The sequence below is a fragment of the Clytia hemisphaerica genome, unplaced genomic scaffold (assembly GCF_902728285.1).
Source record: "Clytia hemisphaerica strain Z4C2 unplaced genomic scaffold, Clytia hemisphaerica genome assembly, whole genome shotgun sequence".
In the NCBI taxonomy this organism is placed as follows: Eukaryota; Metazoa; Cnidaria; class Hydrozoa; order Leptothecata; family Clytiidae; genus Clytia; species Clytia hemisphaerica.
The window spans coordinates 572,177-644,265 of NW_027104192.1; the positions used below are offsets into that span (position 1 = coordinate 572,177).

The window sequence follows — 72,089 nt, forward strand, 5'->3', positions numbered from 1 at the left end:
TACATAAAACTGCTCTCCACCTTTCTCATTATACACGCACAATATAAGACCCCCTTGAGGCCTCTGATTCTAACGATTTAAATATCAATATCAATAACAATCGATTCTAAGATTAGGTAATATAAAATTCTTTTTTTCTAAATAAAATTTTTTTTATCATATTTTAATAAAATCTTGGTAAAAATTCAAGAAACGTTCAATTAATATGCTATTATAGTAGAAAAGCGTATCTTAGAACGCCATGTAAAGTATAGATATGCAAAACAATTCGAGTTTCAAGTTGCTGAAAAAATAAGAGCAGTAAAGCCTCCACAAATATTTACTCCTTATTACAAAAAACGAGTGTACTTTCGGTCAAAAACCTCTCCAGGGGAATAAGGCGGGTTTGTGGAGGTCAAAATTCTTGCAACGTTACAAATCATTTCCAGAAGCTCATTTTAGGCTCAAACGAGGCGTATAACTAAGCAGAATAAGATCCAGTCTATGCAGATGTTTCTTTATTTCGAAATTTTACGTAATTCGCAAAAATCCTCAATTTTGCGCTTTTTTGATGACGTCATAAAAATTGAAATTCTAATAATTTTTGATAGAATTATCAAAATAATTTCAAATTTTCACCAATGATGCATTTCAATCCAAATTTTCAAAATATTTCAAACAAATTTCAAAATCTTGATGACGTCAGCATTTTTTAAGGATTTCAGTTTTTTGGCCGAAAAATGATGACGTCATCAAATTTCAGTAAAATTTTTTTTTTAATTCTGAAAACATTAGTAAAATGCATCTTTGGTCAAAATTTGAAATTATTCTGATGAATCTATCAAAAGTTATTGGAATTTCAATTTTTATGACGTCATCAAAAAAGCGCAAGATTAAGGATTTTGCGAATCACGCAAAATTTCAATGTAAAAAAACATCTGCCTAGACTGAATCTTATTCTACTTAGTTATACGCTTCGTTTGAGCCCGAAATGAGTTTCTGAAAATGTTTTGTAACGTTGCAAGCATTTTGACCCCGCCTGGAGCTCTATTTTATCATAAAATGGGATATACTTGGCATCAGTGGCGTTGTGGGAAAATTTTTCTGAAGGGGCCAAAGTCAATTTTTTTTAAATGGCGCCCCCAATTTTTCACTAGTTTCAAAACTTTTACTAATTCATTTGCCTAGGCATACTGAGGAAGGGAATATTTAGTGGATAAGAGTAGATATAATGAATGGAAAAAAGATAAACAGGCCACCATGGTTGGGGCCGACTAGAAAATTTTTGAACATCGACTGCCAAGATACCCTAAATCACAAAATAAAAATAGACAAATTTGACACTTGCTAGAGTGAAAAAAAATTAAAGAAACAATGTGTAATACGAGCGAAGCGAGCGAAAAAATTGATGTTTTATAATTTCAATATTGTTGTCAGCAAATTGGTTTTGGGGCGCAGTTAGATTTTCATTAATACAATAATGACCGGTTAGTGAGGGCTGTACTGAGAAATATTGCCCGAGGTCAAGTAACGACCGAGCTTGCGAGGTTGTTGCGCTGACCGAGGGCAATATTTTCAGTACAGCCCGAAAAAAACCGGTCATTATTGTATTTGTTAACCGTTTCCTTCAGCTTTGATTGATTTTTAGCGCTTTATCCAGGAAAGATAGCGAAATAAAGCAGAAAAAACAAGCGAAAAGAGATAAAAAATTGCTATAATTTCTGACGTCAGAAATAAAAATTGAGAGAAATGATGTCAACGCATTGTTCATTTTCCTTTGAAAAAGAAACGTCACAATGAATTTTCCTAACGACGGGCAACTCTGGACAATGTAGGCCCGTCGTCATGCGAAAAGAACCAATTGCATTGCGCAAAAAGTCGTGTAGCCCGCTTCGAATAAGTAACCGGTTAACAATTAATAATGTTATATTGTACGCAAAAACTTGTAAATTAGCTAGATTTGAAAGAAGTTACCAAATTAACTTTATTGCGAGCAAAGCGAGCGAAAAATTGCAAGCATTTTAAAATTATCTCAGTAAAATTGGTCCTGGGGCGCAGTTTAAGACGCATAAAGTATGATTTTTAAGATTAAAAAAATCTCTTTTGGCGCCCCTTGCTCTTCGGCGCCCCTTTAAAAAGCTCCGCTTGGGGGGGGGGCATGGCCCCCCTGCCACAACGCCACTGCTTGGCATGTATAATACACGCTTTTTTTATATAAGAATATACACTTTATAAGAATGTCCATGATGAAAATGGCCAAAAAATTAAGAATAATGCTAAGAATATCACCATCATGGAATTTTGCTACTCAAGCTAAGAATGCCATTTTTAGAGCATTCTCAATAATAAGTCGCCAATTGGGGGTCCAAGTAAGGCTCACTCCTTTCACAAAAATGTAGGGGGCCTTGAGACGTATGTACTAAATGCTAAATCTAGTCTGAATTTGGATCCTAACCTAAGAATGCTGTAAGAATATTTTAGGATGATTTTCCCAAAAAAGTTAAGAATATCCATGATGAAATGGATTTACACCATTCTTATAAAAAAAGCGTGTATCAGTCAGACAAAATATTACGACAGAAGAATTTAAACAGATATCTCCCTAAAGGGCTGGTGGATACCTAGAACAGCAAAGGATCTTTCTAAAGTGATCTTCTACGCCGTAGATGTCTGCAGCTAAGACCATGTTCGCACGTGACTGAGGGTTCCGTTTCGCTCTGAAACGAAATGAAGCCATTTTATTGGTGAGAAGTGACGGTAACCTTGAATGTAACCAATAGAATGGCTTCATTTTGTTGTGCAAACGTAGCGTGTGAACGTGATCTAAAACATCTTTTCAAATCCAACCCACAAGCTTATCAAGAACTTTTGACGTAAATTTGTACAAATCATATCCCCAACAAAAAAAATATGCTAAAAAGTCAAGTATGTCAAACATATTTTCTATTATATATAAATATAAAATCGTAGTTCCCAAAAAGATCAAATTTAAAGACAAAGGGTATATCCAATCGAATTTATACAACCTGTCATCCAGTCTGTTTCCAGTTATCGTTTCTCAATATTGATATAGATTTCTTCTTTGGGTGAGGTTACTAGTCTATGAACAGCCTCTACTTTCATGTCGGGCACTAAAGAAACCTTGAAATTTCTGACAATGGCTACAAGAAATATGATCGCTTCGTAATATGCGAATCGATATCCAGGGCATTTTCGTTTACCGGCAAAACCGAATGGCTGAAACGCCAGAGGATGTCGTTTTGGAGCGTCTGGGCCAAATCGATCGGGATCAAACCTTGAGAAAATCAGTTACATTGGTAGATTCTTTTATAATATTGCTATTATAAGAAGGCTTTAGATGGATTAAGGGGATTCGAATAAGCAAATTTCTTTTTTTATAAAACCACCCCTTAAATTTCAACTCAACCCCCTCTTTCAAAAGAAAGAAGATTGCACCAAAAGTCAACAAAAGTCAGCCAATTTTTAAGGAAAATATCCATTAATTGTTATTCCATTTATTGAATTGCATAAAGAAAACTTAAAACTTTGTTCTGCAATACTGGGAATAAATTTTGCCAGTTCAAAAAAGCAACAATAAATTAATAAACGCACCTTTTTGGTTGTGGCCAAATTGTTTCGTCTTGTAGAACACAACCCAAAGCTTGCAAGAGAGGAGTCTAACATGATAAGAAAGAAATTATATCATCATTAGGGTAGACTTAGTTATTCAGTACAGTCCGCCAGTGGTAAAAAAAAGTTCTATACAAATTGGGGAAATTTTCCTCTAAATTTACACTCCCTTGGTAAAAATATCGTCCCCGGTGGAAATTTATTCTTCGATTATTGTCCCTACAGATAATAATCAAATAAACAACCCCTCACTGCAAAATATTGTACTTTTTTCCCGTCTTCTGAATATTGAAAATACTTTAAAAGAAAAAAATTTTGACGGAAATTTAATTTGGCGGATGGCCGAAAAAGTTTTTTCAGAGGGAATTTAATTTAGTGGATGGCTGGAAAAACTAAATTTGAAGGGAATTTAATTTGGCGGTTGCAGGATATTTTTGGCCAAAATCGTTATCAAATATAAGTAAAAAAACCTGTTTTGAGCCCTGAAATAGCACTAATTTGGGGAATGCGTTATATAAAATAAATTTGGCAGGAATTTAATTTGGCGGATGGAGGAAAAAATACATTTTGGCAGGAACTTAATTTGGCGGATTCTGGCTAAATCCGCCAAATCCGCCAGATTTTCTTTCCGCAAAAATTTCTTCCTTTAAGGGTATAGAATTCAAATCCCCAGCCATTAAAAACAAGGATATATCAATCCTCATTGAGTTTCTGTCCGTGATTTTTACACCCAATAGCGGAAAAAATCTTTCCTACGGACATCCGTGAGAAGGGGGTGTAAATTACCATTGGTTCTTTGAGCTAGAAACTCTACATCCCCATTTAGAAAAACTTTACCAACTCGGAAATTTGCAATGTAGCAGAAGAGACCCTAAAGTTTCCGTGTCACCCAAATTCATCGAGAAAGACAAAATCATCATATCTTACATGTTTTGGTATGACGTGCCCACCAATGACCATGTCATATTCCGAATATCTTGCAGCATACGGTGCCAACACGGAGCATCTCATTGTTTCGTCCACCACTTGTCGCGCGTATCTGTCCGAAATAAACATCTTTGGAAGATCAATTTTGCGAAAAAGCAATTTGTGAAAAAAAACAATTGAACATGAACCACGACATGTGTCATTTTCCTTTTGTTTAAGAATTTCATTCCATGCGCGTGCTGTATTTTTTAGTTGTGAAGAAAATAAATAGAAAACGCCTCATAAGTATGTTCTTGGGAATTTTGCTAATTCATCGTCATGCCTTAGGTTTCAACTCAACTTCAGATCGTCTATAAAACCATCAGCGTGATATTCTTACATTAACTTATCAAAGTTGTCCATAGTGATTTCACCATCACCCAGTACTTCGTTTATTTCAGTCAACATTTTGTCCACCACTTTCGAATCGTTGCAAAGATAATACACTGCCCATGTCAACACTGAAAAAATAAAGCAATGGTTCCTGTCGGATGGTTGTAACTTATTTCTTGTGGACAACTGGGATATGCAAATCAGACACAGGGTTAGAATGTGTTAACCTTGAATCTGCCCCGGTGGTCTAATCTAGTGTAAAGGATGTAAAGGGCGTATTGAAGGTTATAAAAGGGAAAGCCTTGAAGGCTAAGCATAAATAAAAGACTTACGATTTCCAGTAGTGTGAAAACCTCCAACGATATACGAGATGACCATGTCAAAAATCTAAAAAACAAAAGCAACAAGCTTTTAGTTTATATCGTCGCATCGATCCTTTCGGATAACAAAAAGACAGAGAATTGAAAAAAAAGAAGGTAGAAAGAATATGGATCAAAAATTAAAAAGCACGGGGGTCGTAATAAGATTATCAAGCAGATTTTCTGGCTCAGGAGACTTAAAAAGTAAGTACCTTTGATTTCATTAAATTTTCAATATTAAATATAATCAAGTGAAGACACTTTTTAGGTATCCTACAAACACCTCAAATAGGCTTGACAGGAGATGAACTACCAACAAAGGATTGAGAAGTATCGGGTACCTGTTGATCTGAAGTATAGAGGTCTTCAGCATCAATCATGATGTCCAGTGCATTGTTGTCTTTCTTCTCTTTATTCGCTTTGCGATGGTTCACAATCTGTGACACTTTCTTACTCAACCAATTCAACGCTACGGAGAATATACGCTGGTGTGTTATGAGTTTTGCGGCCACTATCGAGCGTGTTCAGAAAGGGTCACCTTTCAATTTTTCATTACATAAAGAGGTTGACATTTAAGGGTCTTAACTTTTATCTTTTTGGGAGTTCTGCGTTTTTTCACACCAAAATACTTGGACGATAATTGTATCACCAAATATATATGGAGCTCTAATGATTGCTTTCACATGTGAATCAAATCGCAATGAACGATTAAAATTATGTGTAGATTTATAACAATGAATTCAGACGAATTAAGTTTTTTTTAATTAACTTACAATCGTCGTAATTCTTCTGGCGATCACTGTCTGGTTCCGGCATATTTCCATCCAAACGTCGCTCCATTTCTTCCCAGCACTGAACGGAAATTCGATGAAAAATTTATTAATACATTGAACATTCAGTCTTAAACTACGAACTAGAATGTAAAAGGCTTCGGAAAATCAACCAAAATCGGAGCCTGGTAAACGAATGGGTAGACAGGCGAAAAGTCTGTCAGATATCCCTTTTTAAAATCAGGGCCCAAGAAGAGAGCTTGACCAGTTATAAGTCAACTAACCTAAAGTAACATTACAAATAAGACAAAAATATTCTAGAATATCATCTTTTAGTTCAATTTGTTCAGTGTGACAATTTACCCTTACTCATAAGAAAGTACAAAAAAAACTAAAAGACTTACTACATCGTAAGCAGCTTCTAGCTCTAATATTTCTTTGTTACTTTTGAAGTAATCTTCGCCAAAGGAGGTTCTGATGATGGACTTGATAGCCACAGCTAACATGTGTTGACGCAGGGGCACCATCTCGTCCTTTGGTACCTTGGACCACCTGGTAACGAGCTCATTTGCAATCTAAAACCATCAAGTTTATTTACTCACGTAAGACTTGCTTGAATAGTAAATGAAAAATAAATATTGGACATGGATCCGAATATATCAAATCCAGAGGCGTATTTAGGGTAGGTCAAGTAGGTCAAGTGACATAGTTCCGAGAAATTGAATAACATGAAAAATTGTGAAACAGGCTTTCTTATTCCTTTTAGTGATACACAGTCCCCTTCAGATGCCATGTCTTGTATCAACTTTATCAATTTTATGCGTGCGGCAGTTAAAACTTATCTCTAGTTAAATTTATCTCCGCAGTTTTACCTCTCTAATGTTTTGCGAGTGAACCTTTCGCTATTTAGAGGCTTTTATTTTGATAATCCGAAAACCTATCTAATACCGCCCGACCCATATCGCCCCGCTTGAGTGACTTAGCAACACCCTTTTTGACCTCTTTCACCCTAGCAAATCGGGATCATATTATTACCGAGCTCAACTTCTCTAAAAATTCACGTGTAATGACCTTGAGTAACTGCTATATATCTGGCCGCCTTTCATTTAGAGATAATATGAAGCTGAGAGACATAGCTAGAAATAGCTGAAACGACCTAGCAAAATTTCTGAAAAAATCGGGGTAATAGCTATGAGGCTACGTACAGCTTCTCTGTCGAATTTATTAAAAAACAATACTCAATTCACTTTTCCTAGCTTATCTCTTTCACAGTTTTTATTGAGAGAAGCTCAGTTTCCAGAGCTGAAATTTGCTGAAGCGACCCAGTTAACTTTTGAGTTTGATCTGAAATTTTGTGAAAGTCCAAGTAACTTTCACGTCAACTGTGATTTTATAGCTTTAATTCTTATGGATCGATTGCTAAGAATTGATCGTCAGGGTATTAAGTATAAGCACCAGTTGTCACTGCTTTAAGTTGAACTAATAATGTTTATTTTTTAGCAAAAATGAAGCATTTTTCAAAGTCTTTTAAAACTTTGTTTTTTACCTGCTTTTTGGTTGTTGTTGTGAGCGGAAATGAATATATTAGAATGACTTGACACCATTTAATTACCTCCTATTCAATTCAAAACATAAAAAATAATTTTAGGGATATAAAGGCCTATAAACTCAACTATAACTCATCTATATTTCTTGTTTTGGGGAAACGGACATTGCTCCACATCAGTATCTATTTTTTTACCACAAGCGATTAATTAACGTAAAAAGGTAGTTAAAACGTGAGACAGGTGTATATGTTGAGTAAAAAAATTCTCATAATTTGCAAAGTACGAGTGCGATACAAACTACGTCCGTCTAAACAAAAGTGGAGTCTTGCATAGAATAACTCGGATAGCGTTTAAACGAAAAATGATAAACGCCTTTCTAAGAACCAGACTTGAACCACTTGGCTTCAAAAGTTTGACCTACTTGGCAAAATTCCTAAATACGCCACTGAAATCCTTTGTTGGAAATCAAATTAACGTTAGCGTACAATTTGATTTAATTCTGAATTTGTTTTGATCAACAAGAAATTTGTGAGGGGTTATAAACCTAACTTTACATTGATACTTAGCCAGTAACCAATAATGCGGGGTTCTAAAAATGATGGCGTGATGATGAAAAATACAATGACAAGTTTCGGGTTGTCATAGTGGAAGCATAAGGCGAGACCAAATTAATTTATTGTTCTACAGGCCCGACTGACCCTGTTATTATAGAAAAAATCATAACATTAAATTTGCTTAACTGAATAAGTTGAAAGAGTGTTAATTCATCCTAGAACTTTGATGAACTTAAAATATCACAATAAGAATGCCACGAATGTCGTCCATCGACAAAGAGGAAAAGGAAATATTTCAGATCTTGATTTTCCTACCTTAGATTTTAAGAAATTTTTTTTATTATACCGACCGACCAACCCGTATTTTCCTAAAGAACAATAAATCAAATTTGTCCCGCCTAACCATTGCTCATCAGAAAACGAATCAAACTTTGTCTATAGCTTCGAGGATGAAACCTTAGATCCACTAAGTATAGTATTAAAGTCCTGAAACTGAAACAAATTTTTATCAAAGAAAGAAACAAACTAACAGTGGTGAATGTTTGGAAATATAATCCGATGGCAGTAAACGAGAAATGTCGATCAAGTATTTTACGATGTTTCTGTCCGACAGGTGTGTTCATGTATTGAATGCTGTACACTCCCACCAAAGGTTTGAACAATTCAAACTGGTTCGCTGAAAATGGAAGAGAAGGGTAAATAGTGCAAATCACTTTAAAGGGACACTAAAGTAGTAAAATGTAAACATTGCGCGAATCACGTGTCATTAAAGAGAACAATTAAAATCACGTGTCCAAAACAAACTTGTAAAACAATTGAACGATCAAAATTGACCATATTTGGTTAGATTTTTTATTTTGACATGTGGCGTTTGTTTTGATTTATATCCGCTCGTACAGTTTGTTTACAAATTTCGCAAGTACTGTTATGTCCCTTTAATCTCCAATGGTTCCCCGAAAAAGGATCAGTATGTATTTTGCAGACCAGCTTGTAAATTAATCACATGAGTCCTAAACGGAATCAAAATATTAGTTTATTTCAATAGCTCAAGAAAGAGTAGACAATGTCAAAAAATATGTAGACGAGGAAAGCGGCAACTAATAATATGAGCTTCACCTGGTCTATCGAAGAGTGTTTGTGTATCTTTCCATGCATAGGGCGATGCCAAACTCACAACCAATTCCTTTCCCCAATAAAATGAAAACATGGGTCCAAACTTTTTGTGATGATCCAATAAAAATTGATGCAAGCCGCCATCTTTGGTGATTTGTTTTAAATTCCCATATCTAGTATGAAGTAATGGAATGCGATGTCCAAACAACAATCAAGAAAATCCAAACTCAAGATACTTCAGTCTGAGGGTTTATAATTAAGAATTTTTCCGAGAGTGCAGTCCACTCTCACTAGATCGTACTAAAGAAAACAGTTTTTTCGAGCTACAGAGTGAATTGAATTAAAGGAAGAATTTTAGGAGTGTTTCTTTTGATAAGGAATGAGAATTAGTTCGAATTATAGAGAAGGTCGAATAATAGAAATTCGAAATAGCGAAAGCCCACTGTTAAATCTAATCCCTTTATAGGGGAAACAGTTTTTTTTGGGATCCTTAGATTCATTTTGCTTGATTTTTACAAAACCATATATACCTTATTGGCCTTTTTTTACGCCGGCCCTTATTGGCATTATTTTTGGGCTCGTGGCGTAATAAGGGCCGGTGTTAAAAGGGCCGGTATAAAAAGGGCCAAAATTTAGCAATTTTTACCTAAAAGCGGCGTTAATTTTTGACCATTTTTTCTCAATTTAAAGGATTTTAGGCATGAAAAAAGGATGAAAACTATCCATTTTTTTACTCTTTACTTTTTTTATATCCAAAACTTCACGAAAATCAATGATTTTCAATGGAATTTTCAACAGTTTAATACTGAAAGTAAATACTTACTGTTTTGAAGCCTGAATAGCGATTTTTACAAGTTTTGGCATCATTTACGGCCCTAATTGGCGTAAGCCCAAAATTAGGCTTTGGCGGAATAAATGCCGGCGTAAAAGGGGCCGGCGTTAAATAAGGGCCGGCGTAAAAGGGGTCGGCGTTAAATTAGGGCCGGCGTAGAAAGGGCCGATAAGGTAGTCAAAATCTCGAAAATCGAGGGAGAAGGGAAATCTTGATTTTCGTTAAAGTTTTAACTTCTCAGAGATAGGGTAAATTTTCAAAACCTTAATTTTCCGTAACTTTCTACAGGCGGTAACTTCGATCAAAGATGGCGGATATAGCTTGGTCCAGGGATATATAAAGGTCAGTGGTCTGAGCAGGTCGGAGAGGGTTGTCAAAAACATCCTGTGTTACTTTAGGTAGATAAATCTTTGGTTGTTTTGGATTCACATTTGCAAAGGACATAACACTAAGAAGTGATGGACGTGCGAAGAGATGTGTACAGTGGGGCTTTCGCTAGTCTACACAATAGACAGATCCAGGCTTTTAGGCCTTACTCTTGGTCTATAGGCACTGCTATAGGCGGCCACTAGTGACCCCCACTGGGAATTGCTTATTAATAGGTTTAAACATAATAGACAACATTCACAAAAGATGTTTATCAATAGAGATTTTAAATAAAAGAATGTTTAAAACACAGCTGATTGGCTTAGGTTTCGAAACTCTCTATTGTTTCATTAAAACCTCAGTGCGCATGCGATTTATCTGGAGAATTTCAATATTCAAAACAAGAGGAGTGCTCATAGCCCGAAGAGTAGGAGTTTTACGCTCGAAACGAAGGAAGATATGACGTAGCCTAGGCTTTCGCATGTCTTTACACGTACACGAACCTTGCGTGTCAGAGACTCGCAAGCGGCTCCTTTCACTATTGAAAACCTATTTATTGGCGACTCGTAGCCTCGAACTAATAGGGACACTCAAGCTATTTAAAACAGGTCAAAAGCCTATTATAATTTGCGAGCTATTATGTAGTGCAAACAGAAAACAATAGTCTGCGTGTTGAGTGTCGCAAGTCTTCTTATGTGCGAGTGCTCCTATTGTTGGACGCTTAACAGTTGCTTATATCGTTTTATAAAAATGTATTGTGCTTAGGATGGAACTAAAAGGCTTGAAATCAAATGAAAGAAAGTAAACTTTTTTCTTTTCTCCTTTTTAATTCATTTTACATTTCTTTCAGTCTAAAATTTCGAAATGTAGTAAGGAACCAACAGAATCAAATGTTGTTGCTATTAAAAGAATTGAATATAGAACAAATACTGGATATGTTAACTTGTCTCCCTTGTCCAGAAATTTATTCTGGAAGATTCATTTTGGAAAAAAAAGTTTTAACCCTTATTTTTTCACACTGACAACGTTAACAAAAAACACTGATGAAACGTCAATGAAAATGGATATAATTTTTTAGTGTCCTAAAGCTTTACCCCCTAGTTTAACTACTATTGGCAATACTTTGTTTATATGGTTGACGTCCATGGGTTAATGTATCGGCATTTCGCTTGGCCAACCATGTCCCAAAAGCTTTTAATACCATCAACTAGTTGATCTTATGCCATCGGTTATGTTATTTCTGAGATGATATCTCATTTCAGCCCATAGCATAGGTTTTTTTAGATTTAATTTTTTTCTTCTAATTTCATTTACTTATACACGTTTTTTTAGATTTAAGAAACTAGTTTTACCAAGCAGCCTCAATGGTTCTTAAGAAATCGGCCTTTTTGGAAGGCTCTTAAAAAAAACCGAATTAAAAAATGTTATTTTCTCATTCTCAGCCTCAGCATGTTTCCTAGATGTTTCTTAGTTTTTAGGCGTTCTGAGCCTTGTGTTTCTTAAAAGTGTGTTTCTTAAAAAGAAAACGTGTAATTTTATTATTACCCTCTATATACTATTACAGTGTTAGTCTGATATCAGGGTTCGAATTATAAATTTTAAGAGCTTCCCTATTTTTTTGAGCGAAGCGAGATAAAGGAGCAAAGTATAGTGAAGTTTTGAAGTAACGAGTAGATGAAGCAATATGTAAACGAGTGAATAAAGTTGCGAGTTTATAAAGCAATAGATAAACGAGTGAATAAAATAGCGAAATGACAAGTAGATAAAGCAATAGATAAACGAACGAAGAAAGTAGCGAAGTGGCAAGTTGATAAAGCAATGGATTTTTAAACAAGTGAATAAATTAGCGAAGTAGTGAGTTTATAAAGCAATAGATAAACGAGTGAATAAAGTAGCGAAGTGGCAAGTTGATAAAGCAATAGATAAACGAATGAAGAAAGTAGCGAACTCGCAAGTCGATAAAGCAATAGATAAACGAGTGAATAAAGTGGAGAAATGGCGAATTGATAAAGCAATAGATAAACGAGTGAATAAATTAGCAAACTCGCAAGTCGATAAAGCAATGGATAAACGAGTGAATAGAGTGGAGAAGTAGCGAGTTTATAAAGCAATAGATAAACGAGTGAATAAATTAGCGAAGTGGCGAGTTTATAAAGCAATAGATAAACGAATGAAGAAAGTAGCGAACTCGCAAGTCGATAAAGCAATAGATAAACGAGTGAATAAAGTAGCCGAGTAGATAAAGCATTAGATAAACGAGTGAATAAAGTAGCGAAGTAGCAAGTTGATAAAGCAATAGATAAGCGAGTGAATAAAATAGCGAAATGACAAGTAGATAAAGCAATAGATAAACGAACGAATAAAGTAGCGAAGTAGCAAGTTGATAAAGCAATAGATAAACGAGTGAATAAATTAGCGAACTCGCACGTCGATAAAGCAATAGATAAACGAGTGAATGAAGTGGAGAAATAGCGAGTTGATAAAGCAATAGATAAACGAGTGAATAAAGTAGCGAACTCGCAAGTCGATAAAGCAATAGATAAACGAGTGAATAAAGTGGAGAAATAGCGAGTTGATAAAGCAATAGATAAACGAGTGAATAAAGTAGCGAAGTGGCGAGTTTATAAAGCAATAGATAAACAAATGAAAGAAGTAGCAAAATAGGTGTTTTCTTATGGTTTTTTAATTTTGCATTTTTAAAGTCTATTCACGATAAGTGATTGACCCCAAAAAACAGCAAAAAACTGCAGAAAACAGCGTTTTTAGACGTCAATCAGCTTATAACTTTGTTTGATATCTTTTGAATGAATGATTATTTTTGAGAATTTTTTTCACAGTGATGACGTTCGATGATTAAGAATTCACTTCATTGAAAATGATAGTTATAGCACTTTTCTACAAGGTCTTCATTTTTTTCTTCATTTTTAGAATTTTTTTAAAGTTTTTTCTATTTCAAATTGTTCCACTCACTAATATCTTTCCAATGATACCAAATTTATAAAGATTGAAGAATTCCTTCAAAAGTTATAGGTAAATGAAAAAAGAGTGAATAGACTTTAGTTAGGAAATCTTTTTGGATCGCTAAAAAATTCACTTCGCATTTTGTGAAGTGCGAAGCTATAAATTGGAACCCTGGATATTGTTTATATTATCTCGTCTTTTAGACGCTCTTATTATTCAATAAATACATTGAAAGGCTTTTCACAAATCTTTCAGCTGTATCTTCTTTGCTTAAAATAGGAGGCCTTTAAATATAAAACGTCAGTAAAATACTCACTCGCTTCCCTATTAATTCAAAACAAATAGCTTTGCTTTCCTATTAATCAGCGGTTGAATAGCACGTACCTATTATACTAAACTAAATAGGCCTTTTATAAAAGGTACGAGTTGAGTGTTGGGAGGGAAATCAAAAGCACTCGCATTGAACGAGTCTAAATAAATTGGATTTCTAACACCTATACATTATGTACTTGCAACGCGCGAGCTTCGCGCACACGTAAAGACATGCGAAACCCCCACTAGGTGTTTTTCTTCGTATGGAACATGAAAGATTGAACGGGTGAGTTCTCATTATCCTAACAGTTCATTATGTAGTTTTGATAAAAGGGAAAAGAAAAAAAGAGCACTTACATTTCATGCTTGCTGGAGAGTCCAGGGATTGATAATTTCCCTTGATTTCGTTCATTCTAAAAATAAAATAAAATAAGAACATTTGTAACACAAAAGTTTGATATCTTATTTGAAACTTTTGATAAGATAGAACGTGTAAAACAGAAGATATGATTGAATATGATTGGTTTAGATAATCCTCACAATGGACACGATGCAAGCCCGAAAGAAGTAACCAAAAACAAGATCAACTTTTTATTTTTTTTATTTATTCTTTATTTATCGTTGATACGAAACAAAAATAGTACAAAAGAAAAAGACTAATTAAATAACCAACATGACAATCTAATATTTACTGAATAGTAAATAATATTATCAAAATTAAAATATTAAAATCATTAAAATATTGAACACAGTTTGCAAGAACAATATATTTTTGCTTTCAAAATGTTGGTTTTAAAGCACTCTACTGAGTCTGATGTTTTAAAATCTCATTTGGCAGTCTATTCCAAGCCTGTCCTGCCCGATAATTGAAGGAGTTCAAGCAAACTAGATTTTTTGGTAGAGGAAGTTTAATTTGAGCGCCTCTCCTGAGTTTTGAAGCATGTGGGGAATCCACATCCTCATCCTCGTTCTCAGTATCACGCTGGATGATTTCAAAATGGCTCCACGAGCCCAATTTATTTCCAATATTGTTGACGTTCTTATAAACTTCCACTAGCATGAGTTAGAGATTTTGAGTATATGGACACACAATTTGCTTCGAACAGTTTGCGATTTTGGACAGATTTGGGCGGAAAATGTTGGGCGCCCGAGAGTGGTGGGCGTTTTTGTCGAGAAAAAGTCAAAATGAAAGTTTGAAAAAGTCAAAAAAAAAGTCAAAAAGTCAAATAAAAGTAAAAAAAAAGTCAAAAAGTCAAATGAAAATTCAAAAAGTCAAAAAGTATCGTACACCTTTTTTCAAGAGATTTACCCCTCGGAGAGGGCAATATTTAAAAGTAGATCATATAAAACTATTAAATATTAAGTCTGCCTGCTCTTGGTTCAGATATGATCTGATTCTGAGGATAGTTTTAGTTTTATGAGAGGCTTTGTTTCATAGATCCTGAATATGAGGATAAAATGATAAAGCACTGTCGATGGTTACACCAAGAAGTTTAACATTTTCAGAAGATTTAAGTTTAAAATTGTCAAGAGATATATTTGCGTTTTTTGTACCTGGAAATAACATCTGAAACTTCTCCGGGTTCGCTACAAGAGAGTTTTGTTTATATACAGTAGCGTGGTGGCAGGGGGCAACTGCCCCCTCCCAGCCAGCAGAGGCTTTTTGAAGGGGCGCCAAAAGAAGGAAGTTTTCTTTCGTATTAGCTCTTTAGTATGTAACTTTAGCGCCCCTTTCCCTTTAAGGCGCCCTTTTACTAAAATTTTGGTCAAATTTACAAAATTTAAGCTCTATTTTGGAAAAGATTTTTTTCTTCGCTCGTAAATTTTTTACACTGACTATAGACCAGCATGACCAATAATAGTTCCTCAAGGATCGTAGGTGGAATTTCTATTATTTTACATAAGATTTGTCATATATTACATGCCTGATTTGGTTTTTATAATTTTATAAAGTTATTATAATAATTTAACGTGGTTGTATTTTGTTCCTTTTCTAGTCGAAAATTTTGTGCTTGCTTCGCTAACATTTCAATATCATTTTACTCTATTGGCTTTACGCAATCCATCTCGATAAACAATGTTGCAAATTTTTCCTAAAATGTTCCTAAAATGACCAAAAATTTGAGTTAAACAAAGTTTAGTAAACGATTGCGACCAAAAAGGGGGCGCCTGAATAAGCCTACAAGGGGTGCCTTAAGCCAAAATTCTACTTTTGCCTCCCCAGCCTTGACCTACCCACCACTCTACTGTGTATATATGACCAGCAGAAAATAAAATACTCCAGCCCAGTAATACTTTTTGGGCCTCAAAAGTTACTTTTTCCAGACACACAATTTTATTGATTATAATTCTTGAATTTAAAATCGTGGACAAGTAATTTGTACAAATAAGTCCATCAGTTTTTTTTTCCGCTCACTTCGCTCGCATGGAGGGTTGAGAAAATACAAAAGTTTTCTCCATCGAGGCCTACCACACAACAAAAATGCTTTCTTTAGAATTGCCCCTCCTTTAAGTACATAATAAATGCAGAAACCCGTATTGAATAGTATTGACTCACTAAGCCAGCTTATTTTCGGAAAAAAGTGTCTAAAATAGGTCGTTTTTAGCCTAAACGAAAGCTATAGAAAGCTGAAAATTTTTCCGTCGGTGCATACCATGGTTGCGCCTCCTGCTGCCCCCTCAACAACAATTTGAATTCCTGCTAGCATGCATTGGGGATTATGGGTTAGTTTTGTTATAACAAATTCGGGGATACATTCTGTCTACTTTTAAGAGTCACAGATCTTTTGAAGCAAGAGTAAAAAGTCGGTGTCGGTGAAGAGGATAAACTTTGTCGGTTTATCGGTGAAAGAGCTATTTTTGCACGGCTTATCGGTTTTTGGAAGTCCCGTACGCCCCCCCCCAAACAGTCAAAGGCTTTCGACAAATCCATCATAATTGCTCAAATTTTATTATTGACGACATAGTTTCTCTGGCGATTATAACGAGCAACATCATCAGGATTTTTTGTAATGTTTGCTATGTTTTTAAGTTTTGATCGGAGCATAATAGCTTTCCTGAGATCTTTGGTCACGTGTTGCTTATTTTAAAATTTATTAAATTTAAAATTTAAAATTTAAAAAAAATTCAAGCAATATATTTCGGTGGTATCACCATTCTCAAGCTTATAAAAATAAAAAGTGTTCTATCAGATTACGCAAATTTCTATCTAGGTCTAATTAAAATTGATTAAAAATTACTTAGAAACATTCTACAAACAAAGAAAATGCATAAAATATCTACGTGACTCCATTTCTAGGCAGTAATTTTGATGAATCTAGTTGGTCATTAAGTTCAGGTTTGTTGAGAGCAATAAAAGATGCTTCAAGATTTTTACGAGTTCTCCAATTCTTTGGGGCATTGAGGACAATTTCCCATTGGAATTTGTGATTTGGGTAGGAATTTAAATTTTTTCCAAGCTCTGATTTTGAAGTGACATTTTCGTGCTCTCCACATTTTGTAGCGACGTTTCGTTTAGTTTCACCAATGAAAATTTGACCACAAGAACAATCAACTTGGTAAATTTTGCAGGCTGGATACGGGTTCTTGTCTTTTAAAGGGAATAAAGATTTCACCTTTCTCGTTGACCATTTGATAATAAAATCAAAAATGTCATTCGTAAAAAGCTTTAATTTCTCTAATAAGCGTTTCACTAAAGTCTGTCTCGAAATAATTTGCAGCTGGAGAAAAAAATGGCTGTAACTTTTGATAAAACTCGAATCAAGTTGCGATTTTGTGCTCGTTAAAAAGATATTCGTGAGTGGAACATTATCAAGTAAAAAAATTGAGAAAAAAAAGGAAAATGAAAATGAAAAATGAAGAAGAAAAAAATCAACTTTTTGTAGAAATGTGGTATAATTACCATTTTCACAGGAGTGACTCTTCAAACTTAGATCATCATCAATGTGAAAAAATTTTTCAAAAATATTCATTCAATCAAAAGATATCAAACAAAGTTTATTGCTGGTTGATTGACAAAAGGCTGTTTTTTTGTCGTTTTTTACCAGTTTTTACTATTTTATAGAGTCAACCAGCAATAAACTTTCTTTGATATCTTTTGATTGAATGAATATTTTTGAAATTTTTTTTGACAGTGATGATGATCTAAGATTGAAGAATCACTCCTGTGAAAATGGTAATTATACTACATTTCTACAAAAAGTTGATTTTTTTCTTCTTCATTTTTCATTTTCATTTTCCTTTTTTTTCTCAATTTTTTTACTTGATAATATTCCAATCACGAATATCATTTTAACAAGCACTTAGTCTTAATCGCAACTTGATTCGAACTCTATCAAAAGTTACAGCCATTTTTGTCTCCAGCTGCAAATTATTTCGAGAGAGACTTTAGTATTTCGTTTTTCTCGCAAAACGGTATTTCAATCAAAACTCTTCTCTTTGAGATCTCAAAAAGAAATAAGGGTATAAGAGGACACTCGTCAGAAAAATCGACTTCTTCTTCAAATTGATTAATTACACTATCAATAAAAAACGTGTAGGGAAAGCTTCTTTTTGGAACTTGGAGCGAACAGCTTGTTTTTCTGCTTCAAAATCCATGGAGATTTTGTGGGAGCGATACAAGTCTACATTTATGGCATTGCGTTTGTAGCGTTTTTGCACTTTAGACGTCCAGTGGCTTGGTACTTAATTTGGTTTACGATAGACTGATGTGACTGCTTTGTTATTGTTGATTTCTTTCTATCTGAGTGTCTAGAAATCTGGATGGATTTTCCTCGACGGTAAATTTAATGCTTCTATGATAACTGTTCAGCTTTAAAAAGACTTCATCATTTTCATTGGTTTTCCTTCTACTAATAACATCGTCATCACTGACTTTCTTATTCCAAATAAGAAATTGTTTTGTTTCAAAACTAGGCATAAGTGAGATTTAATGAAATGTCCATTTATAGTCAGTATAGCGTAGACAGGAGGGGCGCAAAATTTGTGTAGGAGAGCAGATTTTTATGACACAGTAATTATCTTTATATAATACACGCTTTTTCTTTTATAAGAATAACTTCTATAAGAATATCAGGGTGAGATTTCGGGTTTAAAACAATAGGCCTATTGTTTAGAACAATAGAAAAATAAGAATAATGCTCACCCTCAACCAAAGTACACTATTCTTATAAAAAAAAGCGTGTATGAATATATAATTAATGCGTCATAGAAATCTGCTCTCCTACACAAATTTTGCGCCCCTCCTGTCTACGCTACTACTAGCGTATTACTATTAGTCTTATGGGATTGCCAGGACGAGACAAAACTATTTGAACATATTGAAAACGGTTCAAGTGTACTCTTTAAAAATATTGTTAAGTGTTGTGATTTAAAATTCTACATTTCATTTAGAAATAGAAAGAAATCAAAGAAGAAACAATGGTTTGCATCATGGACGAAGGCTATTTGTATATCGATCCAACGTTCCGCAATATTGCAAGTTTTTTCTTTGCCATGTCAGCAATGATCGCATTCTTCGGAAACATTTTTTGTCTGATTGTATTATGGCGAAATTCAGACGGTTCGAAAGCAAACAAAATTCTGTCATCGTTGGCTACCAGTGATTTGTTGTGTAGCATTAATAATATTCCTGCTGTCATCTACATGATGCACCATGGCCACACGCAAACTAATATCCCATGTGAATTGAAATCCTTTGTGAATGTGATCACGCTATTGTCAATAAATTGTTCAGTATGCTCGATCATACTTGTAACATACGACAGATTTGTCCTCATCAACAATCCCTTCACATACGATGACCTACTCTCCGAGCAAAAAGTCAACTTTATCATCATGTTCATTTGGATGATAGGCCTGGTTGTCAGCATAATAGCTGTCCTGTATCAACCGTTTTATATAGCCAGTACCTCTATTTTCTTGATTGTTACCACACTTGTTCTTATTTTGAGTTATTTCTTGCTTTGGCGAGCTGTTCGTAAAATTCAAAGAAACACTGCTGCAATACAGATACCAGAAGATGCACAATCCGATAATATCCGTCTAGCTAAGAAGGTTTCAATCTTCATCATATTTTATTTGGTAGCCATTATACCAACTTTTATCTACGTTCTCTTGTCATTAGGATTTCATGCTCTTCCTGATCACACCAAATCTCAACTATATCTTTTTTCATTGTTTACACTGTTTTCCAACTCGGCTGTCAATCCGTTTCTTTATATATGGAAAGATCCAGAGTTCAAAATTACTTGTAAAAGACTGCTCAAGAAAAATAAAGTCACTGCTTTCTTTATCCAAGAATCAATAAACTAAATATAAGAAGATGGCTCAAGTTTTGAGCACTGAGCTTCAATAAATGGCTGCTATTTCTACCATCTTTGATCGGATCTTTTGCGAGCGGTATCCACAAGAAGCTACAACGTCACTACTATACAAACGTTCAAGAGAAAGTATATCGAGGACTATGGAAGTATTTGTAGCCCTATCAATAGTAGTGGAAGCATTTAGTAGTCTTAAAGAATTTGTACCTCTACCATACCTTTCTCACAAACCCGGTGGTATTTTTTCGGACCAAAAATCGATGTGAATTGATTTTACTAGTTCTTTAATGGCTTAGGATTTTAATTCCATTGTTTTCGAGCCAGAAATTTCAGTAGGGATAGATAGAAGACAATATTTTGTACTGAGGATATGCTTATCTGATTATTTTTAGCGGGAACAAAAATTAGAGTACAATTTTCCACTGGGGACGATATTTTGGCCAATTTTTCCAGTGGGAAGGGGTCCCAGTGGGTCTGCGAGAAAGGGGTGTCCTATCAATAGTAGTTGTATCACAATATCAAGAAAACCAGGATAAAAGAGTTCCAGGGTCTATATAGGCTGCACGCATCCCCAGAATTTATTTTGTTATAGGGGATGCGTATCGTGTATGAAATTCTCGTCCGAGAGTTACCTCAAATTTGGGGTAACCGAAAGTTGCATAAATTTACATAATTTTGTTACATCCAATCACAGAAAGAGAAAAATGACGTCATTGTGTTATTGCTTTCATAATTATAAATTTTCATTCATTAAACAAAGAAAAAGAGAAGTCGTTGTACAGCTGTGACACATAATCAAAAAAGAGAAAAGAAAAGAACGGGGGTAAGCTGGGACAGGAATATCTTAGACGATACGCATCCCCTATATCAAATCATATCAGAAGGGATGCGTGCAGCTTAGGGTCTATATAAAGCTCAGTGGTTTTGAGATACAAACAAAATGGATAGTTGTTAAAACAACAACTTCCATTGTATTAAAATCTGTGGGTTTGAAGATTTTACAGGAATTGAACAATTGGGAATAAGATAATAAAAATAAATGAATAAAAAAAGCAATATATATACTTTCAAAGTAATCAATAGTTCGCGATTACTCCCCATCAATTTTAGCAAGGAAATGTACGTTGAATGAGAATAATCTTATAAGTACTTTAATCAAACAACCGGTATAAAACCTGGTACTGTGGTTGTGTTGCATTTGGCAAAAGTTTGTTTGATCTAGTAAACTTAGCACATAATTTTTTATGTTGCTTCAAATATAATCAAAAGTCTGTCTCAACATACTCTGCAGCAGAGACAATTTTTTACCGTTTTTACATTTTAAAAAAGAGTGTGCTTTTTATATTCTGATACAAAAGCAGCAAAGCACGATTTTGAACTTTTCTTTTTAATCTGTATGAAATTTCTAATCAAAATGGTGTATAATAAAAATATATAATAATAAGAATGGGTTTTTGTTCTCGTTTGCAGAGCCTGGCAGCCAATATGATGAAAGAAAATTTTGAATCTGCCATTATGTACTTCAAAACCTTTGTAAGACAAAAAGTTACTTTTTGTAATTTCTCATTTAGGTGGTAGAAATTCAAGTACATCGAATAAGCTGATCAAATATTACAACCCCAGCAAATTTTAGGAAAAAATTGAATTTCTCGAACAAAATCAGATTTCTATGTTTACTCCGATTGGCACCCTCTACACCTGCAACATACCCTTGCACAGGTGGAAAAAATTTAATTTGTTAACATCTTTTCTCAAGTGATGCGTATACAGAAAAAATTATTGCTTCCACAATAGAGTGCAAATCATGTGGTAAGTATTCAATTATTAGTTAGACCAGCAGCCGAGGTAGTGAATTGTTTCACTTCGTAGGGTACCCCTTAGATCAGGGCAAATTTTTGATATTATGCTCCTAATAGGGTGTAGAGTTGACAAAAAAAATTTGTCTTTCGATTCTCCTGCAGTTTTCGAGTGAATCGATTTTTAGTTAATCGATAGAACTTATCAAGGGTCCCCCCTTTACTAACGGTTTTTTCGAAGCTGAAAATCAAATATCTGAGGCTACCAACGGATTCAGCGTGAAGAGTAAATAATAGTTGGGCCCTCCTTTACCACAACTATAAAGAAAGTATCTGTTGAAGAATGTTATTGAGATTTGTTAATAAAATCAAGGGGATGGAAAAGACTGATTTTTATTTGAAGGTTTTTATGATTTTGTTAAAGAAAACGTCTTAGGGGTATTTCATGCATTTTAAGGAGTTGAGGATTCAACCTTGAGAGTTGAAAATTCAACCTTTCTCCTAATGTCGACAGATTTCCTTGAAGTCCTTGAAAACTAACAAAGATCGACTAAAGACCCTTGAAAACCCTGGAAAATTAGTCAAAAATGACTCTTGAATTTGTCGAAAAAGAAGTGCTGGCTACCATAGAAGTATTTTCCCAGGAATTACAAAAGAACAAAAAATCCTTTTTGCATTTTTAACAATAAACAAGTGATACTTTTATGGACCTACCTGGTTATCAAACTAATCAATGAAATTGAAACAATGAAACATATAAGACATAACTGGTCAAAATACAAAAAAATAAAGAAAAATGAAAGCATATCTATTGGGAGAAACTATCAACACTATTGAAAAAGACTTTTGATAAAGAAATAGAAAAGCTTTTCTTTATAAAAAAAATGCACTATCTGAAAAATGCACAGCTCAATAAATAAGGTTTCCAGAAAACTCAAACCATCGCGCTCTACCGTGACATTTTCTTCTTTTAGAAAAAATAATAATAAAAATAATAATTATGCAAAGAACATTGATCTATGCTTATAAATAGTGATTCTTATAGATAAAGATTCGTTATCAGACAAAAAATAATAAGTGTTTCTAGAAAACTCAAAATATTGCCCTCCACTACGGTGGCCGAGAAGGGCAAAAATCTTACTTTCTTTTTTCTGGGGGAATCTTTCTTTTTTTGGGGGAATCTTTGTTTTTTTGGGGGAATCTTTGTTTTTTTTCGGGAATCTTTAATTTTGTTCGAATCTTTAACTTTGGAGGAATCTTTTTTTTTGCAGTGGGGGAATGTTTTTTTGAGTCATGACTTTTCATTCGGTCCCGTAATAATTGAGTCAAAATGGTAACAATAAGTTATAAGAATCACGTGCGGAGGAGATCGAAATATGTTCAGTTGGCTAGTTGGGTTGGCTGGCTGACACTCACTTGAAAGAAAATTAGAGCCCCGTGAATTATTCGACCCTGTTTTTCACATTGGAAAATTTTGCGGAAACTCAATTTTGCGGTATGGCCCAAATCCACAAAAACCACAAAATTCCTATTCCTGTCTTACAATTGTGGATGAGAATTTTGCTTTTCCTCTCTGAAGATGTCATGTCAATCCCCACTTTCTTCATTTTCCGCAATTTAAACTCCCTTAAGTAGACTCTTTGCTGGTTGAAGTGGTGCATCTGCGTTGTATCAATGTACTTTCTTACACAGGTTCAACACAACAATTTAACAAAATTTAATCCAATGAGTCCAGCTAAACAGCTAAAGTAGAGTGTACTTGTCCACTTCAACTCGCCAAACGCAGGAGACCATTTCGTCAAAGTGGAAAACGTTCAAGTCGCTCGCTTTTTATCTGAGCCATTTTGTAGAATCATCCGTTATTTTTAGTAAGTAAGTAAGCCAGAATAAATGGCCGAGTTATTCCGGAAAAACTTTAGTAATGTTTTTGAAATTTATGACAATAACGGAAATACGCTGGATGAAAATCAGTTCCTTTTTTTTAAGAAAAATTAGCCTGAAAACTCACGGGCATCGTACAGAAATCATTTTAGCCTCAACGTTTCTTAAGAAATCGGCCTTTTGAGCCTTAAATGTTTCTTACATGTTTCTAACATAACATTCTTTTTGACATAATCAGCCTCATGTAAGGCTGGATTGGAAGGTTCTTAAAAGAAACCGAATGAGAAAATGTTATTTTCTCATTCTCAGCCTCAGCATGTTTCTTCGATGTTTCTTAGTTTTTAGGCATTCTGAGCCTCGTGTTTCTTAAAAGTGTGTTTCTTAAAAAAAAACAACGTGTAATGCAATGCCCAGATTGACCCTCAAAATCTTTTTTTCGAAAAATGAACTCATTCATATTTTGGACAACGTTATTCTACGTATCTGTACAAAAATCAGGAAATTCTAATGAATGCACTTTTCACAAAGTCCAAAAAACCAATTTTAGGCCCGAATAGGCCCAAGAAAATTTAAAAGGTTCGATAATACACCGTTTAGTAGTTTAGTAGTGTCGACTGCGCACGCGTCCAAACAATTTTCCATTGTTTTGATTTTAGCGACCACTCTTTCCCGTAAAAAAACAGTGTAGCTGGAACCTCGATATTCCAGGATTAGAAAAAGCTATACCTGTTATCTTTTTTCTTTAAAGAATCAACAAACCATCAACATCGATAAATTACACACATTTACTCAGAAACTTTTAAAATTATCTGCCATTATGACTTTCTTGAAGCCGTTTCGAAATGAACCAATCGGGTTATGTATCGGAATTCCTACGGGAGTTCTTTTCCGAAATTTGTAAAATAGCTAAGTCGGCAAAAAAACTTTTCACGGGGGTTTGAGGAACAACAGAACTGCTATCATTTGTTTGTTATTTAACCAGATATTTAAATTCGGGCTCAAAAATACTTAAAAATAAATCAGTTAATAATATTAAATATACTATTTGTATCTCTCAGAAAATAAACACTTACAGAACGACATCGTTTATCATTTGGAATACCCCCGTATTTGGACCATTCTATTGTTGGCGCAAAATAGGGCGGAAACTAAGTAGCACCCTCAGTGCAAGATTGCCGCCTCATCTTTATTCACCCCCGCGAGAATGCGAGCTAATCATTTTTTACTCGCGCACTCAAGGGGAAAAGGAAAGTGATCGATATTCTTTGAAGAAAAAACGTCAGAAACAAACCCAAAGACCAAATAATGTATTTTGTTGTTGAGAATCGATCCTGTGAAGATGAAAAAATTTCTGCTTTGCGTTTTTTTCGGAACGCTGAAAAACTCCAACTTCGATCTTCCTATAAGGTAAAGAGGTTGCGAGATTTGGGTTAGCAAGGCAAAAATTGCTAAAAAGCTGGTAAAATCGTAATCCTCAAAAATCGAAGTTCCAGCCTCACTGAAAAACGGTAGGTAAAATTCCGGTTCTCGTAAGGAAACCTACCAGAGAAATATCAAGTTCAAATATCTAAATCATTCTCTTTAAGGAATGAAAAAAATTGAAAATGTTTACATTCCTCTAACCTTCCACAGTACTAAAGTGCGCATTTTTACTTACCTTTTTTACGGTGGAACACGGTGGAGATAGCAAGACTCCTAAACAGTGTATTGGCCACCAACATTTCAGACCGTTGTACCAAAATAAAAAAAACCCTGTAATTCAATCCTGAGAAAAGTTGGCAACAGACGAACGAAGGAGCGGCGGAACCGAGGAACACAGGTTAATTTATAGGTATGGGTCAAAAAATAGCATGGGGAATACTTCTGTCAATATGTTTCATGCGTCAACTATGTAAGCATTGTATAGTAGTTTGGGAGAATGTGACAAACTATAGTTGTTTAGGAGAATGCGGTCTATTGAATAACAAATACTCCACATAAATTACTTTTCCTCAGCCATTAAAAACAACCAGACCATTTTTCATGCCTTTTTAGCATCCGGTTATTGGAGGCTGTCTTTCTTGAATTATGAAAAATAATGGTAAAAACAGCCTTTATTATGAAAAAACAGCAGAAAAAGTGCCTTTTTTGGTTTTAAGCCGACACTGCCATGCCTTGCCTTTCTATCGGCCTTTCAACCGAACCCTCTATTAAACCCAATTTTATTAATTGAACCATCAAACTCAATCGAACGATGGATAGGTGTTAGTCGATTACCAAACCAATAACTTCTCAAAATAATATGTCATAAATAATCTGACATTACAAAAGTAACAGTGCAGTGCCCAGTTTGCAGAGTATGACATAGACAGGAGAACTGTCCTGTATTTTTTTATAATCTGATGTATACAGGACGGGTATGACCTGTCAAAAAATGTACAGTGGGAAATTCGAATTTAGCGCTGTCCTCACAATAAAAACCAAATTTGGGAAGTTGCGCATTCTCTAAAAAAGTGTGATCAGTAAAACAATAACAAACAAAATTTGATTGGCTATGTTTTCAACCGTTATTAGGATTTCAAACTCTCAGCCAATACCATGCTATATATTTCGCCATCAGTATATAAAATAAGAAATCATAGCATGGATCTCCAGGCTGCACTGTTTGAGGAAAAATTAGGAAATACTAAGTTCTTCCGCACTGGTGACTGGGAGAGCGTACCTGATAAATTTTAGTTGTGACAAGGTCCACCTATAGACCTTTTTCAAAGAGACAACCCTGTTGAATAATTATGTAGTCCAGCCATACAAACAATGATACAGCAATGCATAATTACTGTTTCGTGCATATTGTAATAATTATGCATGGGAGTATCATTGTTTTTCTGCTGGACTACATAATTATTCAACAGGGTGGCTTCTTTGAAAAAAGGTCTATTCCTATATACCTCAGATATTCGCCCAAAAACTAAAAAGGCAAAAATTGCTAAAGTTAGCTAAGGGGTCAGTCACAAATCGATTCTAGGTTAGAAGAACGTCAATTGACGTATATGGGTGGGTGGGTTAAAGGTTGTTGACGTTTTTTCAGAAACATCTATTTTTCATTCCATGCCAAATATTACTTCTCGCCATGTTTCTGTTTGATCGCTTCGTTTGTTTTGAAAACCAAAACAAACGGCCCGATGTTTATGTCTTTTCTTTGTTTAACGGCCCGGACGGCCCTTGAATTTTTGCAGATGGTCGTTCTTTCTGTCGCTACATACTACGGAGATAATTAATTACGGGAATTTTGTGAACAAGTTTAGAAATTGTCTCCGTTTCTTTTTTTTTTTCAAATATAAACTATGCAAGCCGTAGTGAAAATCAAGATGGCTGACGAAACAGCGATGAAGGCAGTTTTAATCGATTTTCGTGGATTTTAGGCGTTTGACGTTTTCAAGGTTGGGTGGGTGGTTCAGCAATTAAAACGTCAATTGACGTTCTTCTAACCTAGAATCGATTTGTGACTGACCCCTAAAACTGCACTTGAGAAAAAATAACTGAACTCTGCATCTGAGGTTAAAAAACAGTCACTTGCACTTGCACTTACACTGGAAAACCTCAAATTTTGCACCTGAAAAACTCAAATTTTGTACCTGCACTTGACTTTTTCGGAGTCGAGTTTGTGCACTTCAAGATATCTTGAACAAACAGACAAACGTGCCACACTCTGCAAACAAACACTGGGTGCAGCAGTGCAAAGGCTTCAAAATAAAGAACAATGAAATCTGATATTTTGTAATCTTAACCAAGCAACAATAAGCTGATAATATGCAAGGAACGAGGTTGGGTTGATGGATGGCTGGATGGGGATGATATTATAATATATGAAAAAATCACTTACCCACCAAAGGTAAACAAGGGTGAAAATGAGAAGAAGAATTGCTGTAGTAGCAAGTGCAAGGTAATCTGATGATCCTATATTTGTTATCAATTGCCTCATCCTTCTCTTTTCTTCTCAAAAATCAAACCAACATAAAAATTTCTTCTGGTTAAGTTAATGCTGAAACTCTGCAGTGAAACACGACATCACCGGCAAAATAGAAAGTGAAAGTATTTGGGGGTTGGGGCGAGTCGAAGTTATCTAGATTTGATTGGAGTTTTTTTGGAATTGGTACCACTGACCTTTATATAAAGGTCAGTGATTGGTACCCGAGGAGAAGCCATTGCAATGTTAAAAATTAACGCTACATCATCAAGAGAATTTGAGGAAAAGTAGACCTAGCGCTCTCGATGCATTTACACCGCTATCGAATAGTGCCGCCATTAGGGTACCAATTTTCAAAAAACTCCGATCGAAGATTTTGCTTGGCTGGGATTGAGAAGCTTGGTCCAGGGTATATAAAGGTCAGTGGTGGAAATAAACCTTTCCCTCAACCTCGTCCCCGTGTATCCCAGGCTTTATTTACGTTACTGATTGACGCCAGAGAATATTATATATTATCTAGCGCTATCAGTAAGCATAAAAAAGCTGATAATGCGCAGGGAACGAGGTTGCCTTTCCCTTAGACGTGGGGGGCGTACGGGAAAGCGGTTTTGCGCGGTTTGTCGGTTTCGGCCCTTTTTTTGTCGGTTTATTGGTGAAGAGCTCGAAATATGTCGGTTTATCGGTGAAGGGTAAACATCACGGTGTCGGTGATTGAGCTGTTTTTGTTCGGTTTTGTTAAATAACATATGTTCAGCAATAGCCCATTAGTAAAAGCTCTGATGGAAAAAATTGTTTACATACAGTAACGTGGTGGCAGGGGGGCAACTTCCTCCTCCCAGTGGAGGCTTTTTGAAGGGGCGCTCAAATTTAAGCTCTTTTTTGGAAAAAATTTTCCCGCTCGCGTCAAACAGAGTCAACTTTTTGCATTGATTTTTTTAGAATAGGCATAACCAATAATAGTTCCTCAAGGATCGTATGTGGAATTTTTCATAAGATTTGTCATATATTATATGCCTGATTTTAAAGTTTTTATAATTCTATAAAGTTATTAAAATAATTTAACGTGGTTTTATTTTGTTCCTTTTCTAGTCGAAAATTTTGTGCTCGCTTCGCTCGCATTTCAGTATCATTATACTCTAATTGGCTCTACGCAATTCATCTCGATAAACAATGTCGCAAATTTTTCTTGCACGCTTTGCTCGCATTTCCTAAATGTTTCTAAAATGACCAAAAGTTCAAGTTAAGGTATGTGTTCACCTTTCTTGACACATTCTCTTTAATTGATCATATCTTTAGAACAACAAATTTTTATATACCAAAAGTATATATTTTCTGAAAGCCAATAAGATTCTCTTTCTAATGGTAAAAGTTTCAGCTGGATTTAAAAAACTGGGCAGGATATAATTAAAATCTTAAGAATTTTAACCTTACCTACTTCAAAGAAGTTAAAGTCACCCATAGCTTTTGAATTTTGAAAAAATAATTTCGATTAAATTATGTTCCCAATAGATTAAACTAACAAAATTTCTTAGGATTTTTTTTGGGATTGACTTTAACTCTTTAAATCCTAAATTCTGTAAAAATATCGATAAAAAAGTAAATTTAAATGTGATTTTTTCAGTTATCTGTAAATTGAGGAAAAACAACTCGGTTAGAAATAAAATCCTTAGACACTTTTTAAGTTTGATCTTTTGGGAATCATATAAAAAAAGAATGAAGTTGATATCTCAATGCTATGGGTGACTTTAACTTCGTTAAAAGTAGTATGGTGTGGTAAAATTTCGTTTTTTTCTACATCAATTTGAAATTTTTAACGAGATGATTGCTGTTTATTTGAGTAATCAGTGAAATGTGTCAAAAATATTACTACACTGGGCGAAATCTTGTCTTTCCATTTTCGAAAGATGTTGAGAAGATCAACTTTCGACAAATTTCCAAAATTTTCGAAACATGAAGTTTCAAATTTGTTGAAAGATATTGGAAGCTCATCTTTCGATGTCTTTCGACTTTTAGGAAGATGAACTTCTCTATTTTTCCAAGATTTGGAAAGACGAACTTACAAGTTTGTTGAATTTTGTTGAAAATTCATCTTCCAACAACTTTCTCTTTTTCGAAAGACGAACTTCTCTGTATTTCAAAAGTTTTGAAATATGAACTTTCAATTTTTCAAAAAGATGTCGAAAAGTCGTTTATTGACGTCTTTCAACTTTTCGAAAGATGAACTTCTCTGTATTTCAAAAGTTTTGAAATATGAACTTTCAATTTTTCAAAAAGATGTCGAAAAGTCGTTTATCGACGTCTTTCAACTTTTCGAAAGATGAACTTCTCTGTATTTCAAAAGTTTCGAAATTTGAACTTTCAATTTTTTTAAAAGATGTCGAAAACTCCTTGAAACTCGTATATCGACGTCTTCCAACTTTTCGAAAGGCGAACTTTTACACTTTTACGTTTAATGTTTAATGTTTAATATTTTTTAAATACACGCTTTTTTATAGGAACAATTTTAAAAGAACACGAGTTTGCTGATTTTAATGGGTTTTAATAGATTTTAAGCCATTTTAATTTCTTAAGGAAAAAAAATAATCGTAAGAACATTTAACCCTAAAAACCTCGAAAAATTAAGAACAGTCCAGACAGCCCAGCCTGAGCCAAAATTTTCTGGTTCTTCTTATAAAAAAAGCAAAAATTTCGACGCTCGTATTTCGACGTCTTTCAACTTCTCGAAAGATGAACTTCTCTTGGTTTTTCCATGTTGCTGAAAGAAGGACGCGCCAAAACGTTTACGAACCAAAGTCCGCACTGATGATTACCGGGGATCAAAAAGACTATTTGAAGCATAATTTTTGACGTTTAAAACACAAGAAGATACTAAAATATCTAAATTTCTTGTAAAATGAACTAGTTCTAAGTGTATTACATACACAGTTTATGGTTAAGTACTGTAAATATAATACCCACATCATTGGAAGTACTTTTGCAAACCCCCGGAAAAAAACTTAGATTATTTTCGAATGTTATGATTTATGATTGCCGGCAAAATTTATTTTTGTAATTTTGAAACTGGAAGCTGGAGAGTGGAAGGCAGTGTGTGTGTGTGATGAGGAAGACAGCAAACCAAAGCAAAGCCAAAATGCAGTGCAAATGGAAACTTTATTCTAAAGATATGAAATGGGAATCAAAAGAAGCTAAGGTGAGCTCCTTTTTATATATTTCTAATTATCAACCACACTTCAATCATACTTCAATCACATGGCTACACCACAGCTTTTCAAAGCTATGGGCAGTTCAAGTTATAGTCTGTTAACTCCCAGTGGACGATCCTCCCATTGGGAGGCACTTAGAGGCAAAGTTGGGTATGTTTCGCTGCTGGTGACAGGGTCCCATTTTTAGGCTCCATAGCCATCAGACGGCTGACCAATTAAATCAGAAAAATTTCAAAACAAATGAACTACGCAGCTCTGCTAGAGGACCCTGCCGACGCACCGGACTGTCCGGTGTATTTGTCCGGTGGCAAAAAGTATCCTTTCGCTACACCGGACGCAATAAGTCCGGTGTCAGTCCGGTGTTGCCTACAGGGAATTTTGGACGCCGGACATTTATGAAACAAAAAATTAAGAAGCACCGGACGCACCGGACTGGTCATGTCTGGTGTTTTGATTGTCCGGTGAGAAAAAATATCCTTCTCCGACACCGGACATCCGACTTCCCTAAGTCCGGTGTAGAAATTGTCCGGTGGTAAAAAGAATTCTCATTTTACACCGGACTTTCGCGTGTCCGGTGTTCGTTAAGTCCGGTGCGTCGGCAGGGTCCTTCTGCTAGTAGTAGTACTCTACCATTTTTGTTTTGATTTAATGTTGTATTTTAATGACCAACCAGCCAGGTCAATCATACGAGAGCTATGCATGTTAGCCTCCACTGATGTAAGTTACCCAATCTCACGGTATATGACAGGTTCCCAAAAAATTAGATTTTTGATTATTTTGGACAATCTTCAGGGTGGAAATCAGAATCTTTTAATTTTTCATCTACTTTTATTAATTTTTGCCACTTTTCAGGGTGAAAATGGGGAAAAATTTTCAATTTTTCGTTCTGACAGAGTCCCAATTTTGCCGAAAATTCATATCTGACAGGGTCCACTTTTCAAACTCCAACGGCACATCCCTGTCGGCTGTCTAGATCAGTGCCCCACCCCCTAGGTGAAAGCCTCCTTTTCAAAAGTTTTCCACCTAGGACGTTTTAATACCAATTTTTTATTTATTATAATGTGTAATGTATATACAGGAATTCTTCTTGATAATCAACCAAGTAGGGGGTCAAGCAGCTAGTACAAGACATGTCATCTATAATGCCTTTTCGTAAGAAGCTGGTAACATCATCACACATACCACGAGTGGTCCTAAATCCGACGTAGTCTTTCAAAGATACAAACTAAAATGAAAACAATATAGATATACTGCGCGGATGCATCTGAAGCAAACATAGAATTTTTTTCATACCCGTTATTTGGGGGTTGGAATTAAGCAAGGCTGTCAAATTTAGGACCACTCACGGTATACACTTAGTACTTTCCTTGAAAATAGGTTTTCGACCGTTACAGTGACAGATAAAAAGAATATAATCAGATAAAATAATATCTGGACCCTTTAGAACCTTTAAATTTTTTCATCTTTCAATAGGAGATTACAACATTTTAGAAAACATTTTAGATACCTAATAAATTTCTCTGACAACCTGCAAACCGATTTTAAGATTTTTTTAAGGAAATCAAATTCACATAACACACCACCAGGTACCAACTGGTATGATGTCTTGTACTAACTGCTTGATCCCCCTGGACCAAAGCTGGTCACTTTTGTTTTAACTAGTTGTCTTTCCATTTTCAGGAGATAAAATAAAAGTTGGTTGGTTGGAATGCAAGCTGTCAGATCATTTTATTTTGGAAAATTCTTATTCTGACTTCCCTGTTAGAATTAATGAAGTCATAACATGGTTGAAGTTAAAAATGATGTTAAATTAAACTCAACGTGGAATATCAAATGATAACATAGCTGAAGGTAGGCCTTTTAGACATAGTTTTTTAGTCTAAAAACAAAGAAATGTTGACGTTTTTGTTTTCGCTATGGAACTGAAAAAGATGACATGATTAAATGCACATTTTTTAATAAGCAACTCCAATTTTCTGGTCAGGCCTAGGGTTGCTTAGCATTCTGGTCCATTTTCTGAAAAAATTGCTTTGAATACCCCTAATATTATACCATATTTATGTGTATTGGGTCAAAGGGCTATAGTTGGCCATGGTTAGATCATCTAAAACAGCTGTCACTTTTTGAGATAGTGGAAAATAATTGACAAATTTGAGGCCTCAAGCCTTAGCAGCCTGATTGCTTATAAAAAATGTGTAGAACAGAGAAATTACTTTTTAAACTCTGAGGTGGCAAGCTTTACAGTGTGTCAAATTTTCATAAAACTTTCATGTTTATAGGATACATCGAATGTGTGTCGATAATGAGCCATTGAAGTTTTGGGGATTTCATTGAAAATAGATTCATTTTATCCATTGAACAAGGAACAAAATACAACACGGTAAGTATTTTTTGTAATATAATCCAGTAATACAAGACTATTGATGATACTATTCCATTGTACATCAAAAGAAGCTAAAATTTTGTTACAGTACACAAAGTCTTGACCTAAGTTCAAAATATTTTTGAAAATAGGTTTTTGTAACCTTTTTTAGAACTCTTTAGAAATAGAAACAATCTGAATAATTTGTCTTACTAAAGGGTCTTTCTACTATAGTCTACTGAAAGCTGTAAATAACTTATCAACAATTTTACAAACCTCTTTTAGTTATACACCATTTTGTATGCCTGGATTTCAATACTGATTCAATTTCTATTTGTTTTATTAGGGTCATGACGTAAGGACAGTTACTGGCTGATTTTGAAATGCACTTGAAAAACGATGCTGCAAAACAAAAATGTATGTTGCTGCCATGCAATCAAGATATTTATATGCTTCATGTGGTAGTTCGTTTCAACTTCGAAAATAATAACTTGGTAATATTTTCATTGCAATAATTGGTTGCTGAATGATAGAAGCTATTCTTGTACTCTTTAATGCTTAATTGTAAGATTCAATCTGTACCATCTTCAAGGGATTGACAATACTGTACCATCACGTGTTGTATAGCACAATAACCTCAGTCTAATAAGTGAACAACTAAACTGAGGACTGGAGTGAGATTGTGGGTCATAATTTTGGAAAATATCACCGTAATATAATTTTATGATTTTTTCTGAAAAGGGCTTAAAAACCTTCATTTTCGACTACTCTAGGTCCCAAGTATATTATAAATTATGATAAAATATTGCAAAATCTAATAGGTGGGGGTCTGAATAACAAGGTGGAGTTTAAAAATTTTCGGTCTGGTTCAGATTTATGCTTCTTTTACTGTGTAGATTTTTCGTTGGATAATGTGTTTAAGGTTTGAAAATATTCTTCAAAAGCATTCAAAAATATCCCAGAATATGTTAAATTGAGAAAATGGAGAGACTTTTGGTTTACCCCTGAAATTAATTTTGTCAAAATATCGGAGTCCACAATTTTTTTTAAAAAATTACAAAGTAGGTGGGACGTTTATTCAGACTAGGGCATTTTGGGAAAATCATCTTAATATCAGTTTTTAATAATGACTTGTACTTTATGGTTTTTCTACCCTCCCCTATAATTGTGCACAAAAGAATTTATTTGGGATAGCTTTCATTATTCATAGTGTCATCTTTTTAGAGTGATTTGCATAATTTTTTAATTTATTTAACAGTATTTTTATATTTTTCATACTTTTATAGAAATTTCAATGTATCCTTTAATGTCCTTTGAAGCCCTATGGCCAATCTATTCCTTGATAGGGACTAAGATTCTAAAAACTTATAATTTAGATTAGTTATTATATTATTGAAAATGAAATTAGATCATAGAAATTACACGCATTTTTTATAAGAACCAGTAAATTTCTTGCTCAGGCCGGGCTGTTCTTAATTTTTGCAATTTTTCAGGCTTAAATGTTCTTATGATGTTCTTAGCCGCTTAGTTTCTATACTTAAAAATCAGTTAAAATCTGTTGAAATTAGTGTTTTAATAATTTCTGAAAGCTGAGGCTCAGATCGTTCTTAATTGTTTTTAAGTTTTGGCCAAATTTCAGCCTCGTGTTCTAATAAAATTGTTCTTATAAAAAACGTGTAATTTTTCATTCAGAATTATTTTATTTAGACTACTTAATTTTTTAGCAAAAAGTCATCACTACCGTACTATTTTGTTTCATATTTTCTGTTTTCTATGCTTTGTAAATATATGAATTGTTCGTTTTAATGTCACAGAAAAAATTTATCCGCACATAAACACAAATTATTTAAAAGATCTCTCATTTACTTTTGAAGACTTGTTAATGAAAGATTTCGAAAAAAGCAAAAATCATCTTCTAAAGTATTTAGAAAGTTTCGGAATATGAAATTTCAACATATTAGGAAGTTAGGGATTTAATTTTTCAAGCCTGTTTGAAAGTTTGAGAATGTGGTCTTTCAACTTTTTTGGAAAGTTTGAGAAGACGATCTGGTCGAAAGATGTTGGAAGGTAAGGTGCACAACTTCCCAATCCTTGTTGAAAGACCGACTTTAAAACCTGTCGAAAGATGTCAGAATATGAAATTTCAACATATTAGGAAGTTGGGAATTTCATTTTCCCAGCCTGTTTGAAAGTTTGAGAAGGTCGTCTTTCAACTTTTTTGGAAAGATGGGAAGATGATCTGGTCGAAAGATGTTGAAAGGTAAGGTGCACATCTTTCCAATTTTTGTTGAAAGACCAACTTTCAACTCTGTCGAAAGGTGTGGAAATGTGACCTTCCTACATCTTTCCGACGATTTGAAAGACATTATTTCGCCCAGTGCTATTCAATAGAGGTGAGAATAAACATCGGCTGAATTCTCTCTTTTGTCTTTGATGTTTACGAAAGAGACAATTATTTGAGTAAATAATCCATCATATGACGAACTTTGTTTTGAAATTTAAATGGTTATAACTCCGGATCAAAAAAAGATTTTAAGATCGCGATTTTACCAAAATGAAATCCAGTAACTTTTCTTCCACTTTGACTGAAAAATTTTTTTTTGACAAAAAATCGGAAAAAAGGTGTACACATACCTTAAACAGATTTTGGTATACTACTGATACTAATGCGACCAAAAAGGGGGCGCCAGAATATGCCTAGGGGGCGCCTTCATCCAAAATTCTACTTTTGCCTCCCCCCACCCTTGACCTACCCACCACTCTACTGTGTATATATGACCAGCAGAAAATAAAATAGTCCAGTCCAGTAATACTTTTAGGGCCTCAAAAGATGCTTTTTCCAAACACGATTTTTTTAGAGATTATAATTTTTGAGTTTAAAATCGTGGACAAGTAACTTGCACAAATAAGTCCATCAATTTTTTTCTCACTCACTTCGCTCGCATGGAGGGTTTAAAAAATACACAAGTTTTCTCCATCGAGGGCAACCAACATACTAAATGCAGAAACCCGTATTGAATAGTATTGATTCACTAAGCCAGCTTATTTTCGGAAAAAAGTGTCTAAAAAGGGCGTTTTTAGCCTAAACGAAAGCTAGAAAACTGAAAAATTTTCCGTCGGCGCAACGCAAACCATGGTTGCGCCTCCTGCTACCTCCTAAACAACAATTTGAATTCCTGCCAGCATGCATTGGGGATTATGGAATAGTTTTGCTGTGTCGGTGTCGGTGAAGAGGATAAATTTTGTCGGTTTATCGGTGAAAGAGGTATTTTTGCGCGGTTTATCGGTATTCCCTAAAATTTTTCAAATTTCAGTCCAAATTTCAAGAATTGATGAGAATTTACAGAGACTTGATTGCTTTTTAATGGTTTTTATACCTCCTCCTTCGAGGGACTTTTGTCTCGCACATACCCGGAAAACGAATCTTTATGATCAAAAAGGGATGTATAAATCTTTTCGTTACAAAATATCTTCTTCTATTGTTAGGAACTCAAAAAATCTAAAGTTACAAAATTATTCTAATAAAGTGTTTCATGTAATTTCTAACAGTCTAATGGAAAAGTGCTGCTATAATTCTGAGCTCTTCCATAATCTTATTCAAAAAGATTTCATTACATATTAGTTAAAATCAGAACTTTAAACTTGCATCTCAAAGAGGTTCAATTACACAAGTAGGAACAATAAAAGATCAAAATTACTCGAAAAGACAAAACATTGTTCTTTCTTTTCTTCTACACGAAAAATAATACCCAATCCACTCAACTTAGGAAGGTTCCCTTAATTTAGCGTGAAAACAGAAAAAACTAAAGAAATTAATTGCAAGCAAAAGAATCAAATAAAGTTAGAAAAAAAAAACATTAAAAATAAAAGAACAAAAAAGTATGCATGTAATATCTTTTGATGAAAAAATAGATAAAAAATTTCTTTTCATGTTATCATGCCCAAACTAAAGAAGTTAATATATCTAATATCTAATTTGAAAAACTCTATTAGGTATTCTACAATTGCAATTCAGGAATACCTGAAAGATAAGACGAAGCTTCGGCAAACCTATAGTCGCTTCAGGGGAGTCTCAATAACTCAAACACGCATTTGGAACGTAAATTTGTTTCGAATTATTACGAGTTATGGAAAGTTGTTTATAAAGACTTATCAAAAATTGAAGAGGTCAGAAAACCTGCGAAAGGATTCAGTTGTCTCAAAATGACATAAATTTAATAATCAGAGTATAAACATGCCCAAATGATCAACAAATTCCTGGTTGATATGTGTAATAATTTCAGGTTCGACTAGACTAAAATTCGCTCTGCTGTTCAGTAAAACGTTACAAACGCATCAGTGCTTCGATAAAAAGCTGTAAATCTACAATTGCGTACAACACGGCCAATATCAGTGGCTTCTAAAGTTTTATAAGGTTAGAAAAATATAGACTTATGGAATTAAAATTATCATCATCATTTCTAAAAAACAACTTTTCATAATTATTACAGTGTGTTGGTTGTCACAAAATTGACAAACTTCAAAACACACGCCGTTAGTCATTCGAAAACAACAAATGCGCGGTAGCTTATTGGTTAATTCATTTCCTCATGCACCATCCCATTGGATGATCAATTCAAACCTGAACACTGATTGGTCCAATCAACAAACCTACTCATCCACGTGCATCTCATCCCCCTGGTCAAGTGGCGAGACGATAGACGTGCGCACCATGGTACTGGAAAGAGTAGAGGCATCACTCGAAGGTAACATGGCCAAAATCAAGATGCGTAGACATTCAGCAACTTCGTTATTGGGGGCACACGCCAATGCTGGCCAGAATCCTAAGTGTAAAAAAGCAGGAGAATCGTCATGCAAGTATACAACTAACAATTATTACAAAACTTGCGAATGCTGGCATGTTATGGTTCTGAGGTTCTGAGCTAAAAAGCAAGCTTCTTACTGTATGATGACAACATGCAAACTGCAAGCAAAAAATATGTAATTTTTCAAACCTTAAGGACACTGAATTTAAGATGATTCCCATAGGCGAAGCGAGATACCCTGCAAAATTTATGAGGGAGTGCAGACGTTTATGACATATATTCATTATCTTTCGATAAAACAAAGACAATAATTATAGTGTCGTAAAAACCGCTCTCATCCATAAATTTTTGAAGGTATCTCGCTACGCCTATGATTCCCTTGTAGCAAAAATCCCAAACATTAATTACTGACATGCCAATTAGATTTTATCGTGCTCCAGTTTACTTTAAATTTAAATTTAGAAATGAGATGTTTATAATGAACATTTTAAGTTTGCCACCATCTAGTAACAGAAGTACGACGATCAGTTGCATTTGTACCTTGTTTATCTTCCGCTAGAAAGTTGGCACCACGATCCACCAGTGAGCTGACAACGTCAGATAGCCCGTTCTTCGCTGCTATGTGCAAACACCTTTTTGATAAGAGAAAGAGACCGATAGTTAACAAAAAATATCTTTCCAAAATAAAAGAAAGTAGCATAACGGAGTTAAAAGTTGAGGCAATTCAACTACTAGTAATTTTTTTTTCACGCAAAGGCCTAAAATTTTACTTCAATAGACGTTTTCATAAATTACGTCACGAACATCAATTGCCTCGTATTCAAACAATTACCATGGTAATAATGTCTCTTGAGACATTAAATGATTTTTTTATGAATAGGAAGTAGTTTTAGTAAAATCCGCTGGGAGTTAATCACCATGGCAATAATTTCAAAGCGAGGCAAGTAATGTTCGTGACGTGATTTATGAAAAGGTCTATCGAGGATCTATTTTTCGTTTATATCCCAGTTGAGTTGAGTTACAAAAAAACACTACTTACGTTTTGCCATCTTCGTTGGGTGCACTGATTAGCTCATCGTTGATTTTTTCCAAGATTTGCAACGCACACATGGAATGACTCTGTGCAGAATAAAATGAATCTTGTATTTACATCATAGAAAATAACACACTAAAATAAAGTTAGCACCCGATTCAAAACCGGTTTCGAAGGAAGATTTCCACATTCAGAGAAAATTTATCATCCGAAAAGAATAGAACTTATCGGAGTTTTTTATTTTTCTAAAAAAGCGATACATTGTGGGATTGGGATATTACAATAGAAATCTCTTAGGAATTCCTCGAGGGAATTCTATTGTAATACCCCCGAAACAATCCCACAATGCTTCGCTGTTTTAGAAAAACCGATAAGGTCTATTGATGATCACTTTGCTACCGACTAAAAAAGCCTTTGAAACGCATAAGCTTTCCTCGTATCTTCAATATGCCGTCTTAATTGAGCTTTAACACGTATAAAAACAACTCTCTTACATCTAAACAGGCGTGATGTAACGCCGTATTCTTGGATTGGTCGACAACATTGAAATCTGCATCAACGTCAGATAGAGCATCTTCAAAAAATAAAAAAGAATCAGGTGAGATGGTCATTAAGTTAATCCGTTGAAATATCTCTGTTAATGTGCATGGTCTAGTCGCACCAGAAGGCAATTAGATTAAACACAAGCCATTACCTATGTGTACACATAGTGTCCTCCAGGGTTTGTTCCCCCCACCAAATTCTTGATTTTTTTCAATCTCCCCCCTCTTTTTTTTCCCCCTATGACTTTTCAGTTTTTTAGTTTCCCCCCTCTTTTTTGCTTTCCCCCCAGAAAATTCTAAAAATATCAGTTCCCCCCATATACCCGAATAAATTTCTCAAATGTTAACCTGACAAAAACGTAAAATTTTGCTGCAAAAGGAATACTAGACAAAATAGAACGAAAATTGGTTAATTTTTCAATCATGATCTAATCACATGATATCATGGGGACTGACCTTGGTTGCTGAGATAAAATTGAAGTGATTTCACACTTCCCCCCACCAAATTTGCCAACTATCGATGTTTTCCCCCCCTCTTTTTTCCCCCCTTCCCCCTTTACTATTCAAATTTTCATTTCCCCCCCTCACCCATTCAAAATTGGAAAATTGATTTCCCCCCCCTTTATAAAGGGGGGGGAGGACACTATGTGTACACAGCTTTGTGCAAAATGCTTTACCCAGCTATAGCATGTACCCTAATAATTGGAAATCTTTTTTACTTCTCATCTAGTTTAAGAAGTTTTGAAATCCAGTACAAGAAAGATCCTCCTGAAATTATAATCAAATTAACAACATAATCTCTCTCCCGACAAATCATTTGATGTGTTTCTCAAGTACATTAAGCATGCTGTTATTTATAATTTTAGCATTGTGGAAATTAATAGCACTTCGTGGTCGCAATTAGAATCTTTAGAAGCTTTTTATATTAAACGATAATCACCAACTATAAACGGTCTGAAGGTATGGAAGCTTCTAAGGAATTGCAATTATCATCATGAGAAGTGTTTTTCTAATTTAAGTTTTCTCGTCTCGGTTTATGAAAATTTTTCGCTAGTATTTAAAAATGATAATTTTGTAGTAACATTTTACTGTTGTTTGCTGACAATGACTCGATAAAGAAGTCGAAATATGCAGAAATTTTAACTATCTCTCTCTTTTTTGTATTTTGAATGTCGAAATCAAGAAGATGAGCTTATTCAGTTTAAGTTTTGTTTCGATTGTTATCAAATTGTTTGGTAAAAATGGATTTTGAAACAACATTTGTCCACTTCCTTTGGCGTGATCAATGCTTACCTAATACAGATGAATGACCACGTTGAGAAGCTACCATTAATGGTGTTTGACCAGTGTTGTCGGTGGAGTTGACGTCGGCGTTATTCTCCAGTAAGGTTTGAATGCAATCACCATGGTCATTGAATGCTGCAGCGTGCAAAACAGACCTGAAAAAGATTGAAAAATGTCGTATCGTTCGGTCAGTTTCATCTTGTCCATAACTCTGAATCGATGCGGATAGGGTACCGATAAGTTTATGTAATCACATGATAACGAGTGCAATCCGGAAATAATTGCACGAGTGAAATTTTTGTTTTTAATTTTCCGAGTCTGAAAGGACGAGGAAAATTCGAAACAAAAAAATCACGAGTGTAATTTTTCGAATTGCACGAGTTATTGTGTGATTACGAGCTAATCGCACGATGATTTTCAGAACTTTTTTTTCAGTATCATGAAAACAATGAAAGGAAATACACTGAAAGCTTTATTTTTCTCTTCTCTCTGTATGTTTATCTTTTTGCTATTTTTATTGTTTTTTTCTCTCGCAAAGTAACATTCGAATGAAATCAAGACGTTCGATGAAAGAACGATGTGAAAATTACTAAAAACTCAATTTCGAAGAAATTTGCGCCCCTTCGAGAATATGATTAACGATTAATTGCTCTCTTTGAAGGCGTGCCAAATAAGAAAAAAAACTCATCGTGCGATTAGGTATTAAACATGATGTGGGTAACCACAATTTTTGATGACTGAAAGACAAGTAGAGAATTGGTAACTTTTTATCAGAAACAATTGCGGCGGCGCTCAAACGCTTGTGGTGTTGGAACTTTTTGGATTTTATGAAACACAATCTCCATGGATACATTTGTGTTATTTTTATCGTTGCTATTCGCATTTATTGGAAAAAAACTTAAGTTTGTCCTCTTTTTATTCAACTCACCTTCAAAAGAACTTTTACACGATTACAACAAATTATGGGAGAACTTTTAGCACCTTCGACCAATAAAAAGCACAAGCAGTCCCTCCCCATAACATTTTTAGTCTATATGAAAAGGGATCATCATACCTTCCTTTGTGATCTTTCAAATTGATGACATCTTCTTTATTTAACGTGTCTAAGATGACTTCAAGACATGCATCATGCCCTCGTAACCTTAAGAAAAATGGAAACAAAGTTTGAATATACGTGTCTGTGAATAAAAAGTGAACTGCCCGAAAAACCAACGGAAAGTTAGAATAGATACTTACACGGCACAATGAAGAGGCGAAAAATTGTTTCCACTAAGTGCATCTTTTGAGTTGTCCTGCAAAAAAGATTAAAGATATCATCACTTAAAATAGAAAAAGAAAACAAAGTTTTACAAAAATAATTATTTAGTTTAGTACTCACATGCACAAGATGAATGAAAAATTACTTACTTCTAAAATTAATTCCACACAACTTTCGTTTCCTAAAACAAGACCGAAAAGAGATGATTTAATTATATTTTTTTCAAATGGAAATAAATAATCGGGGAATACAAAAGCCAAATTTGTTGCCGAAATCTCAGATATCTTCGCCTACTTTTGGATTAGCCAATAGGAATGGGACATCAAGTTTTATGAAAAAAAAAACCACACTTTAAAAGTTTTGCTTATGTAGTCCTTAGGAATAAAATAATACCGATGTAGCAAGCCCAATGCAAGGAAGAATATCTTCGGTTATCAAGCGAATAAACATTCCCTCCGTTTTGTACTAACGTTCCCAAAATACCAATGTGATCGCATATGGAGGCAAACGTGACTGGCGTGTGCCCGTGAAAATCGCTAAAGGATGAGGAAAAGTTAAAATTTAAAAGTTAAAAATCAATTACTTTTACTTGTTCTACAAACCGCATCACTACGAATCATCGTCCCTTTCTTTTTAACGCCAAGGTCATTTATTCGAAGTAATACGGTTTTAGTGAGAGCAGTCGTGAAGGCTTCGCTTCATATTAACTAATGGTAAATACATTGAGTTTGGGTTTGTTGAAAAGTTCTTTTGAATAAAATTTTACTTCCCAGTGGTCAATAGAGTTTTATGAACAAATTTTATATTCAGGTACCTTCGCAAGGTAACAGATCAGTTGCTTTTTCACTTACCGTGCATTAGGGTCAGCTTTGGATAACAACAATGCATCCACGCATTCTTCTTGTCCACAAATCGCCTGTAACATACCGAAAATGCTAGGGTGTTAGAATTTAAGTCCGGAATAACGGAAATTCAGCTCAAATTCAGTTCAATTTGAGTTTTGTAATTGACAGAATATAGTCAAGAAACTTGCGGTGGTCGAGTTTTGGTTCCCGTTTAAATGGTTTGTGAAATATGGGAAAAATTGACAGAATAGCAGAATCAGCAATTTTAGGCGTACAAACTTTCGCGAGCAGAAACTTTCGCTAGGTCGGAAAATCGTAAAATTTTACTTTTGCGAATTTGAGGAAAAAATGTTTTTCGCGAGCATAAACTTTCGCGAATTGCCCCGTTAAGAAAATCGCTCGCGAATGTTTGTACGGCTAAAGTACCCCCTCACTTAGTGTAGACATACCCCTCTATGAGCAGACGTCCTTCCGTTGACATCAACAGCATTGGCGTTGGCAGCTTGTTCCAGAAGTAACATGACACTATCTCGATGACCATTCATCACCGCCAACATCAGTGGTGTCCTGGCAACGAAAAGAGACATGATGGTAATCTCAAGCTATCGAAGCAAAAGGTCCAAACAAAAGATCAAAGAGTAATTATAAAGAGCATCGGACGGTTAACATATAGCCATCAGTCCTCTCACATTCTACAAGCAAGCGAGGATTGATTAATATTCAATATGAAGGACATCGAACACTAGTTTTTCTTCACCACCTTCCCATGTACAATACATTCACATATTTTCTTTTTGTAAAAAGAGACGAGTTTGTATTTGGATGGACTTACCTATCTTGACCATCGAGACAGTCCACGATACCTTCGGCTTCCGCATGCTGCAACAACAAGCGCAAACAATCTGTGTGACCGTTGTATGCTGGGAAATTGAAAAAGGAACAGGAAAGAAATTAACAACTTTAGTAAAAAGACTGAAAAGAACCAAATTGTTTTATGAGCATTGTTTGGGTTGGTTTAGTGTCTCTTCACAAAAAAAGTGTCTCAGCCGAAAGAGATGATCGTAGAGGAGACCCTATCAAACCTCTTGTCTGATCTTTTGTCTTATAAGGCATTAAAATAAAAACCTCCAAAAATGAAAAAATAATCTAAAGGTGAACCAACCTGCAGCGTGCAATGCTGTCCTTCGTGATTTATGAGAATACACCAACACGTCAGCCTGGTTGTCACTCGTCAATAATGTGCGAACACAGTCTGTATGTCCCGCGTAAGAAGCTAGATCTAAGGGCGTGCACCCGTTACCATCTTTGGCGTTCAGGTTAGTATAGTGAGTCATGAGGGCGCTCAGGGCGTCATTGTGTCCGTAAAAGGCAGCAAAATGAAGAGGTGTGGTCGATGAGACTTCACTCGCTCCCTTTTGTTTTAACTTCTTCCCGCAATGATCCAAAAGCTATATGCGAAAATATGAACAGTTACTAACAAAAACTGCGAACCTTCTGAAATGTCTTAGTCCCATAATAAACAGGTTGAGATTTTCTAGGTTTTCAGTAGCGAGAAATTTATAAAACATCTTTTGCAGAGGTGTTTCGCTGAGAATCTAACGGCAAACACTTGTGACCCAACAAACAGATGTACTTACAATTTGGATTGTCAAGCGATGTCCGTTCAACGCAGCGTAATGCAGTGAAAGGAATCCCTGCTTATCCACTTCCGTTCCCAGTGATCCGTATTTGATCAGCAAGTCAACACATCTAAACAACAACGAAATGGAGAAATTGAGATCGTCCATCAAACCTAGAGAAGTCATTCTATGTGAAAAAGTCATTCTACATCTAGAATCTCGTCTTAACAGATATATCCAAAGTAGCTTTAGACTATCCGTCCATTATAAAGGAGCAAAACAAACAGTTTGAAGGCTTGCTTGAAAACATTCTGTCTGTTAAAAACCTGGCAAGAGGGAATACCTTAAAACCCGCAAACGTACGGTAAACGAAAGTTTTTTCGAATTAAGGATGGTTTTCTGTTGTACTCGAGTAGATATTCTATGTAATTATTTTTTCTCAGTCAAACATAATCAACTAACAGCTAAACTTACAAAGCGTCCTCGTCTTTGGCAGATGCGTAATGCAAAGGCGTGCATCCATTGGTGTCTTGCTTGTCCACTGTACACCCTTTATTCAATAAGATCTTCACTGATTTGTGATGTACAAACGAAGCCGCGTAATGTAACGGCGTTCGACCCAACTTGTCGGACAAATCTACTTCTGATCCTGCAATTAGAAACGCGAGATAGAAAGATTAGAAAGGTAATTGGAGTGATTGTATATCACGTCTCCGTCTCAAAAAGATATTTTATCCTTTTATCTTTATGTTACTTATATTTCGTAGCTGCTTCAAAAATTACTGATACGGCGTGCCCGTGAGCCGACCACCGCTCTTTATCCCGTTGGTGGTAGATTGCAAAAGATTTTCGACAAATCGAAGGCGCTTTGGGCCTTATTGTTAGTTCTCACCTTGTCGTACAAGGAGTTGTAGACACTCTTGACTTCCCGAACAAGCTGCACAATGCAAGGGAGTGCGATCATTCCCATCGATTGAGTTGACATTACATCCATTACCGATCAACGTTCTTGCACAGTCAGTAAAACCACCCAGGGATGCCAAGTGAAGAGCTGTCATCCCCGCCTCTCCACGCCTGTTAGAAATAAAATGTGAGAAAGATGAGTAAGGTACTTGTAACAAATGATGATTTAAGCAGTCTAAATTGAAAGCTGAACACACTTAATGTGAATGTTATTTGAATATTTTTTAGCCGTGGATATAATATCAATTCAAAACTAAATTGTTGACTTCCCCTTGAGGAAGTGGTTGTCATATTATTTCTAGAATAACCTACTTTTTTCCAAAGAGAAGGAGTACACTGATGAATGTAGCAAATTCACTCGAATATTCAAGAAAATAAATCGAGCAAAACTTACGATAGAGGATCAGCATTATGACCGAGAAGTTCCAACACGAACAACTCGTGACCGTTCCGTGCAGCTAAATGAAGGGGCGTGTTCCCTTTGGCGTCCACCACGTTGATTTGGGCGCCTTGTTGCAAGAGAGAACGCACTTTAGACACGTGACCGTGTGTGGCGCAAATGTGGATCGGTGTTTGACCGTTCGCGTCCTAAAGCAATAAAAGTAATGCAAAAGTAATTAGCTAAATTACCAAACGCGTCCCTCAAAAGACAAGGAAGAACAGGCTGTAAACGGTGAATAACTAGAGATAAAACTCTTAGACTATACCAATCAGATACAATCAGAGTATTAGATCTAGATTGCACCGCGAGAGAGCCAGAACAAAGAAATTCCATTACCCCCTAATAGAAAAGTACCGTACCGGTAGATTAGGATCAGAGCCATAATCTAACAGCATGTCAATGCACATTCCACCAACAGGACTTGCACAAGCCAAGTGTAATGGTGTCTGGAAGCAAACAACAAAAATAACGCGTTATTGACGGCGAAAACAAACGCAAATTTGTAGTCGGAGCAGCACTTCCAATTTAATGTTAGTAGTTTATTTAGTTATTTTAGATCATTTTCATTTACAAAATAATCAGAAATTCAGTTTTCAACGCAAAATTGAACCTGTCTGAGACTGAAATCCTTCTGAGGCGATGGAACCTTAGAAAGTAGCAATTTGGAAACAAACCCTCTGATAAATGTCTAAAAGTATTGAGTCATTCTAAAAAGTGGATTCGCTTCCACCCAATACCTGTTTCTTGCTATTCAAAGCGTTGACATCGGTTTGAAAATTGACGAGATCGGCAATGACACCTCCTTGACCGTTCAAACAAGCGATATGAAGAGGAGTGTTCCCTGCTACTGTTTTCGTATTCGCCTAAAGAAAAGTTAAGGAATTTTATGTATGTTTACTATAGCTGGACGTTTTATCGGACGTGGTGCGAGGTGGCGGGGCACTGAAGATTATAATATTGCTATCATCATTATTATCAATTGGTACAGACGCTAGAATATAAAGTGGTGACTTAAAAAAATCACAAGTAACCGAAGAATCTGTTCATCTTGTTTTACTTACATTAGCACCAAAGTCGAGAAGATCGGTAACCACGTTTGATTGGCCCATCGAAACAGCAGCATGGAGCGGTGTATATCCCTGAATGAAGAAGATGACAGCGGTTCAAATGCAAGAATTGTGAATTGGAAATAAAGTGCCGAATTGTAAAAGAAAACAATTTTACAAAACTATAGTAAGTCGTCAAGGGTTCAAATATTCGAATACTAATTTGCGTAGAATAATGATGGTCTTACTTTCTTGTCAGCACAGTCAATGTCAGCGTTATTGCTCACAAGACGATGTAACACTTCTATGTGACCTATTGAAAAAACAAACGAATATCATTCAAGTCTTATGAACCTACATTATGGCTTCAACCAATCAACATCTTAATGACATTGTAGAATCGAATGATAAACGATACGAAGCCGACAAAACGTTTAGTCTATCGATATCACGAGAGCGATTTAAAGTCAATCTTCTCACCGAAATAGAAAAGGATATATGCTTTAAATTTTATAACGTCGCCTAATAAGTCAAAAAACAGACTTTGGCAACTTTGTTGGTGACCCGTTTACGGAGAAAGAGCGTAACAAAGTGTTTAATCGAGTTCACCTCACATACAGAAAAAAGTTTTTTACACTTCTAGTTCGCCCAATGTGAAACTTGCAGATTTTGTTGTGGAAATGTCTTGGCTCAGTTATCCTTGCGACAATCTTTGAACCTTTTATAAAGTAGAGACATATATCGTCGCATCAAAATAAGAAAGCCTTAAGTCCATTTTTTCAAAAATTGAGTTATGACCATACCGATGCTTTACACCCCATTTTTTATCGAATTTTTGGCTTAAATCCATCAAAAACCAACCTAAAGTGGCCTAATTTTAAGTTTTTTGAAAAATAAGAATTTTTATTTTTGAAATTTTCTCAAGTTAAGAAAGTCTTAAGTCCATTGTCATTTTAGTTGGACTTTAGGACCTTTTAGATTAAGGTTTTAGTTAAAGAGTTCGAAAAAGTTAAGAAAGTTTAAAGCAAGAAAGTCTTAAGTCCATTTTGGAGTTAAGACACTTTTTCACTGGAAATTTTTCAAATTTTCAGTTTTAATCAAGGAAATTTACATAGAAAAAAAGGTTTAAGTCCATTCTCGAAAAACATGCTATGAAGAAGCATTCATATCTCTGCAATGGTATAAGTGACAATGTTGATACTTTAGAACTTGAAAGATCTTTCTTCATTTATATTCATATCAAAAAAGCAGCTAGCTAGCCCAACATGGTCAAAAATGGCAGCCATTTCAAACCTTTAAACTTGATTTTCTCAAAACTACAAAAATGGACTTAAGGCTTTCTTATTTTGATGCGACGATATAAATTTGCTGAAAGCTTACCCATGAAAGCAGCATAGTGAATTGGTCGGCGATCCTTTCTATCCGTTGCATTGACATTGGCACCACGAAACAACAGCAAAGTTAACATCTAGAAAGAAATCAGCACGACACTTTTTAAGTTATGGCCGCTTCCAGATTTTAGATACAGTATATGGCCCCCAAAACGGAGACGGCCCCCAAAACGGAGGTTTTCATTAAAATGAAGATTCTGACTTGTAGATTTATCAGAATTAAACGATTTTTGTTTATTTGAAAGAATGATGGTTATACTTAAAAATTAGTATGTTTTTGCTGGTTTGAGACGGATTCAAAATAACATATTTGCGTCTAAAGGAAATATTTTAACACCAAAATTAGATAAAAATTGCATATAACTCACTCTAGCTCCTTGGATATTGAAAATAAGTTATGAAAACGGGGTATAGGAAACTTTCTACACCTAATGCCGTTCAGAAAATGCAAATACATCTGTGACTTTAGAGGCTGGGTAAAAGATATAGCATCTTGAAGGTCAACCAGTATTTTGGAGCCCTAGAATCAGCATTGACAAAACCGAAAATTCTAAATATGAGAAAAAGCAAAAAATCTTGGAATTCCATTCCCATCACCTTAAGTTAATAGTTTATAACAAAAAATTGATATTATATATAAATTTTTTCGCTGAATCAGCAAAAACGGCAAATTCTGTCATTTTTTGCAAAATATAGGAGAAAAATATCTTTAAAGCTTAATATTATCAGTTTCAGTTAAGCTTTTTTTCTAAAATTTTCACAGCTTATTCCATACATGAATGGAACTATTTTCAAAAAGATTTGTTTTCAGAAACTTGATTAAGACGTTGTTAAATCAAAATTGTCATTTTGAAAATATCTAAATTTTCAGTTTGGACTTTGCAATATCGGAAATCTTGAAATATTTCATAAAAATCATACCGTAAATTTTACATCCATCGGGTCGTAAATTTAAGGGAAAACACAAATATGTTCATAGTTTTCCCCCTATTACCACCGGGCTTAATAATTAGATTTTAGCTACACCTCCGTTTTGGGGGCCCCAAACCTGCATTTTGACAACCAGGGGTATACTGTAAAAACAAAGGACAAAGGAAATATAGCTTATTAAGCATCCTCTATAAGGAGCACCAATCCGTTAGTGGATGCCAGCAGCCTACCGTTTTTTTAAGCGATTGAAAAATATTGTTTAAATTGAAAATTTTGAAAAATAACTTCCAGGAAATAAAGTAGAGATGTTAAAGGTTTTCATGCAGCAAAAATTTTTGTAAAATATCTTTTCCTCTAGATTTGAGAAATTTCAAATTTGATCGCCGTTTTGGGGGCCACATACTGTATATCTAAACAACCCGTCAAAAGCCTTTCCAGAGGGCTTGAATTAAAAGAGGATAATATGGCGATTTTACCTCAGCGTGTCCATTATATGCAGCGTGATGTAAACTTGATCGTCCTGCTCGATCTGTGATGTTCACATTACTGACCAACGACAATAAGGTTTCTAAGGGAAAAATAATTGATTTTTAAATTTCTATTTTAATCCATTCATATTTTATTCAATGAATTTCGTTTTCATGTTTAGAGTGCTCAAATTTCACAGATCAATAATCATGAAAATGTTTAAAAAATTTATGAGAGGATATTTTTCTTCAGTATTTCTTTAAGTAATAGACTCACCTTTCTTAGCCAGCCCGGTATACTTAATGAATGATTTAGACTACAGTCCTTAGAGATTGACTTTAAAAAGGAATACTGAAATTTGGAAGGGCAACTAATTTGACAAACTCTAACAATGTAGGGTAGTTTAAGAGTAAGGGACTGGAAGCAACCTGCAGCGGGTAGGAAATTATGAGCAGCAACGATATGAAGAGGTATTTGCCAACTCTTATCACGTGCGTTGACATCAGCTTGGTAATCCAACAAAACACGAATGCACGCTTCACTCCCCGTTGCGCATGCGCGGTGCAAAGGTGTCAACCATTTAGCATCTTTGACATTCACTTTGGCACCTAGAAAAGGAAACGTTTTATTAACTTGAAGGTTACTTTAAACACAATTTCTTCTTACATACAAACGACATCTATTCGTCTCCGGATGGATACTATTCTCCTAAACGTTTTTTTCAGTTCTTAAAATTAACAGACAATGACATCATAAACAGTAAGGACTTTCCGACTAAAGACTTTCCGGTGAGGCCTGTCAAAAAGGGATTTGGTGCTCGCTTACCATTGTTGATGAGCACTTGTAGACATTCCACATCACCACAATGTGCTGCAGCGTGCAAAGCTGTTCTCTTCTCCGAATCCTTTGGTAGCGAAAAGAAAAGATGAATGGTGTAGTTTTTGTCAGAAATGTAACTTCGTAGAACTAATCGTTCCTTGTAGAATGATGGTGAAGTTTATACTTGACCATGTTTCTCAAAAGAAGAATTATTTACCAAGACATAACCAAGAACACACGGTAAAAAGAAAAAACACGTCATATCGTGGATTGATACCCGAAATCTTAACCTATCAAGGGAGTGAGTGATATTTTGCAAGTGATTACCTGATAGTTGACTGATTCTCCGCGATCGACGTACGTTTGAATGTCGTCTGGTTTGCCATGAAAACATGCTTTCACAATCGGTGGCTAATGGCGAGAAAAAGATGAAGATATAGAATACAGTTTGAACAAAATAGTGATTAATGACAAGCACACAGACTTCAGTGAATGTGAATTTTTACTAATTTTTGATATGCTTGGCTATGTACATGTCTTTGCTGCGCAAGTTCTACCGAAGTCAAACGACTCTTGTGTTAATTAAAGTCTGAGGAAGATCAACACTATCTTGTGAAAAGTAAACAAATCATGTCCAAACCGTATCAAGAATCGAGCCCATAATAGTATTCTTCTTATCAAAACTGAACTTTGCATTTTCTAGGACCCTTTACTTTTTCTTTTCTTCACAAGTTCGAGTTGTTTTGGAATATTTTGCAGAGCTTGCTCATAAACATGATAAAAGCTTGTTAAACTTCTATAATACTCCTCATAAAAATGTCACTTAATGTCACTTTCGAGAGGTTTTCCAATAAAACATTCATAAAATTATGACAGAAATCTGTCACTAATCCCTAGGTACATACACGAAGTTTCGATCTGTACATATAGTGCTATGAAAAATGTTAGGTTTATCATAAACAGCGATATGAAGGCTTTATAGGATGATCACTTTTTAACGAATAGATATCATAAACCAAGAGTGAATGAAAAAAGGTGATGTTAAGATACTGAGAAAAACCAAAAATTCAAGAGAATTATAATCAACTAGATAAATATATAAGTGACCTAAATGAAATAGAAAAGAAGAACAAATAATTTTGCTTTTTGCATGCTTTTTTAAAGTTTCGGGAAAGAAAAATGATTTGTATGGCTTTGACATTTGGATATACAAGATTCATGTATTATGCATACTACTATTTCGTCAAAGCATCAAAAATGGAAAATTTTGCCATAACTTCATCCTGTTCTATCCATTTTAAGAGTATTTCGAATTCTATCGAGACTAAAAAACAACAAGTATTATTTACTCTATTATTCCACTAGACAATCTTTTTACCTTACAAGCTCCAGCCTCTCCTAAGTCAACTTTTAAAGTTAGTCTGTTTCAGCCTCGATTTGTCAGAAATCTAATAAGCTATAAACTACGAGACGAGTCCCATAATATAAAATTAAAAAGAATGAATTTATGGAGTCCCAAATTTGCGAATCTTAGAGGGAAAATCACATTCCCAATCATTAACGTACAGCAAAAGCAGTGCGGTGAGTTGTAGCTTCAGAAGTAGAAGAAAAAACTTCAAAATGCTTAAATTGAGCAAATGCTTAAATTGAGCAAATCCTTTTGCCACTCGAATTCCTTATTTTGTATCAATGTCAGCGAGATAAGTATTGTTCGCCAACCATGAAAGGTTCGTCGACTTTTGACTTTCCAGATCTTTATTTATATCTCTCCAAAGGAAAGCTTTGAAAATGTCACGTTTAAAAACAAAGCACCCGAAAGGAAACATAATATCAAAATACTTCATCAATTTCGTATTCTGCATCGCAATGATCTTGTGGTTTGGTTTTGGTGATGTAACCTTTACTACGTCTCATCTTCTTGCATTTCTTGGAAGGTCCAGATGTTGGTGATGATGAAACATTCTGGTAAACTCTTTCCCCAAGTTGTTGTACATTCACAAATTTGTTCTTCTGATGGTCATTAGTACGTTGTTGTGTGCTCTCATTCATCATACGCTGCTTCTGATGGCTAGCCACCTCATTTTGAACATTTTTATTTTTCACCATATCATTTCTACTATAACTTTGTCCTCTTAATAATTTAGTTGTTGATGATGTACATGACTTTTGTTGACTTATATAAACGTTATTATGAAAGTACTTTAAAGACGTCGTACTATGATTATTGTTGACTTTTTGTTTTGTCTCTGATGACGATAAAACAACCCCGTTATCATAGGTTTTGGTACTTAGGTGTTTTTTCTCCTTTTTTTGTTCGTTACCATTGTTGTTGGATGATGAGAATAAATCCAAACTGTCTTGTGTGATCAAGAAACGTTTTTGCAAGCGACGTCGTTGAGATACGTACACAATGTTGTTGTTAGTGTTGGAGTTGGTAGATGGGTCTTTCAAACCATTGCTAAAGCTTAAATTCATCTCTTTTTTATGTGATCACTTTTGAAATTCTTTATTTCAAGATAAAATAAAAATGGTCAATACTTGATGAGCACTCACTTTAAAATTGAGGAACAATAGGGAAACAAATGAATGCCTAACAAAAAACATTAAAAAAAAATTCAAAACCGCTGCAAACAAATATCTGCCTAGAACCTTGAGCAAGGCCAATGAATGTTCTGGATACTCTTTCCTAAAAGCTCAGCGAGTCCAATTTATCATATCATTGTCTAAGAAGCTTGCCAAATCAGTGCAAGTTTGCCCTACAACAATACAGACCCACAAACTACTAAAAGCTCTACTGAGTAGTACCAGGCTTTCAGATTGCTTTCTGAGCCAAACATGTGACATGTCAAAGTGTCAGTCCATTTAACTCTAATACATCCTTTAAGTCGCCCTCAACAAACTTGTTAGCCTCTTAAAGCGACGTGTAATGTACATAACAAAAAACCTAGTTATAAGACTCCACAAAAAGGGTTATCTATGTGCTGTTTATATCTAGCTCAGTTTTACATCAAAGTATTTCAAAAAAAGGAGGAAAGTTACAGAAAGGTAGATGGGAAATATATCTGAAACATTAGCTCAGTAAGCTGATCATTTTATAGAGCCTTATTTTTCATTATGAATGATTTTCAGTCAAGTAAAAGACATCTTTCACCTGCCAGCACGAAGTTAAAGAAGTTACTTGCAAGAGGGTGAAGAAACTCCAACGACCTTTTGTGGCGGGATGAATTATTTAATGAAAAAAAAGAAGAACGTCTTTGAACAACAAATTGATGAAGAAATTTCCCCCTAGATCTTCTTTATTATACTCAGAAATCAAATTAACAATGAACCAAAAAGATCCTGACAACCTTTCAAAACCATCAAACTAGCAAAAACAAGTTTCTTTTTATTGAAGACTGAAAAGGGGGTTCTCTTTTTAATAACATCTCTAATCTATCTTGTCCAATCATAATTAGTTTATTCGATGAAAAACAAGCTAGATGCTGAATGGACCTACCTGATGATGAAAGTTAGATAGCAATGCAAGGAGAAAAATGAAAAAAATCAGTCAGAAAACATAGCGTTTAGCGAAAATGCATAACGCAAGAAATTCATCATTGATTGATCGTGGGGGAGAGGGAAGGGTTGTAGGGAAAAAATAAATAGAAAGTTCTGGTCGAAATCAGTTTTATTGACAATTGAATCATGCTTGATGGTGAGCATTGTTATCGATAATGTTTATGTGTGAAAAACATAGAAATATGAGGAAAAAACCCAATGAAAATCTGCAAAAACGGCGATTTCTGGAATTTTCAACCGGAAAATTTTTTTTATCAAAAATCGAACACGGCCATATTTTGAGCTTTGCGAATACGCATCTTTCTGCAAAAAATCAGTAAAAACTAAAAATTAAAATTCGAGGAAATGTCAAAAAACCGGTTTTTCCGGCATATTTCCGGCATTTTAGGCCGGAAAAAAATGTTTTTCGAAAATCGGGCTCCGTCACATTTTAGATATTGTCATATTGCGTCAGTGTGCAAAATTTCATAAAAAAATATAAAGGACAGCTCGAGAAATTCAAGAAATACTGTCTTTCCGGCGAAAATAGGTTGTTCCGGCGACTTTTAAAAAAGTTCCGGCTTCAAAAATCAATTTTATTGAAAATTGAAACATGCTTGATAGTGGGCATTGCTATTAAAAATGTTTTTGAATGAAAAAACAACCAATTATAAGGAAAAAAGTCCAATGAAAATCTAGAAAAACGGCGATTTCCGGCATATTTCAGGCATTTTCCGCCGGAAAAATTTTTTTCTCAAAAATCGGACTCGGCCATGTTTTGGGCATTGTTAATAAGCATCTTTGAGCAAAAAATCAGAAAAAACTAATGATAAAATCTCGAGAAAATGCCAAAAATCCAGTTTTTCCGGTATATTTCCGGTATTTTCGGCCGGAAATGAATTTTTTTCGAAAATCAGGCTTCGTCACAATTTAGGTATTGACATTTTGCATCAGTGTGCAAAATTTCATGAAAAAATATAAAGTACAGCTCAAGAAATTCAAGAAATACTGTTTTTCCGGCGAAAATCGGCTGTTCCGGCGATTTTTAGAAAGTTCCGGCTTCAAAAATCAGTTTTATTGACAATTGAATCATGCTTGATCGTGGACATTGCTATTAATAATGTTTTTGTATGAAAAAACAGCGAAATATAAGGAAAAAGTCCAATGAAAATCTGCAAAAACGGCGATTTCCGGCATATTTCCGGCATTTTCGACCGGAAAAGATTTTTTCTCAAAAATTGGACTCGGCCAAGTTTTGGGCATTGCTAATACGCATCTTTGTGCAAAAAATCAGAAAAAACTAATGATGAAATCTTGAGAAAATGCCAAAAAACCGGTTTTTCCGGCATATTTCCGGCATTTTTGGCCGGAAATGATTTTTTTTCGAAAATCGGGCTCCGTCACATTTTGGGCATTGCCATTTTGCATCATTGTGCCAAAAATCAGAAAAAACTAATGAGCCAATCCTGAGAAAAGCTGGTAACAGACGGACGGACGAACGGACGAACGGACGGACGGACGAACGGACAGAGGTTAATTTATAGGACCTCCAGGTAGGTCCAAAAATTAGAGTAATAGAAAGAAAACCAGACTTCTTCATTTTCACAGCACAAGCTGAAGTGCAAATATGTTAAAACTATTTCCACACTTCATCAAGTTAAAAAGCACAGGGTAATAACAAAGTGTAAAGAGAAAGTAAGGATTCCGTTGTTCGAGTTACAGAATTTTCAACACAAAAACGTCTCAACAGTTTTTAAGAACTTTTAATGATTTCCTATTTTACTTGCTTTACATATCAAACATTCAACAGGCACTTGAATTTTGCTCAATTTTCCCCCTATTTAAAACTTTGCAAAGCTTGAAAAGATATATCTCTATATTAATTCATTACTAAATTAGGTAATCTAATTATAAACACATAAGCGACAAGCACTTTAAACCAAGACATGTCAAAAATGTGCAAATTTTATCTGTTTTTATCATTTATTATGTAATGAAGCACCACAGCATACATACCGTAGTGAGCTCCGTCCCCTTTTGTTTGCAACTATATAGAAGAGAATCTATGCTTAGATATTAACCAAGCAGATTGTTTGATTAATTCAACAAGAATGTTACACTATACTGACAAGAAAAAACTAGATAGAAACAAAAAAACTAATTTTAAACCTTTTAATAAGAAGCAAGTTATGTATGAAATTTTGTTTAAGGATAGCTAAGCTTAATTCGCCTTATTTCAAAACATCTGGGTAAATTTTTTGGCAAATCCTTCCCTAAAACAGCTAATTTACGGCCCAAGTCTAACCCCCTGAATAAAACATTAAACAAAACATTAATACTAAAAGCCACACAGTACAAAGTAAAAAGTGTGCAGCCAACATCTTCTACATTCTTTGCCGGTGAAGTCTTCTTCTAATCTCCAAAAGAAAAATACCACAACAATAAAAGAAGAGCAAAGAAGGAATTTTACATCGTTTCAATAATTCCTGAAAAAAAGAAGGAGGTTTACACTTCTGTTAGATGGGAGTATTTCTGACACAAATTAGGAAGAAAACTACCCAAGCTGGGTTTTCTGGAAATTGAAACTGAAAAACAAAGCATGTCAAAGTTTCCTAGAAATTCAAAATCAAATAATGGTCTAGAATTAACACAATTTCAGTTTTTAGAGATTTGTTGCATCCCGATGGTCCAAATTTACCAATCTCTTCCAATGTCAAAGAACAGTCGTTCTTATAACATCGTCATAGTCCCTTCACTTGGTAAACATTGAAAAATTTATGACAGTTTCTATCTTGAAAAAAGAAAATTTCTTCATGTTTTCATATTTTCTCTAATAAGGAAAGTGTATCAAGAAAAAAGAGGGTAATAAAAAAGGAGAATACTAAAAAAAGGGGGATATTGAGGTTATAAGGTGTGTCCCTCAGCAATTATTTCCCATCATTAGTTGTCCATTCATGTTAAAAATAAAACCTAACTTTTTGTTTTGTTAAAAAACTAACATTCAATTTCTGTAAAGGATATTAGTACAATCAGGACTAGAAGGGAAAATAGGAGACTTTGAGCTGCTTTGAGCAGGCTAAAAAGCTATTTTTCTCAAAAAGACATCCTTAAAAACAGAGGGGATCAAGAAAAAAGCAATGCATAACTTTCAGACTGCTGCTGATAATACAGGATAAGACATGAATTACTTGATATTATCAGCACAGCTTCCCCAAAAAATGTGAGAAAATTTGGGCTTAATTTTTTGAAAAACAGAAATTTTACTTGATCCTTAGAGTTTACTTTTAAGCTAGCTAAATTGACCAAAGGTTAAAGGTTAACGAGACCTTTTTTTAGTAAAAATCTTGCATCATCCATATAAAAAAGTCAGGATTAAGCCATTATTTCAGTTGATGTGATGGAAATATCTTCCTTAATAAATCTTGTTTCTTTTTTGGATTTTTACAAAAAGATACTCATATTCGGACTTTGCTGCTTATTAGATATAAGACCTGATAAGACTGTTTTGGAAAGAAACTCTCATATTCAGCCATATATTAACCTTTCAAAATTTCTGAAAACTGATGAACAATCCACCAGATTTTTAGTAATTGATTCTGATAGTGACAAAAATAGACTCCTCCAGGTTTTAAATCCTTTCATGATGATGATTTTCTTAATCTACTAACATCTAACTAATCGATGATGACGTACAAACACTAAAGATCTATTTATCCAACTTCTTTTTCTGCCTTTTACTCTTTCAGTAACTAAACTTTGTTTCAAAGCCGACAGGGCTGTAGCCTTTATTGGCCATTTAGTCCAATGTAAAAGATTCCTTAAAAAGTTCTTTAAATCTGCCATTAAGATCTAGTTTTGGTTGAAAAATTAGAGACTTTTGTGACTAATTTCAGACTTTGTGACTAATTTTGCAGTTAACACATTAGAAATTTCTAGTATTTTGGTAATGGTATTCACAACCAAATAAATATGAAAGCTAAAGATTTCCATACCTCAGTACCAAGGTTGACCAAAGTCATATCTTCATGTAAGCCAGAAGCAAAATCAATATGTACCCTTCTCATTCACAATAATGGTTTTCTTTACCATTTATTAGCATTTAGTCAACTAAAAAATATAAAAATGAAAATAAACAATTTAAGTTAAGTTTACATCAGATAGTATGGAGGTTGGATATATCAAAAAGTTAGTATCGAGGCTAAACTGGCAAAACAAGTTTAATTTGTTGTTTTACAGGCAGATCGTCAGCAAAATACAGATTGGTTGGTAAAATCAGAAAAAATTTCCTAAATTTTTCATGAGAAAAAAATAAAAGATTTTAAATATTTGTTTGACCTCCCATTTTCTTTTGTCCAGGGGTGAAACCTAAAGCTTTTCATATTCCAAGGATTTGAAGAAATTTTTTAGAATTTTGAGAATTCTAATTAAATGTCCAGGAGGTTAAAAGATATTCTGATATTTCCAAGGGGATAAAAGATTAATTTTAGTTTGTATGCCCTCACTTTACGGTGTATAAAGAAGAATTTACTTTGGGTAAAAATAAAATCCAAAACAGGCCAGAGTTTTGAAGAAAATATAATGCTTTATTTCCATGCTGTAATACCTATTACGAGAAAGAATTGCAATGCTTGTGTTGATTTCGCTTTAAGTGGAAAGAGTTATTTAGATAATTTTGCTTTTACTTATCAAATCTAAAGTCTATTTCAAATTAGCTGGCAGTGTTTTTTCAAACCTCAATAACTTTTGATAGAATTTGAAATAAGTAGCAATTTTGTGCTCGTCGAAAAGACAAACAGGAGTGGAATATTACTATATAAAGAAAAAACTCAAAAAAGATCGGAAAATAAAGATTGAAAATAAAAAAGAAGAAAATCAACTTCTTCATTGTCAATGATTGTGCTATAATTATTAGGTATATACTTTGAACTACAAAGTGCAGAGATTTTGAAAAAAATGAAGCAAGGGAAGCCAATACAAAGCAGCGCAAGAAACATGATATAGCCACCCAGAACATGGGCCAAAATTATGTATCTTGTTATTCTTGGCTTCTAAATTAATTCTATGATATTTTATTGCAACTGGTTGATGTAAACCCTTATCAGGAGCATCTTTGGTAAAAATGGTGGTATTTGACTAAGAAAATGATACCTAATCAACATTACGAGTCATTTTCTGACAAAAATAGATAAAATTGGGTAGGGTCAAGAAGTGATATACAACCATGATTGTTGCAACCTGTGAAATTTTTTTATTAAAATTGTGGGATTGTCACTATCGAAGGACTCCACAAAAGACTCACAACAAAACAAAAATTTGGGGGATTTAGAATTTTGCCAAATAATGTAATTATGGTAAATGACAGGCCAGTAATCATAAAAATACTGTGTAATATAAATACGAGGGATGGTCATAATGGTCATAGCAAATTCCTCAGAAATCAAATGTCAAGTAGTACCTGTCAAGTTGCTAATAAAAAAATGTATTATAAGAAAGTTTTGCTTTTTCTTTGAGTGAAGTGTGAAGTAAGTAATCTATCAACCTATTGCTATTGGCAATCAATTACAGTATATACTTTCAGCCTATACTGCTAGGTCTGAACTGTATTTTGGAGTACCTCAACCCATACTGCCCTGTGTTTGATCCCATCCAAATAATAAGTCAAGTAGAATTGCGATGGTTAGATAGAAGCTTAAGTTGGTCTAATGTTGACACCCCTCTTCTAATTTTGACACCCTTCTTTAGAGATAGGAAGAATAGGAAGGTCAGAATCACTGATAGACAATAGCTTTTTTCCTCTCTAATCGCTAACCAAAAAAAAACAAGCAAAATGCTGAATGGACCTACCTGATGATAAACTTAGATAGCAATAAGGAGAAAAACAATCATTAAGAAAATATAGCGGTTTGCGAAAATGCATTAAATTTCATCATTGATTGTTGATGGGGGGGGGAGGGGTTTAGGGAAAAAAGAAATAGAAATTTCTGGTTGCAAAATTGCAAAAGTTTTCTTGACAATTGAATCATGCTTGATGGTGGCATTGTTATCAATAATGATTTTGCGTGAAAAAAAAAAGAAATATCAGGAAAAAGTCCAATGAAAATCAGCAAAAACGGCAATTTCCGGCATACTTCCGGCATTTTCCGCCGGAAAAACATGATTCTCAAAAATCCGAATCAGCCACACTTAGGGCATTGCTGATACACATCTTTGTGCAAAAATCGGGAAATACGATTAATGAAATCTCGACAAAATGGCAACAAACCGGTTTTATAATAATGCTATACAAGTTCGCAGGCCACCGTGCGAGCAAGTGGGCCTCTATGAACCACTCTTTGTTCGGTTTACAATTTTCTTAAGATAAAGTTTTTTCCTAGGGCTCCCCCTGACTTTGAATTTAAAGTTTGCATCCTTTAGTGGCGTGTTCATTTCTTGGGCTTTCATACACCACTCTTTGATTGTCTTCCTTTCACTTTTCGTAAGATCTTCTGTCACACGGAAGGGCAATTTTACTCCTTTAGTGATTGCTCTTAACACTGTATTTTTGTCTTCTTCGTTTGCAAATCGGACTTTTATTGGTCGATAGCGTTTTTCATCTTCCTTTTCCTTCGAAAATTTTCCGATTCTTTGAGTTTCTTCAATCTTTATATTCCTTAAGCTTAGTTTCTTAGGTAAGACTTTTTCATTTAGATATTCTTCATCGTAGATTTTGGTTGACTCCTCTGGTCAACACCATGAAGAATTAGATTGCACGCCGTGGATTGAATCTGTCGTTCCTCCTGTTTTTCCCTTCAAAGTACGTTTTCTATGTTTTTCTCGATTTGCCTCGAGGCGACTGCTGCGTAGCTTTGTGATCTATTTTCTCCTTTCTTCTCAATGATGTCTTCCATCTTCTTTTCGATCGTTGCCATTCTGATGTCAAAGCTATCCTTTATTTCACTGATCATTGTATTAACGTCTTTGGACTTTAGTTGAGTGATTTCTACGTCCTGGGCTTTCATTATATTTTCGCAAGCTTTTATCTCCTTTCGGAATCCTGAAACTGTTGATGTTTCACATGAATTGACCCGTTCCAATAGATTAGGGGTGATCACGACACAGTTTTGACAGACAAAAGCTCTCGATTTGTATGTTAGACATAACTGGATTTGATAGACGGGGAGCTTTGAACAAATGTAGTGTACGATTCGATTGCACTTTTTACATTCAAGTGTGCCTTTGGATCTTCCTTCTTCACTTGTAACACATTCAGATGGGCTGCAAAGGTCGTAAATTGATGCTGAATTCGGTTGTTTTCATAGATTTTCCTGAATTTTCTCCGCCATCTTTACATCTTTTAACAACACATCTGTTCAGTTTTTATTTTGACGGCATATTATCGGCAATTTTGGCCGAAATATTTTTTTTCCAAAATCAGGCTCCTCACATTTTACGTATTGCCATTTTGCATCAGTGTGCAAAATTTCATGAAAAAATATAAAGAACAGCTCAAGAAATTCAAGAAAAACTGTTTTTCTGGCGATATTCGGCTGTTCCGGCAATTTTTAGAAAGTCCCGGCATCAAAAATCAGTTTAATTGACAATTGAACCATACTTGATGTATTGATGTACTTGATGGTTGGCATTGTTATCAATAATGATTTGGCGTGAAAAAAAAATAAATATCAGGAAAAAGTGCGATTTCCGGCATTTTCACATGGGATCATCCCCCCCCAGGAAGATGGGGGGGGAATCAGATTTTGGTGCCAGGGGGGAAGTGAAAATTTCAAGCTTGATGGGGGGAGAAAGGCGAATAGGGGGTATATTCAGTCCTCTACCTAGTGGGGGGAGTAATAGGATAAATACAGACCTTCCTGGTGTGTTTGGGCATTCAGGCTTATGAGCCTGTCTTTCTTGGGATTTTGAGAGTCTTTTTTTTGCTATAGTAGCTTGCGAATTGAGGCGAGTCTGGATCATCACTTCGCAACCCTTATACAATACGGCTAGGGGGATTTCCCAATTAGGGGGGAGCACGAATTTTAAAGACAGGTGGGGGGGAAAGGCCAGATGGGGGATTATAGCTCATATTAGGGGGGACCAAAAAGCTGGAGGACGCCATGTTTCAACCAGAAAAAATGTTTTCTCAAAAATCGAACTCGGCCATGTTTTGAGCATTGCGAATACGCATCTTTCTGCAAAAAAAAATCAGAAAAAACTAAGGATGAAATTTTGAGAAAATGTCCAAAAGCCAGATTTTCCGGCATATTTCTGGCATTTTCGGCCAGAAAAAAATGTTTTTTGAAAATCAGGCTCCGTCACATATTAGGTATTGTCATTTTGCATCAGTGTGCAGAAAATACCGAAAATGAATGCATAGAACCACATTTTACTGACCAGGGAGCATGAATCTGATTGATACTTAGATTGATCATGTATGATTCCAAAAGATAAACAAAGATATAAATTACCACGTGTTAATGCACGAGGAGTAAGAAATAGAGCTTCATTATAATAGAGCTATTTCAAAAGACTTTTTGTACCTATTATAAGCTGCCATATTTAAAAATTTTGAAAGGAATTAATTGTTTGAAACATCTAAACATGATTTAAATTAAACAATAGATTCAATAACAAAGAATTGTTAAGATATGACAAGATTAGAGATCATATGTGACTCCCCAAGCGATTTGAAGTACCTGAAAATGCGACCGGTCTTTAGACGGTCTTTTAAGGGCCGGTAAATGACCGGTAAAAATTTACCAAAAGGCCGCTACGTGTTTAGGGGACCGGCCCCGATCGCACGGTTGACATCCTTTTATAAAACTTTTTCGATGTAATTGTTACTAAAAATCACTAACTAGCCGTCAGGACCGGTCTAGTGAGCGGCCACGACCGGTCTAACGATCTGCCACGAGCGTCTAGAAGCGGCTACGACCGTTAGAGATCACATTTCTAGAAAGTCTGAAGGCCGATCTAAAACAGAAATTTGACCGCTATTAGACCGCTCGTAATACCGGACCAAGACCGGTCTGATTTTCAAGTACTTTAAATCGCTTGGGAAGTCACATATGGCCCAAAGGCGATTCCAAAGCTATTATCATCGAATTACAGCTTCACAGAAATAACAATTAAAAACATAAATACAATCTAAATCTAAAATATTAAAAACTGGCTTTGTATATATTTTTTATTCGGGTCTGTAAATTTCAAAACGAGGCCAAGAAGGAAGACAAAATGGCGCCAGGTCTCTTGAGAAGTAACAAAGTTGTCAGTGCATTTGGAAAAAAGGCTATTGTGGCTGAAGTTTGAAAGGAATCTTAAATTTTATTACGTGGAATCATTAACAAGATGTTGTAATAGTTATTTCCACATGAAAACAGGTTTCAGATTTCAAAAGTTTAGGCAAAAAGAGGAACCCCTTAACCTAGCCCAATTGGCTACCCCATTGGCTACCCTGCTCTTTAGACCAACCCAATGTTCCTAACTGTTGATTGATGTTGGTGGAATTATCCAGTTTGTAGAGTATGGCAAGGCTGCACTTGAAGAAAAATCCAGAACAACCAAGTTCTGCACCTGATAAAATTTGGTCCGGACAAGGTGCACCTATACCTCAAAAATTTGCCTAAAAATGCAAAAAATTGCTGAAATTAGCTTCACTTGAGGAGAAAATAGCAGAATTCTGCACTTGGGGTTTTTAAAAAGCTGTCTGCACTTGCACCTGAAAACCTCAAATTTTGCACCTGCACTCGACTTTTTCCGAGTTGTGCACTCGGGATTTCGAGCAAACGTGCCACACTCTGCAAACTGGGGAATTATCAAAACAGATTTGCTGTCAATAAGATTTAATAAAGCAAGTGAAAAAACAGGTCAGACATCAACAATTCCATGTTTTTACCAATCTTCTCAAGTCCAACTTAGAGCCATTGATGATAACTAACTGTATATATACCATGAGATGGGGTAACTTAGTGGAGGCTAACATGTATATATACCCCTTAAATGAATGACCTGGCTGGTCATTAAAATACAAAGTCAAATCAAAATAGTCAAACGTGCGCAACGCACTGGGCTCAACTTCAGTGGATTCAAATCATTCATAGGCCCAATTGTATACCCCCAGATATTCACCCAATGAACAAGTGTGCCAAATTTCAACCAAACCCGATCATTTTGGAGGCCTGTAGACTGCTCCAAAGCTTTAGCCTCGTTTTGGCAAAAAACTCGTTCCCAGGCCCCAAAAATCAAAATTTTTGAAAAATGCGAAGAGCGCCCCCAGATATTCACCCAAGGAACAAGTGTGCAAAATTTCAGCCAAATCAAACAATTTTTGAAGTCTCCAGGCTGCCCCAAAGTTTTAGCCTCGTTTTGGCGAAAAACTCGTGCCTAAGCCCCAAAAATCAAAATTTTCAAAAAAAGAAAAAAACACCCCCAGATATTCACCAAAGGAACAAGTGTGCAAAATTTCAGCCATATCCAAGCATTTTTGAAGTCTCCAGGCTGCCCTAAAGTTTTAGCCTCGTTTTGGCGAAAAACTCGTCCCCAGACCCCAAAAATCAAAATTTTCAAAAAAAAAAAAAACACCCCCAGATATTCACCCAAGGAACAAGTGCGCAAAAATTCAGCCAAATCCAAGCATTTTTGAAGTCTCCAGGCTGCCCTAAAGTTTTAGCCTCGTTTTGGCGAAAAACTCGTCCCCAGGCCCCAAAAATCAAAATTTTCAAAAAAAGAAAAAAACACCCCCAGATATTCACCCAAGGAACAAGTGTGCAAAATTTCAGCCAAATCCAAGCATTTTTGAAGTCTACAGGCTGCCCTAAAGTTTTTGTGACAGACAGACAGACAGACAGACACACACACAGACAGACAGACAGACAGACAGACATTGTCAGATTGTAGCTCAACTGAAGTTGAGAACAAAATGGTAGAGTAGAGCTGCGAGCCGGAGCTGCGTAGTTTATTTGCTTTAAAATTTTGCTGCTTTGATTGGTCAGTCATTTGATGGCTATGCAAGTTTCCCTCCACTGATGCAAGTTACCCAACTTCACGGTAGTACAGAACAGTAAAAGAGGTCACTCTCAATTGGTAAGATTTTTACTGGGCAATACACCAGGGGGGGGTGAAGCAGTTAGTACAAGACATCATGCCAGTTAGTACCGTGGTGGTGTGCCATATGAATTGGATAAAATCACTTAGTACTCAGATGTACTAACTGCAAAAAAGGGTGGTCCCTTGCTAAAAATTTGCCAAATTTTGGTACTAACTGTGTAAAAATAGGATTTTGTGAGAAAATTAAAAAAAAAGACCGTATTTTACCAAAAAGAATTTTTGGGAAGTAGATTTTTTTTTCAAATCTTAAAAACAATTTGCTGGTTGCAATAGAAATTTGATTTTCTAAAATGTTGTTTTTTCCTATTGAAAGCTATGGAAAATTGAATCTTTTTTTTTAAGATATTAAATTTTGATTTTATTGAATTTATGAAGGTCAAAAGCCTTTTTCAAGGCTATATTCAGTTAGTACTAACTGTACTAAGTGTACCAAGGTGGTGGTGTTACTAACTTCTTCCGAGAAAGCAGTTAGTAGGCATGATGTCTTGTACTAACTGCTTCACCCCCCCCCCCCTGAATACACCATTTCTATTTCTATTTGGTTGAGTTGCAGGAAGCTTAGAGGCCCATTTTCACAACTATAGACATTTTCAAAACTATAGACGCTTTCAATTAGCGCCCTGTCAGCACCTTGAACTGACTACCCAGTTCCCCTCACATGGCATGGGTTGACCCTGGCGAAGGTTCATTCAGTTGCCAAGTGAACCGCTGCGAGTGGGAATCGAACCTCGGTCGCCTGTGCAGCAACCAAGGTCAACGACCACTATATCACAGCGCCCATTTAGTAGTGTCGCACACACCCAAACAATTTTCCATTGTTTGATTTAATTTTAGCGACTGCAGGAAACTTCACTCTCCCCCCCCCCCCACAAAAAAACGGTAGGTTGAATTCTAGTTCTCGTAAGGAAAGCCAACAGAAAAATGGTAGGTAAAGAACTCCTTTTAATCATAACTTCTTTTCCCCTAGATGAATTTCTGTGAAATTTTCTCAGGAGAGATCCTAAAACCAGACGGTGTCAATCGAACAACTTCGAACAAAAATTGCAATCGAACCAATTGAACGTAATCGAACACGATCGAATAATTGCGATTCGATTGTCGAACGTAATTGAATCTCAATCGAACGGCCGATTCCTGGGTAATATTCGATTGTGTTTGATTGCGTTCGTTCGAGTAAAGTTAGATTGGTTCAATCGATATTTGACTATGCTCGATTGGTTTGATTAATTGTCAATTACATTGGATTTATCTTCGATTTCGTTCGATTACGATTATGTACAATGAGTTTGATTGCAATTAAATTAAATTGGATCACTCTGTTAGAGCTTTTTGGCGTGGGCGGCCCTGCGCCTAAGTACCATACCAAAGCGAATAAAATCTAATACAATTGAATCAATCGAACGTAATCAAATACAATCAAAGGTAATCGAAGCAATTGAACAAGAAATCCTGGGTAATATTCGATTGCGATTCGATTGCGTTCGATTGATTCGGCATTCAATTCGTTCGATTGACACCATCTGGCTAAAATTATCATTGATAACATGTTCAAATAATATCTAAACTATTCTCTTTAAAGGAAAGAAAAAAATTGACAATGTTTACATTCCTCTAACCTTCCACAATACTACAATGCGCATTTTTACCTACTGCCGTTAGGCGTTACGGCGGAATATGGTTGAGATAAGTGAGACTCCTAAAAAACGGTGTATTGTTGCGACATTAGGCTGATGGAAATTAATGATATGTTTACCGTAATGACCATTTTCAGAATTCGATGCGGCCAAGTTTTCATTATTCATTATTCATTATTTTCCCATAAACATTTATTTCGTTTTTCCTTATAGATACACAATCTCCTTTTGTGTCTCCGGAACTCTCGTGTTTTTATTGATTCTTTTGGTTCACGTTTGTACGAGCTTAAAGAGATAAATCTTTTTCTTCCTGCTAGAGAATTATATAATGTTATCTCCAAAATATGACAAAATTAAATTCACACGGTAAAGACTACTAGAGGGCCGTTAGGGTTGTTAACAATCTAAAAAAGCCACGGGCCGTTTGTTTTGATATCAACTTCGAAAATTTTTGTTCTCTGCTCAAGTGGGAGGAAAAATAATGACAACTTTTCGAGAAAATGGCAAATAATGACAACTTGATGCGGCAGGTTTTTGAACACGCGGGCGGCTTACGGTAAACATAACATTAAATTCCATCAGCCTAACATCGCTTTTAGTTTTACATTTTTGAAATACCACAATTATATATACAAGCTGATACAAGCTGATGTTTGTTTATCTTTGTCGACCAGCTCCATACCGTATGTACTCATTATATGCCTGTGCTGTGTAGTAGGCTAAAGACACAAAAGAAAACTACCGCAATTTAATTTCAGCAAGAAACAGCCAGACTGACAGAAAGACAAAGAAAGCTAGCAATATTATATTTAGCCTGGGAATCCAAGCGTTAAACTTTTTTCGCAGTCTAGTTGATGATATTTTTGCTGCTGGTTTAACGCTTGGCGCAGGTAACTTGCCTGCAGGGAGATTTTTCCCTGCAATGCAGGTTCGGCCTGATTGGCCAGCTTTCGGCGTATTACTTAGCAGTACTTTCGCGCGCATTTTGATTATTTCGATGTATGCGCAAAATTTAAGGAAAACGCTGACTCTGCAGAAAAAAGGAAAACAAATGAAAATGAAAACATAGATTCATTTCAAAACAAAATGGCTGTTGGCTGGAAGTCTAAATACATGTGGCTGATGTTTTTATTTGGTTTTTAGTAGCTTTGAAAGTCTTTAAAGATTGTGGAGGAGTTTTATGGTAAGTTGATTATGTGTGTTTGCCTGGGTTTCCAAAGTTCAGAAACTCTGTCAACAAGGGTTCACACACAGACTGTTTATAACATTCTGTGTCAGACTAATCTACCTGCACCAAGCTCTATAATTTTAGAACTTTGTGAGGTGAGGTATTTTTTGTTTTTTCTAAAATTATGAAGACCTTTTTTCAAAGAGGACGTCCTGTTGAATAATTATGTAGTCCAGCCATAAAAACAATGATAGAGCCATGCATAATTACTGTATCATGCATATTGTAATAATTATGCATGGTTTTATCATTGTTTTTCTGCTGGACTACATAATTATTCAACAGGGTGGCCTCTTTGAAAAAAGGTCTAATATATTGTAACTAAAAGATTAATTAAAGGGAAGTTCCCTCTACCTAACCGTAGTCTGATACCTAGTAAATAGTACGTTGCAAAACAAAACTATCAAACCTACAAACTTGGCTGATCTTTTGTATTTGTCACCCACCTCCCTCCATTTTTTGTCACCAAGAAAACTACCATTTTGGTGTGGTATTATTTTCGTGCCGGGCTGGAACTTTATGCGAAAGCTTATATTTACATTTGCCCTTTTAGAAGTCGAACATTGCACGAAAGGATGATTGAGGGCGACATATGGGTTCCGCCCAGATAGGCAACTTTAAGCTTTCTCTCCAGCAAAAAAAAGTGAAGCAAAAATTTGACTTTTTAAATTTCGTGCCGATGGATAGGACCTAACATTTTAATTGTTTTCAGAGCGCGAGATCAAAAAAATTAGCCGGCAAACGCTATTTCGCATCTCTCAAACCAGTGAAATTGCTTGTTGCCACGTGATTTCTTTGGTATGAAATCCTTCCAAAACTTGCTTCACTTTTCGATAAAGGCCGCAAATCTAGCCCTTCGGGCTTTACAGATCTGTGAGGGCGGTCATGGTAAAATCTCGCCCAACAGGCGGAACAAATAGGGTCCCACAGGAGTCCACAGCACAGGATATCTGTAAAGCCCGAAGGGCTAGATAGGCAACTTTAAGCTTTCTCTCCAGCAAAAAAAAGTGAAGCAAAAATTTGACTTTTTAAATTTCGTGCCGATGGATAGGACCTAACATTTTAATTGTTTTCAGAGCGCGAGATCAAAAAAATTAGCCGGCAAACGCTATTTCGCATCTCTCAAACCAGTGAAATTGCTTGTTGCCACGTGATTTCTTTGGTATGAAATCCTTCCAAAACTTGCTTCACTTTTCGATAAAGGCCGCAAATCTAGCCCTTCGGGCTTTACAGATCTGTGAGGGCGGTCATGGTAAAATCTCGTATCTATCTAAAAATAGAAAGCATTGCGTAATGGTAGGCAAATGCAGTGATGTGATTGGCCTATCGCATTTATACCACTATCGAGTATTTCTATAAAGGTGAAGAGGGTGTAAGGCGTATCTAGAAGGCGTCGAGGAATGGATTTCATGGGCCTGTGTGTATGGTGTAGTGTAGTACTGTGCAGTGGTCAGTGGTGTGGTTATTTGGTCTACCTTTGGCTTGGGGCCTTGGTGGTTATACATTGGCTGGTACATGTAGATGTGTCTAGTCTGGTCTAGTTAGACTTTTGAAGGGGATCTCACAGTCTCAAAACAAAAGCAACAACAGGTTTGCTATCATCATTTGGTTTTTTCTTCATTTAGTCTTATAATTTAGTGTGTGTAAACGTTCATACCCTCCAAACCACAATCAGAAGAGTCAGTCAGGCACATCCTGGCAAATGAACGGGGTATTTTTCACTTGCGACAAATGAACGGGGTCAAAAACGAAAGTGACGTAATAGCGCCGAATACCCAGTTTAATTGAACCTGGTTGGAAATATTTTGCTTCATTTCAAAGAGCTGCATAGATGAAATTTTTTTTCCATGGGTCAATTTTGTCTTCGAAGATTGAAGAAACTTTTAATGAAAAAATAAAGTTCCCAGTTTTCTTCCTTTTTCCCTTTTTCAGTTTTTGAAGTTCATTTTTATTCATTTTCACGCTTTTAGCCTGAGACGTCCTATCTCATTTACACTGGGTGACGAATACCCCATGCAAATGCTCACCCCGTTCATTTGCCAGGATGTGCCTGACTGAGAGTGCAGAGCTGCATTTTTGATTCTAAGATCTCGAGATTCAAACACAATAGGTAAATGAAGTGACATCGCTGCAACTGAAACCATGACAAATAAACTTTTACTGTTAGCTATTTAATTTTTTGTTTTGATTTCAAAAGGCTAACACCAAGTTATAAAATGATTCTTTGACATTGTGATTATAGACCTTACAGCCATGCATAATTTTTTAAATATGCATGATACAGTAATTATGCATGGCTGTATCATTGTTTTTATGCTGGAGTACATAATTATTCAACGTGGGCTGCCTTTTAAAAAAAAGGTCTATTAAAAGGTCTATTACCATAATTTGTTCTAATGTCGACATCCCCTATCCCTCCTGCTCTAAATTCGACACCCTTTTCTAGAGCTGAAAAATTAAAAAATTATTTTATTTGCTTAGAAGTAAGGAAAGATAAATCTTTTTTCAATCACCGATTCCGACTTTCATATTATTCCTATCTTTAAAGAAGGGTGTCCAAATTAGAAGACGGATGTCGAGATTAGACCAACTTACGGTACTAGAGAGCCCACCTCTTAAAGGCCCACTGTCCGGTATGATACTTGCTATAGTAATTCTATCTATCTATCTATGTATTTAAGTAGTAACAAAACATACATGTTCGTTCTCCCTACATATAAAAACATTTAACAAAAAAATATAAATGAAAATGAGTTAAAATAAAATGTTTGGTTCTTTATTCAAAAATAATTTGTATTCAATTGTAGTTAATGTAAAATTCTTTGTCTATTTTAAACAAAATATTGAGCCCAAACGATTGCTCAGTACTCACCTGACAACATCTTCTGGAAACTTCCACATGACAAATGTTTGCATTATATTATAGCCAGCTTGCATATTTTGTATCTTACAGTCCATGAAATTTACTTGCTTCTGAAAATAACCCCTCCAATTGCCACTTGAGGACAACCATTTTGTTTGGTCAAGCATTTGTACATAAAAATCAGTTTTTCAAGAAGTGTTTGAGACTTTTAGTTATGTATTATACATGGTGATTTTTGAAATATAACTTTATTTACTATTTACATAGTCTAAAAAAACGTTAACCAACAGAAAAAAAATCATTTTGTATATATTGGCAAAGAAACAAACCTGTGGAAAACCCTGTGTGATTACACAGGATATTTGCCTGACTGCAAACAGACTGCTGTTGTGTCCTGTGGTTGACACTTCCAATTTTCAAAACTTTCAAAATGACAATGAACAACATGTACACATATCTTCCCAATTTATTTATAAGAGCTAAGAATCTTGGCTTGACCTGGCCTGCTTCTGGAAACAGCTATGAATATGTAGGTTGTGTCTCAAGTTTTGCTAAATTAATTCTATCCTAATACCAACTTATTAATCAATCCCCTTGTTCCTGTGTCTGGTCTAGTCAGGACAATCTTAAAAACTAATAAATCCAGGTTTATTTTACTTTTTTATAAAGACTTTAATACTAATTGATTTTAACATATTTATACAATTACTTAATTTATTATAATCATGCAATAAATATCATCCATTTATTTATATTTTCATAACTATCTTAATTTTATTTTACAATTTTAGTAGGTCCACATCAGTATTTTACTGCATTGTATACTTTACAAAACTTAGACCTTCTTTATCAAATAAATTAATAATAATCATAATCATAATTTCATAGACCAAAAATGACTTGATAGAAATGTTTTCTTAAACTTTGATCATTATCATTACCTGATACATTACCTAAAAGGTACCTTGGAATGATTTTGTATGATATTTTTATACACCCGGTCATGTCAGGACCAATGTATTGTTGTTTTATGATGACAATGTTGTTTCATTCAGCTTCCCTTGTCATTA

General features: G+C 35.1%; 3 protein-coding genes and 1 long non-coding RNA gene across 7 annotated transcripts in view; 2 read left to right on the forward strand and 2 right to left on the reverse strand.

Moving 5' to 3' along the window:
• Positions 1-1,997: 1,997 nt before the first annotated feature.
• LOC136815149 (cytochrome P450 20A1-like) lies at positions 1,998-27,779 on the reverse strand. Its single transcript, XM_067071598.1, has 12 exons — positions 27,582-27,779; positions 14,080-14,135; positions 9,255-9,424; positions 8,669-8,814; positions 6,442-6,612; positions 6,041-6,119; positions 5,609-5,736; positions 5,241-5,295; positions 4,916-5,036; positions 4,537-4,648; positions 3,592-3,656; positions 1,998-3,274 (listed from the first exon to the last, which is right to left on the reverse strand). The coding sequence occupies exons 1-12, from the start codon at positions 27,678-27,680 to the stop codon at positions 3,028-3,030; spliced, it is 1,449 nt and encodes a 482-aa protein (XP_066927699.1). The 5' UTR covers positions 27,681-27,779; the 3' UTR covers positions 1,998-3,027.
• A 2,833-nt stretch (positions 27,780-30,612) lies between these two features.
• On the forward strand, positions 30,613-35,072 carry LOC136815150 (uncharacterized). 2 transcript variants are annotated; one of them, XR_010847677.1, is made up of 4 exons: positions 30,613-30,855; positions 32,549-32,719; positions 33,148-33,248; positions 33,577-35,072. It is a non-coding gene; the product is annotated as an uncharacterized lncRNA (long non-coding RNA). The 2 variants fall into 2 exon arrangements; XR_010847676.1 differs by lacking the exon at positions 30,613-30,855 and having other exon boundaries at positions 32,424-32,719.
• A 2,597-nt stretch (positions 35,073-37,669) lies between these two features.
• On the reverse strand, positions 37,670-58,319 carry LOC136815151 (serine/threonine-protein phosphatase 6 regulatory ankyrin repeat subunit A-like). 3 transcript variants are annotated; one of them, XM_067071601.1, is made up of 27 exons: positions 58,205-58,319; positions 51,003-51,086; positions 50,682-50,760; positions 50,285-50,464; positions 49,865-49,956; positions 48,448-48,535; positions 47,316-47,380; positions 47,083-47,160; positions 46,759-46,884; positions 46,381-46,467; positions 45,974-46,167; positions 45,509-45,690; positions 45,091-45,265; positions 44,635-44,746; positions 44,160-44,445; positions 43,830-43,917; positions 43,447-43,564; positions 43,004-43,068; positions 42,546-42,688; positions 42,302-42,333; positions 42,131-42,186; positions 41,949-42,035; positions 40,904-41,049; positions 39,563-39,642; positions 39,075-39,154; positions 38,576-38,667; positions 37,670-38,053 (listed from the first exon to the last, which is right to left on the reverse strand). In XM_067071601.1, the coding sequence occupies exons 1-27, from the start codon at positions 58,274-58,276 to the stop codon at positions 37,881-37,883; spliced, it is 3,060 nt and encodes a 1,019-aa protein (XP_066927702.1). In that variant the 5' UTR covers positions 58,277-58,319; the 3' UTR covers positions 37,670-37,880. The 3 variants fall into 3 exon arrangements, with proteins under 3 accessions (XP_066927702.1, XP_066927701.1, XP_066927703.1); XM_067071600.1 differs by lacking the exon at positions 58,205-58,319 and adding an exon at positions 52,515-53,155; XM_067071602.1 differs by lacking the exon at positions 58,205-58,319 and adding an exon at positions 51,316-51,424.
• A 13,681-nt stretch (positions 58,320-72,000) lies between these two features.
• LOC136815153 (uncharacterized) overlaps positions 72,001-72,089 on the forward strand; it is a 1,386-nt gene continuing 1,297 nt past the window's right edge. The window contains exon 1 of the mRNA XM_067071604.1: positions 72,001-72,089. This exon is cut by the window's right edge and continues 330 nt beyond it. The gene's annotated coding sequence lies outside the window, so the exon portion shown is untranslated.

Excerpts from the sequence above, each read along its gene's own strand:
- LOC136815149 (XM_067071598.1), bottom strand. The coding sequence starts at position 27,680 with ATGAGGCAATTGATAACAAATATAGGATCATCAGATTACCTTGCACTT. Across the intron at positions 5,737-6,040 it reads CCAGAAGAATTACGACGATT|CGTTGAATTGGTTGAGTAAG; the intron begins GTAAGTTAATTA and ends TATTCTCCGTAG. Across the intron at positions 5,037-5,240 it reads TTTTCACACTACTGGAAATC|TGTTGACATGGGCAGTGTAT; the intron begins GTAAGTCTTTTA and ends TTATTTTTTCAG.
- LOC136815151 (XM_067071600.1), bottom strand. The coding sequence starts at position 53,150 with ATGAATTTAAGCTTTAGCAATGGTTTGAAAGACCCATCTACCAACTCC. Across the intron at positions 47,161-47,315 it reads TTGACTGTGCTGACAAGAAA|GGATATACACCGCTCCATGC; the intron begins GTAAGACCATCA and ends TTCTTCATTCAG. Across the intron at positions 43,918-44,159 it reads GACAGCATTGCACGCTGCAG|CATACAACGGTCACACAGAT; the intron begins GTTGGTTCACCT and ends TCAATTTCCCAG.